We start from the raw sequence: 71,337 nt of genomic DNA, 5'->3' as shown, positions 1-71,337 counted from the left end.
GAGGCACTTGGCACTCTCAAACCAACCGCAGGTGCCTGTGGGGGCACCTTGCATCTGGGCGGCATCCAGATCCGTTCGGAATTTCAGCAGACAGCCGGCCACTCCGGTCCAACTGGTCCAGGATATGAACCATGGCCTTTCCCCAGAGAAACAAAAGTCACCAGGCCAGGTTCCTGATGTCAATTTGCAGGAGGCACTTGGCACTGTCAAACCAGCCACAGTTGCCTGTGGGAGCACCTTGCGTCTGGGAGGTATCCTCAACCGTGAGGAATTTCAGCAGGCAGCCGGCCACTCCGGGCCAGTGGGCCCCGGACAAGAATGATGACCTTTCCCCAGAGAAACAAAACTCACCAGGCCAGGTTCCTGATGTCAGTTTGCAGGAGGCACTTGGCACTGTCAAACCAGCCACAGTTGCCTGCGGTGGTACTTTCGGTCTGGCAGGTATCGTGATCCTTGTGGAATTTCAGCAGGCAGCCAGCCACTCCGGGCCACCGGGCACTGGACATCATCTATGGCCTTTCCCCAGAGAAACAAAAGTCACCAGGCCAGGTTCCTGATGTCAATTTGCAGGAGGCACTTGGCACTGTCAAACAAATCGCAGGTGCCTGTGGGGGCACTTGCATCTGGGATGTATCCTGATCCGTTCAGAATTTCAGCAGGCAGCCGGCCTCTCTGGTCCAACTGGTCCAGGATATGAACCATGGCCTTTCCCCAAAGAAACAAAAGTCACCAGGCCAGGTTCCTGATGTCAGTTTGCAGGAGGCACATGGCACTGTCAAACCAGCCACAGGTGCCTGTGGTGATATTTTCGGCCTGGTAGGTATCCTGATCCGTTCTGAATTCCAGTAGGCAGCCGGCCTCCCCGGTCTAACTGGTCCAGGATATGAACCATGGCCTTTCCCCAGAGAAACAAAAGTCACCAGGCCAGGTTCCTGATGTCAGTTTGGAGGAGGCACTAGGCACTGTCAAACCAGCCACAGGTGCCTGTGGGGGCACTTTTCCAGATGGGAGGTATCCTGATCCATGTGAATTTCAGCAGGCTGCCGGCCACTCCGGGACACCGGGCCCCGGAAAAGTATGATGGCCTTTCCCCAGAGAAACAAAAGTCACCAGGCCACGTTCCTGATGTCAGTTTGCAGGAGGCACTTGGCACTGTCAAACCAGCCACAGTTGCCTATGGTGGTACTTTCGGTCTGGGAGGTATCCTGACCCATGCGGAATTTCAGCAGGCAGCCGGCCATTGCGGGCCACTAGGCCCTGGACATGAACCATGGCCTTTCCCCAGAGAAACAAAAGTCACCAGGCCAGGTTCCTGATGTCAGTTTGCAGGAGGCACTTGGCACTCTCAAACCAGCCACAGTTGCCTGCGGTGGTACTTTCGGTCTGGGAGGTATCGTGATCCTTGTGGAATTTCTGCAGGCAGCCAGCCACTCCGGTCCACCGGGCACTGGACACCATCTATGGCCTTTCCCCAGAGAAACAAAAGTCACCAGGCCAGGTTCCTGATGTCAGTTTGGAGGAGGCACTAGGCACTGTCAAACCAGCCAAAGTTCCCTTTTGGGGCTCCTTTCATCTGGGAGGTATTCTCCACCGTGAGGAATTTCAGCAGTCAGCCGGCCACTCCGGGCCAGCGGGCCCCGGACAAGAATGATGACCTTTCCCCTGAGAAACAAAAGTCACCAGGCCAGGTTCCTGATGTCAGTTTGCAGGAGGCACTTGGCACTCTCAAACCAGCCACAGTTGCCTATGGTGGTACTTTCGGTCTGGGAGGTATCCTGACCCATGCGGAATTTCAGCAGGCAGCCGGCCATTGCGGGCCACTAGGCCCTGGACATGAACCATGGCCTTTCCCCAGAGAAACAAAAGTCACCAGGCCAGGTTCCTGATGTCAGTTTGGAGGAGGCACTAGGCACTGTCAAACCAGCCACAGGTGCCTGTGGGAGCACCTTGCGTCTGGGAGGTATCCTCAACCGTGAGGAATTTCAGCAGGCAGCCGGCCACTCCGGGCCAGCGGGCCCCAGACAAGAATGATGACCTTTCCCCTGAGAAACAAAAGTCACCAGGCCAGGTTCCTGATGTCAGTTTGCAGGAGGCACTTGGCACTCTCAAACCAGCCACAGTTGCCTATGGTGGTACTTTCGGTCTGGGAGGTATCCTGACCCATGCGGAATTTCAGCAGGCAGCCGGCCATTGCGGGCCACTAGGCCCTGGACATGAACCATGGCCTTTCCCCAGAGAAACAAAAGTCACCAGGCCAGGTTCCTGATGTCAGTTTGCAGGAGGCACTTGGCACTCTCAAACCAGCCACAGTTGCCTGCGGTGGTACTTTCGGTCTGGCAGGTATCGTGATCCTTGTGGAATTTCAGCAGGCACCCAGCCACTCCGGGCCACCGGGCACTGGACACCATCTATGGCCTTTCCCCAGAGAAACAAAAGTCACCAGGCCAGGTTCCTGATGTCAATTTGCAGGAGGCACTTGGCACTGTCAAACAAATCGCAGGTGCCTGTGGGGGCACTTGCATCTGGGATGTGTCCTGATCCGTTCGGAATTTCACCAGGAAGCCAGCACCTCCGGGTCACCGGGCCCCGGACAAGAATGATGGCCTTTCCCCAAAGAAACAAAAGTCACCAGGCCAGGTTCCTGATGTCAGTTTGCAGGAGGCACTTGGCACTGTCAAACCAGCCACAGGTGCCTGTGGTAGTATTTTCGGTCTGGGAGGTATCCTGATCGGTTCGGAATTTCTGCAGACTGCCAGCCACGCCGGGCCAGCGGGCCCCGGACAAGAATGATGGCCTTTCCCCAGAAAAACAGTAGTCACTAGGCAAGGTTCCTGATGTCAGTTTGCAGGAGGCACTTGGCACTGTCAAACTAGCCACAGTTCCCTTTTGGGGCTCCTTTCATCTGGGAGGTATCCTCCACCGTGAGGAATTTCAGCAGTCAGCCGGCCACTCCGGGCCAGCGGGCCCCGGACATGAACCATGTCCTTTCCCCAGAAAAACAAAAGTCACCAGGCCAGGTTCCTGCTGTCAGTTTGCAGGAGGCACTTGGCACTCTCAAACCAGCCACAGTTGCCTAGTGGGGGCACCTTGCATCTGGGAGGTATCCTGATCCGTGCGGAATTTCAGCAGGCAGCCGGCCACTCCGGTCCACTGGGCACTGGACAAGAATGATGGCCCTTTCCCAGAGAAGCAAAAGTCACCAGGACAGGTTCCTGATGTCAGTTTGCAAGAGGCACTTGGCACTGTCAAACCAGCCACAGTTGCCTGTGGTGGTACTTTCGGTATGGGAGGTATCCTGATCCGTGCGGAATTTCAGCAGGCCGCAGGCCACTGCGGGCCACGTGGCGCTGGACATGAACCATGGCCATTCCCCAGAGAAACAAAAGTCACCAGGGCAGGTTCCTCATGTCAGTTTGCAGGAGGCACGTGGCACTGTCAAACCAGCCGCAGTTGCCTGTGGGGGCACCTTGCATATGGGCGGTCCTGATCCGTGTGGAATTTCAGCAGGCAGAAGGCCACTACGGGCTACCCGGCCCTGGATACGAACGATGGGCTTTCCCCAGAGGAACAAAAGTCACCAGGCCAGGTTCCTCATGTCAGTTTGCAGGAGGCACTAGGCACTGTCAAACCAGCCACAGTTGCCTGCGGTGGTACTTTCGGTCTGGGAGGTATCCTGATCCGTGCGGAATTTCAGCATGCAGCCGACCACTCCGGGCCACCGGGCACTGGACACGATCTATGGCCTTTCCCCAGAGAAACAAAAGTCACCAGGCCAGGTTCCTGATATCAGTTTGCCGGAGGCACTAGGCACTGTCAAACCAACCACAGTTGCTTGTGTGGGCACATTGCATCCGGGACGTATTCTGATCGGTTCGGAATTTCAGCAGGCAGCCGGCCACTCCGGGCCACCGGGCACTGGACATCATCTATGGCCTTTCCCCAGAGAAACAAAAGTCAGTAGGCCCGGTTCCTGATGTCAATTTGCAGGAGGCACTTGACACTGTCAAACAAATCGCAGGTGCCTGTGGGGGCACTTTGCATCTGGGAGGTATCCTGATTCGTTCGGAATTTCAGCAGGCAGCCGGCCTCTCTGGTCCAACTGGTCCAGGATAGGAACCATGGCCTTTCCCCAGAGAAACAAAAGTCACCAGGCCAGGTTCCTGATGTCAGTTTGCAGGAGGCACTTGGCACTGTCAAACCAGCCACAATTTCCTGTGGGGGCACCTTGCATCTGGGAGGTATCCTGATCCGTGCGGAATTTCAGCATGCAGCCGGCCACTCCGGGCCACCGGGCACTGGACATCATCTATGGCCTTTCCCCAGAGAAACAAAAGTCACCAGGCCAGGTTCCTGATGTCAGTTTGCAGGAGGCACTTGGCAGTCTGAAACCAACCGCAGGTGCCTGTGGGGGCACCTTGCATCTGGGCGGCATCCCGATCCGTTCGGAATTTCAGCAGACAGCCGGCCACTCCGGTCCAACTGGTCCAGGATATGAACCATGGCCTTTCCCCAGAGAAACAAAAGTCACCAGGCCAGGTTCCTGATGTCAGTTTGCAGGAGGCACTTGGCACTCTCAAACCAGCCACAGTTGCCTGCGGTGGTACTTTCGGTCTGGCAGGTATCGTGATCCTTGTGGAATTTCAGCAGGCACCCAGCCACTCCGGGCCACCGGGCACTGGACACCATCTATGGCCTTTCCCCAGAGAAACAAAAGTCACCAGGCCAGGTTCCTGATGTCAATTTGCAGGAGGCACTTGGCACTGTCAAACAAATCGCAGGTGCCTGTGGGGGCACTTGCATCTGGGATGTGTCCTGATCCGTTCGGAATTTCACCAGGAAGCCAGCACCTCCGGGTCACCGGGCCCCGGACAAGAATGATGGCCTTTCCCCAAAGAAACAAAAGTCACCAGGCCAGGTTCCTGATGTCAGTTTGCAGGAGGCACTTGGCACTGTCAAACCAGCCACAGGTGCCTGTGGTAGTATTTTCGGTCTGGGAGGTATCCTGATCGGTTCGGAATTTCTGCAGACTGCCAGCCACGCCGGGCCAGCGGGCCCCGGACAAGAATGATGGCCTTTCCCCAGAAAAACAGTAGTCACTAGGCAAGGTTCCTGATGTCAGTTTGCAGGAGGCACTTGGCACTGTCAAACTAGCCACAGTTCCCTTTTGGGGCTCCTTTCATCTGGGAGGTATCCTCCACCGTGAGGAATTTCAGCAGTCAGCCGGCCACTCCGGGCCAGCGGGCCCCGGACATGAACCATGTCCTTTCCCCAGAAAAACAAAAGTCACCAGGCCAGGTTCCTGCTGTCAGTTTGCAGGAGGCACTTGGCACTCTCAAACCAGCCACAGTTGCCTAGTGGGGGCACCTTGCATCTGGGAGGTATCCTGATCCGTGCGGAATTTCAGCAGGCAGCCGGCCACTCCGGTCCACTGGGCACTGGACAAGAATGATGGCCCTTTCCCAGAGAAGCAAAAGTCACCAGGACAGGTTCCTGATGTCAGTTTGCAAGAGGCACTTGGCACTGTCAAACCAGCCACAGTTGCCTGTGGTGGTACTTTCGGTATGGGAGGTATCCTGATCCGTGCGGAATTTCAGCAGGCCGCAGGCCACTGCGGGCCACGTGGCGCTGGACATGAACCATGGCCATTCCCCAGAGAAACAAAAGTCACCAGGGCAGGTTCCTCATGTCAGTTTGCAGGAGGCACGTGGCACTGTCAAACCAGCCGCAGTTGCCTGTGGGGGCACCTTGCATATGGGCGGTCCTGATCCGTGTGGAATTTCAGCAGGCAGAAGGCCACTACGGGCTACCCGGCCCTGGATACGAACGATGGGCTTTCCCCAGAGGAACAAAAGTCACCAGGCCAGGTTCCTCATGTCAGTTTGCAGGAGGCACTAGGCACTGTCAAACCAGCCACAGTTGCCTGCGGTGGTACTTTCGGTCTGGGAGGTATCCTGATCCGTGCGGAATTTCAGCATGCAGCCGACCACTCCGGGCCACCGGGCACTGGACACGATCTATGGCCTTTCCCCAGAGAAACAAAAGTCACCAGGCCAGGTTCCTGATATCAGTTTGCCGGAGGCACTAGGCACTGTCAAACCAACCACAGTTGCTTGTGTGGGCACATTGCATCCGGGACGTATTCTGATCGGTTCGGAATTTCAGCATGCAGCCGGCCACTCCGGGCCACCGGGCACTGGACATCATCTATGGCCTTTCCCCAGAGAAACAAAAGTCAGTAGGCCCGGTTCCTGATGTCAATTTGCAGGAGGCACTTGACACTGTCAAACAAATCGCAGGTGCCTGTGGGGGCACTTTGCATCTGGGAGGTATCCTGATTCGTTCGGAATTTCAGCAGGCAGCCGGCCTCTCTGGTCCAACTGGTCCAGGATAGGAACCATGGCCTTTCCCCAGAGAAACAAAAGTCACCAGGCCAGGTTCCTGATGTCAGTTTGCAGGAGGCACTTGGCACTGTCAAACCAGCCACAATTTCCTGTGGGGGCACCTTGCATCTGGGAGGTATCCTGATCCGTGCGGAATTTCAGCATGCAGCCGGCCACTCCGGGCCACCGGGCACTGGACATCATCTATGGCCTTTCCCCAGAGAAACAAAAGTCACCAGGCCAGGTTCCTGATGTCAGTTTGCAGGAGGCACTTGGCAGTCTGAAACCAACCGCAGGTGCCTGTGGGGGCACCTTGCATCTGGGCGGCATCCCGATCCGTTCGGAATTTCAGCAGACAGCCGGCCACTCCGGTCCAACTGGTCCAGGATATGAACCATGGCCTTTCCCCAGAGAAACAAAAGTCACCAGGCCAGGTTCCTGATGTCAATTTGCAGGAGGCACTTGGCACTGTCAAACCAGCCACAATTCCCTGTGGGGGCACCTTGCATCTGGGAGGTATCCTGATCCGTGCGGAATTTCAGCACGCAGCCGGCCACTCCGGGCCACCGGGCAGTGGACATCATCTATGGCCTTTCCCCAGAGAAACAAAAGTCACCAGGCCAGGTTCCTGATGTCAGTTTGCAGGAGGCACTTGGCACTCTCAAACCAACCGCAGGTGCCTGTGGGGGCACCTTGCATCTGGGCGGCATCCCGATCCGTTCGGAATTTCAGCAGACAGCCGGCCACTCCGGTCCAACTGGTCCAGGATATGAACCATGGCCTTTCCCCAGAGAAACAAAAGTCACCAGGCCAGGTTCCTGATGTCAATTTGCAGGAGGCACTTGGCACTGTCAAACCAGCCACAGTTGCCTGTGGGAGCACCTTGCGTCTGGGAGGTATCCTCAACCGTGAGGAATTTCAGCAGGCAGCCGGCCACTCCGGGCCAGTGGGCCCCGGACAAGAATGATGACCTTTCCCCAGAGAAACAAAAGTCACCAGGCCAGGTTCCTGATGTCAGTTTGCAGGAGGCACTTGGCACTGTCAAACCAGCCACAGTTGCCTGCGGTGGTACTTTCGGTCTGGCAGGTATCGTGATCCTTGCGGAATTTCAGCAGGCAGCCAGCCACTCCGGGCCACCGGGCACTGGACACCATCTATGGCCTTTCCCCAGAGAAACAAAAGTCACCAGGCCAGGTTCCTGATGTCAATTTGCAGGAGGCACTTGGCACTGTCAAACAAATCGCAGGTGCCTGTGGGGGCACTTGCATCTGGGATGTATCCTGATCCGTTCAGAATTTCAGCAGGCAGCCGGCCTCTCTGGTCCAACTGGTCCAGGATATGAACCATGGCCTTTCCCCAAAGAAACAAAAGTCACCAGGCCAGGTTCCTGATGTCAGTTTGCAGGAGGCACATGGCACTGTCAAACCAGCCACAGGTGCCTGTGGTGATATTTTCGGCCTGGTAGGTATCCTGATCCGTTCTGAATTCCAGTAGGCAGCCGGCCTCCCCGGTCTAACTGGTCCAGGATATGAACCATGGCCTTTCCCCAGAGAAACAAAAGTCACCAGGCCAGGTTCCTGATGTCAGTTTGGAGGAGGCACTAGGCACTGTCAAACAAATCGCAGGTGCCTGTGGGGGCACTTTTCCAGATGGGAGGTATCCTGATCCATGTGAATTTCAGCAGGCTGCCGGCCACTCCGGGACACCGGGCCCCGGAAAAGTATGATGGCCTTTCCCCAGAGAAACAAAAGTCACCAGGCCACGTTCCTGATGTCAGTTTGCAGGAGGCACTTGGCACTGTCAAACCAGCCACAGTTGCCTATGGTGGTACTTTCGGTCTGGGAGGTATCCTGACCCATGCGGAATTTCAGCAGGCAGCCGGCCATTGCGGGCCACTAGGCCCTGGACATGAACCATGGCCTTTCCCCAGAGAAACAAAAGTCACCAGGCCAGGTTCCTGATGTCAGTTTGCAGGAGGCACTTGGCACTCTCAAACCAGCCACAGTTGCCTGCGGTGGTACTTTCGGTCTGGGAGGTATCGTGATCCTTGTGGAATTTCTGCAGGCAGCCAGCCACTCCGGGACACCGGGCACTGGACACCATCTATGGCCTTTCCCCAGAGAAACAAAAGTCACCAGGCCAGGTTCCTGATGTCAGTTTGGAGGAGGCACTAGGCACTGTCAAACCAGCCAAAGTTCCCTTTTGGGGCTCCTTTCATCTGGGAGGTATCCTCCACCGTGAGGAATTTCAGCAGTCGGCCGGCCACTCCGGGCCAGCGGGCCCCGGACAAGAATGATGACCTTTCCCCTGAGAAACAAAAGTCACCAGGCCAGGTTCCTGATGTCAGTTTGCAGGAAGCACTTGGCACTCTCAAACCAGCCACAGTTGCCTATGGTGGTACTTTCGGTCTGGGAGGTATCCTGACCCATGCGGAATTTCAGCAGGCAGCCGGCCATTGCGGGCCACTAGGCCCTGGACATGAACCATGGCCTTTCCCCAGAGAAACAAAAGTCACCAGGCCAGGTTCCTGATGTCAGTTTGCAGGAGGCACTTGGCACTCTCAAACCAGCCACAGTTGCCTGCGGTGGTACTTTCGGTCTGGCAGGTATCGTGATCCTTGTGGAATTTCAGCAGGCAGCCAGCCACTCCGGGCCACCGGGCACTGGACACCATCTATGGCCTTTCCCCAGAGAAACAAAAGTCACCAGGCCAGGTTCCTGATGTCAATTTGCAGGAGGCACTTGGCACTGTCAAACAAATCGCAGGTGCCTGTGGGGGCACTTGCATCTGGGATGTATCCTGATCCGTTCGGAATTTCACCAGGAAGCCAGCACCTCCGGGTCACCGGGCCCCGGACAAGAATGATGGCCTTTCCCCAAAGAAACAAAAGTCACCAGGCCAGGTTCCTGATGTCAGTTTGCAGGAGGCACTTGGCACTGTCAAACCAGCCACAGGTGCCTGTGGTAGTATTTTCGGTCTGGGAGGTATCCTGATCGGTTCGGAATTTCTGCAGACTGCCGGCCACGCCGGGCCACCGGGCCCCGGACAAGAATGATGGCCTTTCCCCAGAAAAACAGTAGTCACTAGGCAAGGTTCCTGATGTCAGTTTGCAGGAGGCACTTGGCACTGTCAAACTAGCCACAGTTCCCTTTTGGGGCTCCTTTCATCTGGGAGGTATCCTCCACCGTGAGGAATTTCAGCAGTCAGCCGGCCACTCCGGGCCAGCGTGCCCCGGACATGAACCATGTCCTTTCCCCAGAAAAACAAAAGTCACCAGGCCAGGTTCCTGATGTCAGTTTGCAGGAGGCACTTGGCACTGTCAAACCAGCCACAGTTGCCTAGTGGGGGCACCTTGCATCTGGGAGGTATCCTGATCCGTGCGGAATTTCAGCAGGCAGCCGGCCACTCCGGTCCACTGGGCACTGGACAAGAATGATGGCCCTTTCCCAGAGAAGCAAAAGTCACCAGGCCAGGTTCCTGATGTCAGTTTGCAAGAGGCACTTGGCACTGTCAAACCAGCCACAGTTGCCTGTGGTGGTACTTTCGGTATGGGAGGTATCCTGATCCGTGCGGAATTTCAGCAGGCCGCAGGCCACTGCGGGCCACGTGGCGCTGGACATGAACCATGGCCATTCCCCAGAGAAACAAAAGTCACCAGGGCAGGTTCCTCATGTCAGTTTGCAGGAGGCACGTGGCACTGTCAAACCAGCCGCAGTTGCCTGTGGGGGCACCTTGCATATGGGCGGTCCTGATCCGTGTGGAATTTCAGCAGGCAGAAGGCCACTACGGGCTACCCGGCCCTGGATACGAACGATGGGCTTTCCCCAGAGAAACAAAAGTCACCAGGCCAGGTTCCTCATGTCAGTTTGCAGGAGGCACTAGGCACTGTCAAACCAGCCACAGTTGCTTGTGGTGGTACTTTCGGTCTGGGAGGTATCCTGATCCGTGCGGAATTTCCGCAGGCAGCCGACCACTCCGGGCCACTGGGCACTGGACACGATCTATGGCCTTTCCCCAGAGAAACAAAAGTCACCAGGCCAGGTTCCTGATATCAGTTTGCAGGAGGCACTAGGCACTGTCAAACCAACCACAGTTGCTTGTGTGGGCACATTGCATCCGGGACGTATTCTGATCGGTTCGGAATTTCAGCAGGCAGCCGGCCACTCCGGGCCACCGGGCACTGGACATCATCTATGGCCTTTCCCCAGAGAAACAAAAGTCACTTGGCCCGGTTCCTGATGTCAATTTGCAGGAGGCACTTGACACTGTCAAACAAATCGCAGGTGCCTGTGGGGGCACTTTGCATCTGGGAGGTATCCTGATTCGTTCGGAATTTCAGCAGGCAGCCGGCCTCTCTGGTCCAACTGGTCCAGGATAGGAACCATGGCCTTTCCCCAGAGAAACAAAAGTCACCAGGCCAGGTTCCTGATGTCAGTTTGCAGGAGGCACTTGGCACTGTCAAACCAGCCACAATTTCCTGTGGGGGCACCTTGCATCTGGGAGGTATCCTGATCCGTGCGGAATTTCAGCATGCAGCCGGCCACTCCGGGCCACCGGGCACTGGACATCATCTATGGCCTTTCCCCAGAGAAACAAAAGTCACCAGGCCAGGTTCCTGATGTCAGTTTGCAGGAGGCACTTGGCACTCTCAAACCAACCGCAGGTGCCTTTGGGGGCACCTTGCATCTGGGCGGCATCCCGATCCGTTCGGAATTTCAGCAGACAGCCGGCCACTCCGGTCCAGCTGGTCCAGGATATGAACCATGGCCTTTCCCCAGAGAAACAAAAGTCACCAGGCCAGGTTCCTGATGTCAATTCGCAGGAGGCACTTGGCACTGTCAAACCAGCCACAATTCCCTGTGGGGGCACCTTGCATCTGGGAGGTATCCTGATCCGTGCGGAATTTCAGCATGCAGCCGGCCACTCCGGGCCACCGGGCACTGGACATCATCTATGGCCTTTCCCCAGAGAAACAAAAGTCACCAGGCCAGGTTCCTGATGTCAGTTTGCAGGAGGCACTTGGCACTGTCAAACCAGCCACAGTTGCCTGCGGTGGTACTTTCGGTCTGGCAGGTATCGTGATCCTTGTGGAATTTCAGCAGGCAGCCAGCCACTCCGGGCCACCGGGCACTGGACACCATCTATGGCCTTTCCCCAGAGAAACAAAAGTCACCAGGCCAGGTTCCTGATGTCAATTTGCAGGAGGCACTTGGCACTGTCAAACAAATCGCAGGTGCCTGTGGGGGCACTTGCATCTGGGATGTATCCTGATCCGTTCAGAATTTCAGCAGGCAGCCGGCCTTTCTGGTCCAACTGGTCCAGGATATGAACCATGGCCTTTCCCCAAAGAAACAAAAGTCACCAGGCCAGGTTCCTGATGTCAGTTTGCAGGAGGCACATGGCACTGTCAAACCAGCCACAGTTGCCTATGGTGGTACTTTCGGTCTGGGAGGTATCCTGACCCATGCGGAATTTCAGCAGGCAGCCGGCCATTGCGGGCCACTAGGCCCTGGACATGAACCATGGCCTTTCCCCAGAGAAACAAAAGTCACCAGGCCAGGTTCCTGATGTCAGTTTGCAGGAGGCACTTGGCACTCTCAAACCAGCCACAGTTGCCTGCGGTGGTACTTTCGGTCTGGGAGGTATCGTGATCCTTGTGGAATTTCTGCAGGCAGCCAGCCACTCCGGTCCACCGGGCACTGGACACCATCTATGGCCTTTCCCCAGAGAAACAAAAGTCACCAGGCCAGGTTCCTGATGTCAGTTTGGAGGAGGCACTAGGCACTGTCAAACCAGCCAAAGTTCCCTTTTGGGGCTCCTTTCATCTGGGAGGTATTCTCCACCGTGAGGAATTTCAGCAGTCAGCCGGCCACTCCGGGCCAGCGGGCCCCGGACAAGAATGATGACCTTTCCCCTGAGAAACAAAAGTCACCAGGCCAGGTTCCTGATGTCAGTTTGCAGGAGGCACTTGGCACTCTCAAACCAGCCACAGTTGCCTATGGTGGTACTTTCGGTCTGGGAGGTATCCTGACCCATGCGGAATTTCAGCAGGCAGCCGGCCATTGCGGGCCACTAGGCCCTGGACATGAACCATGGCCTTTCCCCAGAGAAACAAAAGTCACCAGGCCAGGTTCCTGATGTCAGTTTGGAGGAGGCACTAGGCACTGTCAAACCAGCCACAGGTGCCTGTGGGAGCACCTTGCGTCTGGGAGGTATCCTCAACCGTGAGGAATTTCAGCAGGCAGCCGGCCACTCCGGGCCAGCGGGCCCCAGACAAGAATGATGACCTTTCCCCTGAGAAACAAAAGTCACCAGGCCAGGTTCCTGATGTCAGTTTGCAGGAGGCACTTGGCACTCTCAAACCAGCCACAGTTGCCTATGGTGGTACTTTCGGTCTGGGAGGTATCCTGACCCATGCGGAATTTCAGCAGGCAGCCGGCCATTGCGGGCCACTAGGCCCTGGACATGAACCATGGCCTTTCCCCAGAGAAACAAAAGTCACCAGGCCAGGTTCCTGATGTCAGTTTGCAGGAGGCACTTGGCACTCTCAAACCAGCCACAGTTGCCTGCGGTGGTACTTTCGGTCTGGCAGGTATCGTGATCCTTGTGGAATTTCAGCAGGCACCCAGCCACTCCGGGCCACCGGGCACTGGACACCATCTATGGCCTTTCCCCAGAGAAACAAAAGTCACCAGGCCAGGTTCCTGATGTCAATTTGCAGGAGGCACTTGGCACTGTCAAACAAATCGCAGGTGCCTGTGGGGGCACTTGCATCTGGGATGTATCCTGATCCGTTCGGAATTTCACCAGGAAGCCAGCACCTCCGGGTCACCGGGCCCCGGACAAGAATGATGGCCTTTCCCCAAAGAAACAAAAGTCACCAGGCCAGGTTCCTGATGTCAGTTTGCAGGAGGCACTTGGCACTGTCAAACCAGCCACAGGTGCCTGTGGTAGTATTTTCGGTCTGGGAGGTATCCTGATCGGTTCGGAATTTCTGCAGACTGCCAGCCACGCCGGGCCAGCGGGCCCCGGACAAGAATGATGGCCTTTCCCCAGAAAAACTGTAGTCACTAGGCAAGGCTCCTGATGTCAGTTTGCAGGAGGCACTTGGCACTGTCAAACTAGCCACAGTTCCCTTTTGGGGCTCCTTTCATCTGGGAGGTATCCTCCACCGTGAGGAATTTCAGCAGTCAGCCGGCCACTCCGGGCCAGCGGGCCCCGGACATGAACCATGTCCTTTCCCCAGAAAAACAAAAGTCACCAGGCCAGGTTCCTGATGTCAGTTTGCAGGAGGCACTTGGCACTCTCAAACCAGCCACAGTTGCCTAGTGGGGGCACCTTGCATCTGGGAGGTATCCTGATCCGTGCGGAATTTCAGCAGGCAGCCGGCCACTCCGGTCCACTGGGCACTGGACAAGAATGATGGCCCTTTCCCAGAGAAGCAAAAGTCACCAGGACAGGTTCCTGATGTCAGTTTGCAAGAGGCACTTGGCACTGTCAAACCAGCCACAGTTGCCTGTGGTGGTACTTTCGGTATGGGAGGTATCCTGATCCGTGCGGAATTTCAGCAGGCCGCAGGCCACTGCGGGCCACGTGGCGCTGGACATGAACCATGGCCATTCCCCAGAGAAACAAAAGTCACCAGGGCAGGTTCCTCATGTCAGTTTGCAGGAGGCACGTGGCACTGTCAAACCAGCCGCAGTTGCCTGTGGGGGCACCTTGCATATGGGCGGTCCTGATCCGTGTGGAATTTCAGCAGGCAGAAGGCCACTACGGGCTACCCGGCCCTGGATACGAACGATGGGCTTTCCCCAGAGGAACAAAAGTCACCAGGCCAGGTTCCTGATGTCAGTTTGCAGGAGGCACTTGGCACTGTCAAACCAGCCACAATTTCCTGTGGGGGCACCTTGCATCTGGGAGGTATCCTGATCCGTGCGGAATTTCAGCATGCAGCCGGCCACTCCGGGCCACCGGGCACTGGACATCATCTATGGCCTTTCCCCAGAGAAACAAAAGTCACCAGGCCAGGTTCCTGATGTCAGTTTGCAGGAGGCACTTGGCACTCTGAAACCAACCGCAGGTGCCTGTGGGGGCACCTTGCATCTGGGCGGCATCCCGATCCGTTCGGAATTTCAGCAGACAGCCGGCCACTCCGGTCCAACTGGTCCAGGATATGAACCATGGCCTTTCCCCAGAGAAACAAAAGTCACCAGGCCAGGTTCCTGATGTCAATTTGCAGGAGGCACTTGGCACTGTCAAACCAGCCACAATTCCCTGTGGGGGCACCTTGCATCTGGGAGGTATCCTGATCCGTGCGGAATTTCAGCACGCAGCCGGCCACTCCGGGCCACCGGGCAGTGGACATCATCTATGGCCTTTCCCCAGAGAAACAAAAGTCACCAGGCCAGGTTCCTGATGTCAGTTTGCAGGAGGCACTTGGCACTCTCAAACCAACCGCAGGTGCCTGTGGGGGCACCTTGCATCTGGGCGGCATCCCGATCCGTTCGGAATTTCAGCAGACAGCCGGCCACTCCGGTCCAACTGGTCCAGGATATGAACCATGGCCTTTCCCCAGAGAAACAAAAGTCACCAGGCCAGGTTCCTGATGTCAATTTGCAGGAGGCACTTGGCACTGTCAAACCAGCCACAGTTGCCTGTGGGAGCACCTTGCGTCTGGGAGGTATCCTCAACCGTGAGGAATTTCAGCAGGCAGCCGGCCACTCCGGGCCAGTGGGCACTGGACACCATCTATGGCCTTTCCCCAGAGAAACAAAAGTCACCAGGCCAGGTTCCTGATGTCAGTTTGCAGGAGGCACTTGGCACTCTCAAACCAGCCACAGTTGCCTGCGGTGGTACTTTCGGTCTGGCAGGTATCGTGATCCTTGCGGAATTTCAGCAGGCAGCCAGCCACTCCGGGCCACCGGGCACTGGACACCATCTATGGCCTTTCCCCAGAGAAACAAAAGTCACCAGGCCAGGTTCCTGATGTCAATTTGCAGGAGGCACTTGGCACTGTCAAACAAATCGCAGGTGCCTGTGGGGGCACTTGCATCTGGGATGTATCCTGATCCGTTCAGAATTTCAGCAGGCAGCCGGCCTCTCTGGTCCAAGTGGTCCAGGATATGAACCATGGCCTTTCCCCAAAGAAACAAAAGTCACCAGGCCAGGTTCCTGATGTCAGTTTGCAGGAGGCACATGGCACTGTCAAACCAGCCACAGGTGCCTGTGGTGATATTTTCGGCCTGGTAGGTATCCTGATCCGTTCTGAATTCCAGTAGGCAGCCGGCCTCCCCGGTCTAACTGGTCCAGGATATGAACCATGGCCTTTCCCCAGAGAAACAAAAGTCACCAGGCCAGGTTCCTGATGTCAGTTTGGAGGAGGCACTAGGCACTGTCAAACCAGCCACAGGTGCCTGTGGGGGCACTTTTCCAGATGGGAGGTATCCTGATCCATGTGAATTTCAGCAGGCTGCCGGCCACTCCGGGACACCGGGCCCCGGAAAAGTATGATGGCCTTTCCCCAGAGAAACAAAAGTCACCAGGCCACGTTCCTGATGTCAGTTTGCAGGAGGCACTTGGCACTGTCAAACCAGCCACAGTTGCCTATGGTGGTACTTTCGGTCTGGGAGGTATCCTGACCCATGCGGAATTTCAGCAGGCAGCCGGCCATTGCGGGCCACTAGGCCCTGGACATGAACCATGGCCTTTCCCCAGAGAAACAAAAGTCACCAGGCCAGGTTCCTGATGTCAGTTTGCAGGAGGCACTTGGCACTCTCAAACCAGCCACAGTTGCCTGCGGTGGTACTTTCGGTCTGGGAGGTATCGTGATCCTTGTGGAATTTCTGCAGGCAGCCAGCCACTCCGGGACACCGGGCAATGGACACCATCTATGGCCTTTCCCCAGAGAAACAAAAGTCACCAGGCCAGGTTCCTGATGTCAGTTTGGAGGAGGCACTAGGCACTGTCAAACCAGCCAAAGTTCCCTTTTGGGGCTCCTTTCATCTGGGAGGTATCCTCCACCGTGAGGAATTTCAGCAGTTGGCCGGCCACTCCGGGCCAGCGGGCCCCGGACAAGAATGATGACCTTTCCCCTGAGAAACAAAAGTCACCAGGCCAGGTTCCTGATGTCAGTTTGCAGGAAGCACTTGGCACTCTCAAACCAGCCACAGTTGCCTATGGTGGTACTTTCGGTCTGGGAGGTATCCTGACCCATGCGGAATTTCAGCAGGCAGCCGGCCATTGCGGGCCACTAGGCCCTGGACATGAACCATGGCCTTTCCCCAGAGAAACAAAAGTCACCAGGCCAGGTTCCTGATGTCAGTTTGCAGGAGGCACTTGGCACTCTCAAACCAGCCACAGTTGCCTGCGGTGGTACTTTCGGTCTGGCAGGTATCGTGATCCTTGTGGAATTTCAGCAGGCAGCCAGCCACTCCGGGCCACCGGGCACTGGACACCATCTATGGCCTTTCCCCAGAGAAACAAAAGTCACCAGGCCAGGTTCCTGATGTCAATTTGCAGGAGGCACTTGGCACTGTCAAACAAATCGCAGGTGCCTGTGGGGGCACTTGCATCTGGGATGTATCCTGATCCGTTCGGAATTTCACCAGGAAGCCAGCACCTCCGGGTCACCGGGCCCCGGACAAGAATGATGGCCTTTCCCCAAAGAAACAAAAGTCACCAGGCCAGGTTCCTGATGTCAGTTTGCAGGAGGCACTTGGCACTGTCAAACCAGCCACAGGTGCCTGTGGTAGTATTTTCGGTCTGGGAGGTATCCTGATCGGTTCGGAATTTCTGCAGACTGCCGGCCACGCCGGGCCACCGGGCCCCGGACAAGAATGATGGCCTTTCCCCAGAAAAACAGTAGTCACTAGGCAAGGTTCCTGATGTCAGTTTGCAGGAGGCACTTGGCACTGTCAAACTAGCCACAGTTCCCTTTTGGGGCTCCTTTCATCTGGGAGGTATCCTCCACCGTGAGGAATTTCAGCAGTCAGCCGGCCACTCCGGGCCAGCGTGCCCCGGACATGAACCATGTCCTTTCCCCAGAAAAACAAAAGTCACCAGGCCAGGTTCCTGATGTCAGTTTGCAGGAGGCACTTGGCACTGTCAAACCAGCCACAGTTGCCTAGTGGGGGCACCTTGCATCTGGGAGGTATCCTGATCCGTGCGGAATTTCAGCAGGCAGCCGGCCACTCCGGTCCACTGGGCACTGGACAAGAATGATGGCCCTTTCCCAGAGAAGCAAAAGTCACCAGGCCAGGTTCCTGATGTCAGTTTGCAAGAGGCACTTGGCACTGTCAAACCAGCCACAGTTGCCTGTGGTGGTACTTTCGGTATGGGAGGTATCCTGATCCGTGCGGAATTTCAGCAGGCCGCAGGCCACTGCGGGCCACGTGGCGCTGGACATGAACCATGGCCATTCCCCAGAGAAACAAAAGTCACCAGGGCAGGTTCCTCATGTCAGTTTGCAGGAGGCACGTGGCACTGTCAAACCAGCCGCAGTTGCCTGTGGGGGCACCTTGCATATGGGCGGTCCTGATCCGTGTGGAATTTCAGCAGGCAGAAGGCCACTACGGGCTACCCGGCCCTGGATACGAACGATGGGCTTTCCCCAGAGAAACAAAAGTCACCAGGCCAGGTTCCTCATGTCAGTTTGCAGGAGGCACTAGGCACTGTCAAACCAGCCACAGTTGCTTGTGGTGGTACTTTCGGTCTGGGAGGTATCCTGATCCGTGCGGAATTTCCGCAGGCAGCCGACCACTCCGGGCCACTGGGCACTGGACACGATCTATGGCCTTTCCCCAGAGAAACAAAAGTCACCAGGCCAGGTTCCTGATATCAGTTTGCAGGAGGCACTAGGCACTGTCAAACCAACCACAGTTGCTTGTGTGGGCACATTGCATCCGGGACGTATTCTGATCGGTTCGGAATTTCAGCAGGCAGCCGGCCACTCCGGGCCACCGGGCACTGGACATCATCTATGGCCTTTCCCCAGAGAAACAAAAGTCACTTGGCCCGGTTCCTGATGTCAATTTGCAGGAGGCACTTGACACTGTCAAACAAATCGCAGGTGCCTGTGGGGGCACTTTGCATCTGGGAGGTATCCTGATTCGTTCGGAATTTCAGCAGGCAGCCGGCCTCTCTGGTCCAACTGGTCCAGGATAGGAACCATGGCCTTTCCCCAGAGAAACAAAAGTCACCAGGCCAGGTTCCTGATGTCAGTTTGCAGGAGGCACTTGGCACTGTCAAACCAGCCACAATTTCCTGTGGGGGCACCTTGCATCTGGGAGGTATCCTGATCCGTGCGGAATTTCAGCATGCAGCCGGCCACTCCGGGCCACCGGGCACTGGACATCATCTATGGCCTTTCCCCAGAGAAACAAAAGTCACCAGGCCAGGTTCCTGATGTCAGTTTGCAGGAGGCACTTGGCACTCTCAAACCAACCGCAGGTGCCTTTGGGGGCACCTTGCATCTGGGCGGCATCCCGATCCGTTCGGAATTTCAGCAGACAGCCGGCCACTCCGGTCCAACTGGTCCAGGATATGAACCATGGCCTTTCCCCAGAGAAACAAAAGTCACCAGGCCAGGTTCCTGATGTCAATTCGCAGGAGGCACTTGGCACTGTCAAACCAGCCACAATTCCCTGTGGGGGCACCTTGCATCTGGGAGGTATCCTGATCCGTGCGGAATTTCAGCATGCAGCCGGCCACTCCGGGCCACCGGGCACTGGACATCATCTATGGCCTTTCCCCAGAGAAACAAAAGTCACCAGGCCAGGTTCCTGATGTCAGTTTGCAGGAGGCACTTGGCACTCTCAAACCAACCGCAGGTGCCTGTGGGGGCACCTTGCATCTGGGCGGCATCCAGATCCGTTCGGAATTTCAGCAGACAGCCGGCCACTCCGGTCCAACTGGTCCAGGATATGAACCATGGCCTTTCCCCAGAGAAACAAAAGTCACCAGGCCAGGTTCCTGATGTCAATTTGCAGGAGGCACTTGGCACTGTCAAACCAGCCACAGTTGCCTGTGGGAGCACCTTGCGTCTGGGAGGTATCCTCAACCGTGAGGAATTTCAGCAGGCAGCCGGCCACTCCGGGCCAGTGGGCCCCGGACAAGAATGATGACCTTTCCCCAGAGAAACAAAAGTCACCAGGCCAGGTTCCTGATGTCAGTTTGCAGGAGGCACTTGGCACTGTCAAACCAGCCACAGTTGCCTGCGGTGGTACTTTCGGTCTGGCAGGTATCGTGATCCTTGTGGAATTTCAGCAGGCAGCCAGCCACTCCGGGCCACCGGGCACTGGACACCATCTATGGCCTTTCCCCAGAGAAACAAAAGTCACCAGGCCAGGTTCCTGATGTCAATTTGCAGGAGGCACTTGGCACTGTCAAACAAATCGCAGGTGCCTGTGGGGGCACTTGCATCTGGGATGTATCCTGATCCGTTCAGAATTTCAGCAGGCAGCCGGCCTCTCTGGTCCAACTGGTCCAGGATATGAACCATGGCCTTTCCCCAAAGAAACAAAAGTCACCAGGCCAGGTTCCTGATGTCAGTTTGCAGGAGGCACATGGCACTGTCAAACCAGCCACAGGTGCCTGTGGTGATATTTTCGGCCTGGTAGGTATCCTGATCCGTTCTGAATTCCAGTAGGCAGCCGGCCTCCCCGGTCTAACTGGTCCAGGATATGAACCATGGCCTTTCCCCAGAGAAACAAAAGTCACCAGGCCAGGTTCCTGATGTCAGTTTGGAGGAGGCACTAGGCACTGTCAAACCAGCCACAGGTGCCTGTGGGGGCACATTTCCAGATGGGAGGTATCCTGATCCATGTGAATTTCAGCAGGCTGCCGGCCACTCCGGGACACCGGGCCCCGGAAAAGTATGATGGCCTTTCCCCAGAGAAACAAAAGTCACCAGGCCACGTTCCTGATGTCAGTTTGCAGGAGGCACTTGGCACTGTCAAACCAGCCACAGTTGCCTATGGTGGTACTTTCGGTCTGGGAGGTATCCTGACCCATGCGGAATTTCAGCAGGCAGCCGGCCATTGCGGGCCACTAGGCCCTGGACATGATCTATGGCCTTTCCCCAGAGAAACAAAAGTCACCAGGCCAGGTTCCTGATGTCAGTTTGCAGGAGGCACTTGGCACTCTCAAACCAGCCACAGTTGCCTGCGGTGGTACTTTCGGTCTGGGAGGTATCGTGATCCTTGTGGAATTTCTGCAGGCAGCCAGCCACTCCGGCCCACCGGGCACTGGACACCATCTATGGCCTTTCCCCAGAGAAACAAAAGTCACCAGGCCAGGTTCCTGATGTCAGTTTGGAGGAGGCACTAGGCACTGTCAAACCAGCCAAAGTTCCCTTTTGGGGCTCCTTTCATCTGGGAGGTATCCTCCACCGTGAGGAATTTCAGCAGTCAGCCGGCCACTCCGGGCCAGCGGGCCCCGGACAAGAATGATGACCTTTCCCCTGAGAAACAAAAGTCACCAGGCCAGGTTCCTGATGTCAGTTTGCAGGAGGCACTTGGCACTGTCAAACCAGCCACAGTTGCCTATGGTGGTACTTTCGGTCTGGGAGGTATCCTGACCCATGCGGAATTTCAGCAGGCAGCCGGCCATTGCGGGCCACTAGGCCCTGGACATGAACCATGGCCTTTCCCCAGAGAAACAAAAGTCACCAGGCCAGGTTCCTGATGTCAGTTTGCAGGAGGCACTTGGCACTCTCAAACCAGCCACAGTTGCCTGCGGTGGTACTTTCGGTCTGGGAGGTATCGTGATCCTTGTGGAATTTCAGCAGGCAGCCAGCCACTCCGGGCCACCGGGCACTGGACACCATCTATGGCCTTTCCCCAGAGAAAAAAAAGTCACCAGGCCAGGTTCCTGATGTCAATTTGCAGGAGGCACTTGGCACTGTCAAACAAATCGCAGGTGCCTGTGGGGGCACTTGCATCTGGGATGTATCCTGATCCGTTCGGAATTTCACCAGGAAGCCAGCACCTCCGGGTCACCGGGCCCCGGACAAGAATGATGGCCTTTCCCCAAAGAAACAAAAGTCACCAGGCCAGGTTCCTGATGTCAGTTTGCAGGAGGCACTTGGCACTGTCAAACCAGCCACAGGTGCCTGTGGTAGTATTTTCGGTCTGGGAGGTATCCTGATCGGTTCGGAATTTCTGCAGACTGCCGGCCACGCCGGGCCACCGGGCCCCGGACAAGAATGATGGCCTTTCCCCAGAAAAACAGTAGTCACTAGGCAAGGTTCCTGATGTCAGTTTGCAGGAGGCACTTGGCACTGTCAAACTAGCCACAGTTCCCTTTTGGGGCTCCTTTCATCTGGGAGGTATCCTCCACCGTGAGGAATTTCAGCAGTCAGCCGGCCACTCCGGGCCAGCGTGCCCCGGACATGAACCATGTCCTTTCCCCTGAAAAACAAAAGTCACCAGGCCAGGTTCCTGATGTCAGTTTGCAGGAGGCACTTGGCACTCTCAAACCAGCCACAGTTGCCTAGTGGGGCCACCTTGCATCTGGGAGGTATCCTGATCCGTGCGGAATTTCAGCAGGCAGCCGGCCACTCCGGTCCACTGGGCACTGGACAAGAATGATGGCCCTTTCCCAGAGAAGCAAAAGTCACCAGGACAGGTTCCTGATGTCAGTTTGCAAGAGGCACTTGGCACTGTCAAACCAGCCACAGTTGCCTGTGGTGGTACTTTCGGTATGGGAGGTATCCTGATCCGTGCGGAATTTCAGCAGGCCGCAGGCCACTGCGGGCCACGTGGCGCTGGACATGAACCATGGCCATTCCCCAGAGAAACAAAAGTCACCAGGGCAGGTTCCTCATGTCAGTTTGCAGGAGGCACGTGGCACTGTCAAACCAGCCGCAGTTGCCTGTGGGGGCACCTTGCATATGGGCGGTCCTGATCCGTGTGGAATTTCAGCAGGCAGAAGGCCACTACGGGCTACCCGGCCCTGGATACGAATGATGGGCTTTCCCCAGAGAAACAAAAGTCACCAGGCCAGGTTCCTCATGTCAGTTTGCAGGAGGCACTAGGCACTGTCAAACCAGCCACAGTTGCTTGTGGTGGTACTTTCGGTCTGGGAGGTATCCTGATCCGTGCGGAATTTCCGCAGGCAGCCGACCACTCCGGGCCACCGGGCACTGGACACGATCTATGGCCTTTCCCCAGAGAAACAAAAGTCACCAGGCCAGGTTCCTGATATCAGTTTGCAGGAGGCACTAGGCACTGTCAAACCAACCACAGTTGCTTGTGTGGGCACATTGCATCCGGGACGTATTCTGATCGGTTCGGAATTTCAGCAGGCAGCCGGCCACTCCGGGCCACCGGGCACTGGACATCATCTATGGCCTTTCCCCAGAGAAACAAAAGTCACTTGGCCCGGTTCCTGATGTCAATTTGCAGGAGGCACTTGACACTGTCAAACAAATCGCAGGTGCCTGTGGGGGCACTTTGCATCTGGGAGGTATCCTGATTCGTTCGGAATTTCAGCAGGCAGCCGGCCTCTCTGGTCCAACTGGTCCAGGATAGGAACCATGGCCTTTCCCCAGAGAAACAAAAGTCACCAGGCCAGGTTCCTGATGTCAGTTTGCAGGAGGCACTTGGCACTGTCAAACCAGCCACAATTTCCTGTGGGGGCACCTTGCATCTGGGAGGTATCCTGATCCGTGCGGAATTTCAGCATGCAGCCAGCCACTCCGGGCCACCGGGCACTGGACATCATCTATGGCCTTTCCCCAGAGAAACAAAAGTCACCAGGCCAGGTTCCTGATGTCAGTTTGCAGGAGGCACTTGGCACTCTCAAACCAACCGCAGGTGCCTTTGGGGGCACCTTGCATCTGGGCGGCATCCCGATCCGTTCGGAATTTCAGCAGACAGCCGGCCACTCCGGTCCAACTGGTCCAGGATATGAACCATGGCCTTTCCCCAGAGAAACAAAAGTCACCAGGCCAGGTTCCTGATGTCAATTCGCAGGAGGCACTTGGCACTGTCAAACCAGCCACAATTCCCTGTGGGGGCACCTTGCATCTGGGAGGTATCCTGATCCGTGCGGAATTTCAGCATGCAGCCGGCCACTCCGGGCCACCGGGCACTGGACATCATCTATGGCCTTTCCCCAGAGAAACAAAAGTCACCAGGCCAGGTTCCTGATGTCAGTTTGCAGGAGGCACTTGGCACTCTCAAACCAACCGCAGGTGCCTGTGGGGGCACCTTGCATCTGGGCGGCATCCAGATCCGTTCGGAATTTCAGCAGACAGCCGGCCACTCCGGTCCAACTGGTCCAGGATATGAACCATGGCCTTTCCCCAGAGAAACAAAAGTCACCAGGCCAGGTTCCTGATGTCAATTTGCAGGAGGCACTTGGCACTGTCAAACCAGCCACAGTTGCCTGTGGGAGCACCTTGCGTCTGGGAGGTATCCTCAACCGTGAGGAATTTCAGCAGGCAGCCGGCCACTCCGGGCCAGTGGGCCCCGGACAAGAATGATGACCTTTCCCCAGAGAAACAAAACTCACCAGGCCAGGTTCCTGATGTCAGTTTGCAGGAGGCACTTGGCACTCTCAAACCAGCCACAGTTGCCTGCGGTGGTACTTTCGGTCTGGCAGGTATCGTGATCCTTGTGGAATTTCAGCAGGCAGCCAGCCACTCCGGGCCACCGGGCACTGGACACCATCTATGGCCTTTCCCCAGAGAAACAAAAGTCACCAGGCCAGGTTCCTGATGTCAATTTGCAGGAGGCACTTGGCACTGTCACACAAATCGCAGGTGCCTGTGGGGGCACTTGCATCTGGGATGTATCCTGATCCGTTCAGAATTTCAGCAGGCAGCCGGCCTCTCTGGTCCAACTGGTCCAGGATATGAACCATGGCCTTTCCCCAAAGAAACAAAAGTCACCAGGCCAGGTTCCTCATGTCAGTTTGCAGGAGGCACATGGCACTGTCAAACCAGCCACAGGTGCCTGTGGTGATATTTTCGGCCTGGTAGGTATCCTGATCCGTTCTGAATTCCAGTAGGCAGCCGGCCTCCCCGGTCTAACTGGTCCAGGATATGAACCATGGCCTTTCCCCTGAGAAACAAAAGTCACCAGGCCAGGTTCCTGATGTCAGTTTGGAGGAGGCACTAGGCACTGTCAAACCAGCCACAGGTGCCTGTGGGGGCACTTTTCCAGATGGGAGGTATCCTGATCCATGTGAATTTCAGCAGGCTGCCGGCCACTCCGGGACACCGGGCCCCGGAAAAGTATGATGGCCTTTCCCCAGAGAAACAAAAGTCACCAGGCCACGTTCCTGATGTCAGTTTGCAGGAGGCACTTGGCACTGTCAAACCAGCCACAGTTGCCTATGGTGGTACTTTCGGTCTGGGAGGTATCCTGACCCATGCGGAATTTCAGCAGGCAGCCGGCCATTGCTGGCCACTAGGTCCTGGACATGAACCATGGCCTTTCCCCAGAGAAACAAAAGTCACCAGGCCAGGTTCCTGATGTCAGTTTGGAGGAGGCACTAGGCACTGTCAAACCAGCCAAAGTTCCCTTTTGGGGCTCCTTTCATCTGGGAGGTATCCTCCACCGTGAGGAATTTCAGCAGGCAGCCGGCCACTCCGGGCCAGCGGGCCCCGGACAAGAATGATGACCTTTCCCCTGAGAAACAAAAGTCACCAGGCCAGGTTCCTGATGTCAGTTTGCAGGAGGCACTTGGCACTCTCAAACCAGCCACAGTTGCCTAGTGGGGGCACCTTGCATCTGGGAGGTATCCTGATCCGTGCGGAATTTCAGCAGGCAGCCGGCCACTCCGGTCCACTGGGCACTGGACAAGAATGATGGCCCTTTCTCAGAGAAGCAAAAGTCACCAGGCCAGGTTCCTGATGTCAGTTTGCAAGAGGCACTTGGCACTGTCAAACCAGCCACAGTTGCCTGTGGTGGTACTTTCGGTATGGGAGGTATCGTGATCCTTGCGGAATTTAAGCAGGCCGCAGGCCACTGCGGGCCACGTGGCGCTGGACATGAACCATGGCCATTCCCCAGAGAAACAAAAGTCTCCAGGGCAGGTTCCTCATGTCAGTTTGCAGGAGGCACGTGGCACTGTCAAACCAGCCGCAGTTGCCTGTGGGGGCACCTTGCATATGGGCGGTCCTGATCCGTGTGGAATTTCAGCAGGCAGAAGGCCACTACGGGCTACCCGGCCCTGGATACGAACGATGGGCTTTCCCCAGAGAAACAAAAGTCACCAGGCCAGGTTCCTCATGTCAGTTTGCAGGAGGCACTAGGCACTGTCAAACCAGCCACAGTTGCTTGTGGTGGTACTTTCGGTCTGGGAGGTATCCTGATCCGTGCGGAATTTCCGCAGGCAGCCGACCACTCCGGGCCACCGGGCACTGGACACGATCTATGGCCTATCCCCAGAGAAACAAAAGTCACCAGGCCAGGTTCCTGATATCAGTTTGCCGGAGGCACTAGGCACTGTCAAACCAACCACAGTTGCTTGTGTGGGCACATTGCATCCGGGACGTATTCTGATCGGTTCGGAATTTCAGCAGGCAGCCGGCCACTCCGGGCCAGCGGGCACTGGACACCATCTATGGCCTTTCCCCAGAGAAACAAAAGTCACTAGGCCCGGTTCCTGATGTCAATTTGCAGGAGGCACTTGACACTGTCAAACAAATCGCAGGTGCCTGTGGGGGCACTTTGCATCTGGGAGGTATCCTGATTCGTTTGGAATTTCAGCAGGCAGCCGGCCTCTCTGGTCCAACTGGTCCAGGATAGGAACCATGGCCTTTCCCCAGAGAAACAAAAGTCACCAGGCCAGGTTCCTGATGTCAGTTTGCAGGAGGCACTTGGCACTGTCAAACCAGCCACAATTCACTGTGGGGGCACCTTGCATCTGGGAGGTATCCTGATCCGTGCGGAATTTCAGCATGCAGCCGGCCACTCCGGGCCAGTGGGCCCCGGACAAGAATGATGGCCTTTCCCCAGAGATACAAAAGTCACCAGGCCAGGTTCCTGATGTCAGTTTGCAGGAGGCACTTGGCACTCTCAAACCAGCCACTGTTGCCTGCGGTGGTACTTTCGGTCTGGCAGGTATCGTGATCATTGTGGAATTTCAGCAGGCAGCCAGCCACTCCGGGCCACCGGGCACTGGACACCATCTATGGCCTTTCCCCAGAGAAACAAAAGTCACCAGGCCAGGTTCCTGATGTCAATTTGCAGGAGGCACTTGGCACTGTCAAACAAATCGCAGGTGCCTGTGGGGGCACTTGCATCTGGGATGTATCCTGATCCGTTCAGAATTTCAGCAGGCAGCCGGCCCCTCTGGTCCAACTGGTCCAGGATATGAACCATGGCCTTTCCCCAAAGAAACAAAAGTCACCAGGCCAGGTTCCTGATGTCAGTTTGCAGGAGGCACATGGCACTGTCAAACCAGCCACAGGTGCCTGTGGTGATATTTTCGGCCTGGTAGGTATCCTGATCCGTTCTGAATTCCAGTAGGCAGCCGGCCTCCCCGGTCTAACTGGTCCAGGATATGAACCATGGCCTTTCCCCAGAGAAACAAAAGTCACCAGGCCAGGTTCCTGATGTCAGTTTGCAGGAGGCACTTGGCACTGTCAAACCAACCCCAGGTGCCTGTGGGGGCACCTTGCATCTGGGAGGTATCCACAACTGTGAGGAATTTCAGAAGGCAGCCAGCCACTCCGGGCCACCGGGCCCCGGACATGAACCATGTCCTTTCCACAGAAAAACAAAAGTCACCAGGCCAGGTTCCTGATGTCAGTTTGCAGGAGGCACTAGGCACTGTCAAACAAGCCAAAGTTCCCTTTTGGGGCTCCTTTCATCTGGGAGGTATCCTCAACCGTTCGGAATTTCAGCAGGCAGCCAGCCACTCCGGGACACCGGGCCCCGGAAAAGTATGATGGCCATTCCCCAGAGAAACAAAAGTCACCAGGCCAGGTTCCTGATGTCAGCTTGCAGGAGGCACTTGGCACTGTCAAACCAGCCACAGTTGACTAGTGGGGGCACCTTGCATATGGGCGGTCCTGATCCGTGCGGAATTTCAGCAGGCAGAAGGCCACTACGGGCTACCGGGTCCTGGACACGAACGATGGGCTTTCCCCAGAGAAACAAAAGTCACTAGGCCAGGTTCCTCATGTCAGTTTGCAGGAGGCACTAGGCACTGTCAAACCAGCCACAGTTGCTTGTGGTGGTACTTTCGGTCTGGGAGGTATCCTGATCCGTGCGGAATTTCAGCAGGCAGCCGGCCACTCCGGGCCACCGGGCACTGTACAAGATCTATGGCCTTTCCCCAGAGAAACAAAAGACACCAGGCCAGGTTCCCAATGTCAGTTTGCCGGAGGCACTTGGCACTGTCAAACCAGCCACAGTTGCCTGTGTGGGCACATTGCATCCGGGACCTATCCCGATCGGTTCTGCATTTCAGCATGCAGCCGGCCACTCCGGGCCACCGGGCACTGGACATCATCTATGGCCTTACCCCAGAGAAACAAAAGTCACTAGGCCCGGTTCCTGATGTCAATTTGCAGGAGGCACTTGGCACTGTCAAACAAATCGCAGGTGCCTGTGGCGGCATTTGCATCTGGGAGGTATCCTGATTCGTTCGGAATTTCAGCAGGCAGCCGGCCTCTCTGGTCCAGCTGGTCCAGGTTATGAATCATGGCCTTACCCCTGAGAAACAAAAGTCACCAGGCCAGGTTCCTGATGTCAGTTTGCAGGAGGCACTAGGCACTGTCAAACCAGCCACAATTTCCTGTGGGGGCACCTTGCATATGGGCGGTCCTGATCTGTGCGGAATTTCAGCATGCAGCCGGCCACTCCGGGCCACCGGGCACTGGACATCATCTATGGCCTTTCCCCAGAGAAACAAAAGTCACTAGGCCCGGTTCCTGATGTCAATTTGCAGGAGGGACTTGGCACTGTCAAACCAGCCACAGGTGCCTGTGGGGGCACTTGCATCTGGGAGGTATCCTGATTCGTTCGGAATTTCAGCAGGCAGCCGGCCTCTCTGGTCCAACTGGTCCAGGATATGAACCATGGCCTTTCCCCTGAGAAACAAAAGTCACCAGGCCAGGTTCCTGATGTCAGTTTGCAGGAGGCACTTGGCACTCTCAAACCAGCCACAGTTGCCTAGTGGGGGCACCTTGCATCTGGGAGGTATCCTCATCCGTGCGGAATTTCAGCAGGCAGCCGGCCACTCCGGTCCACTGGGCACTGGACGAGAATGATGGCCCTTTCCCAGAGAAGCAAAAGTCACCAGGCCAGGTTCCTGATGTCAGTTTGCAGGAGGCACTTGACACTGTCAAACAAATCGCAGGTGCCTGTGGGGGCACTTTGCATCTGGGAGGTATCCTGATTGGTTCGGAATTTCAGCAGGCAGCCGGCCACTCCGGTCCACCGGGCACTGGACAAGAATGATGGCCCTTTCCCAGAGAAACAAAAGTCACCAGGCCAGGTTCCAGATGTCAGTTTGCAGGAGGCACTAGGCACTGTCGAACCAGCCACAGTTGCTTGTGGTGGTACTTTCGGTCTGGGAGGTATCCTGATTCGTTCGGAATTTCAGCAGGCAGCCGGCCATTGCGGGCCACCAGGCCCTGGACATGAACCATGGCCTTTCCCCAGAGAAACAAAAGTCACCAGGCCAGGTTCCTGATGTCAGTTTGCAGGAGGCACTTGGCACTGTCAAACCAGCCGCAGTTGCCTGTGGGGGCACCTTGCATATGGGCGGTCCTGATCCGTGCGGAATTTCAGCAGGCAGCCGGCCACTCCGGGCCACCGGGCACTGGACATCATCTATGGCCTTTCCCCAGAGAAACAAAAGTCACTAGGCCCGGTTCCTGATGTCAATTTGCCGGAGGCACTTGGCACTGTCAAACAAATCGCAGGTGCCTGTGGGGGCACTTGCATTTGGGAGGTATCCTGATTTGTTTGGAATTTCAGCAGGCAGCCGGCCTCTCTGGTCCAACTGGTCCAGGATATGAACCATGGCCTTTCCCCTGAGAAACAAAAGTCACCAGGCCAGGTTCCTCATGTCAGTTTGCAGGAGGCACTAGGCACTGTCAAACCAGCCACAATTTCCTGTGGGGGCACCTTGCATCTGGGATGTATCCTCATACGTGCGGAATTTCAGCAGGCAGCCGGCCAGGGCGGGCCATCTGGCGCTGGACATGAACCCTGGCCTTTCCCCAGACAAACAAAAGTCACCAGGCCAGGTTTCTGATGTCAGTTTGCAGGAGGCACTAGGCACTGTCAAACCTGCCACAGTTCCCTTTTGGGGCTCTTTTCATCTTGGAGATATCCTCAACCGTGAGGAATTTCAGCAGGAAGCAGCCGCCAACTGCGTGCCAAAGGGCACTGGGCACGAACGATGGCCTTTCCCCAGAGAAACAAAAGTCACCAGGCCAGGTTCCTGATGTCAGTTTGCAGGAGGCACTTGGCACTGTCAAACCAGCCACTGTTGCCTGTGGTGGTACTTTCGGTCTGGGAGGTATCCTGATCCGTTCAGAATTTCTGCAGGCAGGCGGCCACTCCGGGCCACCTGGCGCTGGACATGAACCATGGCCTTTCCCCAGAGAAACAAAAATCACCAGGCCAGGTTCCTGATGTCATTTTGCAGGAGACACTTGGCACTGTCAAACCAGCCACAGTTGCCTGTGGGGGCCCCTTGCATCTGGGCGGTCCTGATCCGTGCGAAATTTCAGCAGGCAGCCGGCCACTCTGGGCCACCGAGTCCTGGAGAGGAACGATTGCCTTTCTCCAGGGAAACAAAAGTCACTAGGCTCGGTTCCTGATGTCAATTTGCAGGAGGCACTGGGCACTGTCAAAGCAATTGCAGGGGATTCTGGGGGAACCTTGCATTTGGGCGGCATCCTGATCCGTGCGGAATTTCAGCAGGTAGCCGGCCACTCCGGTCGAACTGGTCCAGGATATGAACCATGGCCTTTCCCCAGAGAAACAAAAGTCACCAGGCCAGGTTCCTGATGTCACTTTGAGGGAGGCACTTGGCACTCTCAAACCAGCCAGAGTTTCCTCTGGGGGCACCTTGCGTCTGGGAGATATCCTGATCCGTGCGGAATTTCAGCAGGCAGCCGGCCATTGCGGGCCACCCGGCCCAGGACATGAACCATGGCCTTTCCCCAGAGAAACAATAGTCACCAGGCCAGGTTCCTGATGTCAGTTTGCAGGAGGCACTTGGCACTCTCAAACCAGCCACAGTTTCCTCTGGGGGCGCCTTGCGTCTGGGAGGTATCCTCAACTGTGAGGAATTTCAGAAGGCAGCCAGCCACTCCGGGCCACCGGGTACTAGACAAGAATGATGGCCTTTCCCCAGAGAAACAAAAGTCACCAGGCCAGGTTCCTGATGTCAGTTTGCAGGAGGCACTTGGCACTCTCAAACCAGCCACAGTTGCCTGTGGTGGTGTTTTCGGTCTGGGAGGCATCCTGATCCATGCGGAATTTCAGCAGGCAGCCGGCCACTCCGGGCCACCTGTCGCTGGACATGGGCCATGGCCTTTCCCCAGAGAAACAAAAGTCACCAGGCCAGGTTCCTGATGTCAGTTTGCAGGAGGCACTTGGCACTGTGAAACCAACCGCAGGTGCCTGCTGGGCACTTTGCATTTGGGCGGCATCCTGATTCGTTCGGAATTTCAGCAGACAGCCGGCCACTCCGGTCCAACTGGTCCAGGATATGAACCATGGCCTTTCCCCAGAGAAACAAAAGTAACCAGGCCAGGTTCCTGATGTCAGTTTGCAGGAGGCACTTGGCACTGTCAAACCAGCCACAGTTGCCTTTGGTGGTATTTTCGGTCAGGAAGGTATCCTCATCCATTCAGAATTTCTGCAGGCTGCCGGCCACGACGGACCACCGGGCCCTGGACAAGAATGATGGCCCTTTCCCAGAGAAACAAAAGTCTCCAGGCCAGGTTCGTGAAGTCAGTTTGCAGGAGGCACTAGGCACTGTCAAACCAGCCAAAGTTGCATGTGGTGGTATTTTCGGTCTGGGAGGTATCCTCATCCATTCAGAATTTCTGCAGGCTGCCGGCCACGACGGACCACCGGGCCCTGGACAAGAATGATGGCACTTTCCCAGAGAAACAAAAGTCTCCAGGCCAGGTTCCTGATGTCAGTTTGCAGGAGGCACTAGGCACTCTCAAACCAGCCACAGTTGCATGTGGTGGTACTTTCGGTATGGGAGGTATCCTGATCCATGCGGAATTTCAGCAGGCAGCCGGCCATTGCGGGCCACTAGGCCCTGGACATGAACCATGGCCTTTCCCCAGAGAAACAAAAGTCACCAGGCCAGGTTCCTGATGTCAGTTTGCAGGAGGCACTTGGCACTGTCAAACCAGCCACAGTTGCCTAGTGGGGGCACCTTGCATCTGGGAGGTATCCTGATCCATGCGGAATTTCAGCAGGCAGCCGGCCACGCCGGTCCACTGGGCACTGGACAAGAATGATGGCCCTTTCCCAGAGAAACAAAAGTCACCAGGCCAGGTTCCTGATGTCAGTTTTCAAGAGGCACTTGGCACTGTCAAACCAGCCACAGTTGCCTGTGGTGGTACTTTCGGTATGGGAGGTATCCTGATCCATGCGGAATTTCAGCAGGCAGCCTGCCACTGCAGGCCACCTGGCGCTGGACATGAACCATGGCCATTCCCCAGAGAAACAAAAGTCACCAGGCCAGGTTCCTGATGTCAGTTTGCAGGAGGCACTTGGCACTGTCAAACCAGCCACAGTTGCCTGTGGTGGTACTTTCGGTCTGGGAGGTATCCTGATCCGTGTGGAATTTCAGCAGGCAGCCGGCCACTCCGGGCCACCGGGTACTGTACATGATCTATGGCCTTTCCCCAGAGAAACAAAAGTCACCAGGCCAGGTTCCTGATGTCAGTTTGCCGGAGGCACTTGGCACTGTCAAACCAGCCACAGTTGCCTGTGTGGGCACATTGCATCCGGGACGTATCCTGATCGGTTCGGAATTTCAGCATGCAGCCGGCCACTCCGGGCCACCGGGCACTGGACATCATCTATGGCCTTTCCCCAGAGAAACAAAAGTCACTAGGCCCGGTTCCTGATGTCAATTTGCAGGAGGCACTTGGCACTGTCAAACAAATCGCAGGTCCCTCTGAGGGCACTTGCATCTGGGAGGTATTCTGATTCGGTTGGAATTTCAGCAGGCAGCCGGCCTCTCTGGTCCAACTGGTCCAGGATATGAACCATGGCCTTTCCCCTGAGAAACAAAAGTCACCAGGCCAGGTTCCAGATGTCAGTTTGCAGGAGGCACTAGGCACTGTCAAACCAGCCAGAGTTTCCTCTGGGGGCACCTTGCATCAGGGATGTATCCTCATACGTGCGGAATTTCAGCAGGCAGCCGGCCACTTCGGGCCACCTGGCGCTGGACATGAACCATGGCCTTTCCCCAGAGAAACAAAAGTCACCAGGCCAGGTTCCTGATGTCAGTTTGCAGGAGGCACTTGGCACTGTCAAACCAACCGCAGGTGCCTGTGGGAGCACCTTACATCTGGGAGGTATCCTGATCCGTGTGGAATTTCAGCAGGCAGCCGGCCACTCCTGCCCACCTGGCCCTGGACATGAACCATGGCCTTTCCCCAGAGAAACAAAAATCACCAGGCCAGGTTCCTGATGTCATTTTGCAGGAGGCACTTGGCACTGTCAAACCAGCCACAGTTGCCTGTGGTGGTACTTTCGGTATGGGAGGTATCCTGATCCATGCGGAATTTCAGCAGGCAGCCGGCCACTGCAGGCCACCTGGCGCTGGACATGAACCATGGCCATTCCCCAGAGAAACAAAAGTCACCAGGCCAGGTTCCTGATGTCAGTTTGCAGGAGGCACTTGGCACTGTCAAACCAGCCGCAGTTGCCTGTGGGGGCACCTTGCATATGGGCGGTCCTGATCCGTGCGGAATTTCAGCAGGCAGAAGGCCACTACGGGCTACCGGGCCCTGGACACGAACGATGGGCTTTCCCCAGAGAAACAAAAGTCACCAGGCCAGGTTCCTCATGTCAGTTTGCAGGAGGCACTAGGCACTGTCAAACCAGCCACAGTTGCTTTGGTGGTACTTTCGGTCTGGGAGGTATCCTGATCCGTGCGGAATTTCAGCAGGCAGCCGGCCACTCCGGGCCACCGGGCACTGTACATGATCTAAGGCCTTTCCCCAGAGAAACAAAAGTCACCAGGCCAGGTTCCTGATGTCAGTTTGCCGGAGGCACTTGGCACTGTCAAACCAGCCACAGTTGCCTGTGTGGGCACATTGCATCCGGGACGTATCCTGATCGGTTCAGAATTTCTGCAGGCTGCCGGCGACTCCGGGCCACCGGGCACTGGACATCATCTATGGCCTTTCCCCAGAGAAACAAAAGTCACTAGGCCCGGTTCCTGATGTCAATTTGCAGGAGGCACTTGGCACTGTCAAACAAATCGCAGGTCCCTCTGGGGGCACTTGCATCAGGGATGTATCCTCATACGTGCGGAATTTCAGCTGGCAGCCGGCCACTTCGGGCCACCTGGGGCTGGACATGAACCATGGCCTTTCCCCAGAGAAACAAAAGTCACCAGGCCAGGTTCCTGATGTCAGTTTGCAGGAGGCACTTGGCACTGTCAAACCAACCGCAGGTGCCTGTGGGGGCACCTTACATCTAGGCGGCATCCTGATCCGTGTGGAATTTCAGCAGGCAGCTGGCCATTGCGGGCCACCAGGCCCTGGACATGAACCATGGCCTTTCCCCAGAGAAACAAAAATCACCAGGCCAGGTTCCTGATGTCATTTTGCAGGAGGCACTTGGCACTGTCAAACCAGCCACAGTTGCCTGTGGGGGCCCCTTGCATCTGGGCGGTCCTGATCCGTGCGAAATTTCAGCAGGCAGCCGGCCACTCTGGGCCACCGAGTCCTGGAGAGGAACGATTGCCTTTCTCCAGAGAAACAAAAGTCACTAGGCTCGGTTCCTGATGTCAGTTTGCAGGCGGCACTGGGCACTGTCAAACCAATCGCAGGGGCCTGTGGGGGCACCTTGCATTTGGGCGGCATCCTGATCCGTGCGGAATTTCAGCAGGCAGCCGGCCACTCCGGGCCTCCAGGTCCTGGACATGAATCATGGTCTTTCCCCAGAGAAACAAAAGTCACCAGGCCAGGTTCCTGATGTCAGTTTGCAGGAGGCACTTGGCACTCTCAAACCAGCCACAGTTTCCTCTGGGGGCACCTTGCGTCTGGGAGGTATCCTGATCCGTGCGGAATTTCAGCAGGCAGCCGGCCACTCCGGTCCACTGGGCACTGGACAAGAATGATGGCCTTTCCCCAGAGAAACAAAAGTCACCAGGCCAGGTTCCTGATGTCAGTTTGCAGGAGGCACTTGGCACTGTCAAACCAGCCACAGTTGCCTGTGGTGGTGTTTTCGGTCTGGGAGGCATCCTGATCCATGCGGAATTTCAGCAGGCAGCCGGCCACTCCGGGCCACCTGTCGCTGGACATGGGCCATGGCCTTTCCCCAGAGAAACAAAAGTCACCAGGCCAGGTTCCTGATGTCAGTTTGCAGGAGGCACTTGGCACTGTCAAACCAACCGCAGGTGCCTGCTGGGCACTTTGCATCTGGGCGGCATCCTGATCCGTTCGGAATTTCAGCAGACAGCCGGCCACTCCGGTCCAACTGGTCCAGGATATGAACCATGGCCTTTCCCCAGAGAAACAAAAGTCACCAGGCCAGGTTCCTGATGTCAGTTTGCAGGAGGCACTTGGCACTCTCAAACCAGCCACAGTTGCCTGCGGTGGTATTTTCGGTCTGGGAGGTATCCTGATCCGTTCAGAATTTCTGCAGGCTGCCGGCCACACCGGGCCACCGGGCCCTGGACAAGAATGATGGCCCTTTCCCAGAGAAACAAAACTCACCAGGCCAGGTTCCTGATGTCAGTTTGCAGGAGGCACTAGGCACTGTCAAACCAGCCACAGTTGCCTGTCGTGGTACTTTCGGTCTGGGAGGTATCCTGATCCGTTCAGAATTTCAGCAGGCAGCCGGCCATTGCGGGCCACTAGGCCCTGGACAAGAATGATGGCCTTTCCCCAGAGAAACAAAAGTCACCAGGCCAGGTTCCTGATGTCAGTTTGCAGGAGGCACTGGGCACTGTCATACCAGCCACAGGTGCCTGTTGGAGCACCTTGCATTTGGGCGGCATCCTGATCCGTTCGGAATTTCAGCAGACAGCCGGCCACTCCGGTCCAACTGGTCCAGGATATGAACCATGGCCTTTCCCCAGAGAAACAAAAGTCACCAGGCCAGGTTCCTGATGTCAGTTTGCAGGAGGCACTTGGCACTCTCAAACCAGCCACAGTTTCCTCTGGGGGCGCCTTGCGTCTGGGAGGTATCCTCAACTGTGAGGAATTTCAGAAGGCAGCCAGCCACTCCGGGCCACCGGGTACTGGACAAGAATGATGGCCTTTCCCCAGAGAAACAAAAGTCACCAGGCCAGGTTCCTGATGTCAGTTTGCAGGAGGCACTTCGCACTCTCAAACCAGCCACAGTTGCCTGTGGTGGTGTTTTCGGTCTGGGAGGCATCCTGATCCATGCGGAATTTCAGCAGGCAGCCGGCCACTCCGGGCCACCGAGTCCTGGAGAGGAACGATTGCCTTTCTCCAGAGAAACAAAAGTCACTAGGCTCGGTTCCTGATGTCAGTTTGCAGGCGGCACTGGGCACTGTCAAACCAATCGCAGGTGCCTGTGGGGGCACCTTGCATTTGGGCGGCATCCTCATCCGTGCGGAATTTCAGCAGGCAGCTGGCCACTCCGGGCCTCCAGGTCCTGGACATGAATCATGGTCTTTCCCCAGAGAAACAAAAGTCACCAGGCCAGGTTCCTGATGTCAGTTTGCAGGAGGCACTTGGCACTCTCAAACCAGCCAGAGTTTCCTCTGGGGGCACCTTGCGTCTGGGAGGTATCCTGATCCGTGCGGAATTTCAGCAGGCAGCCGGCCACTCCGGTCCACTGGGCACTGGACAAGAATTATGGCCTTTCCCCAGAGAAACAAAAGTCACCAGGCCACGTTCCTGATGTCAGTTTGCAGGAGGCACTTGGCACTGTCAAACCAGCCACAGTTGCCTGTGGTGGTGTTTTCGGTCTGGGAGGCATCCTGATCCATGCGGAATTTCAGCAGGCAGCCGGCCACTCCGGGCCACCTGTCGCTGGACATGGGCCATGGCCTTTCCCCAGAGAAACAAAAGTCACCAGGCCAGGTTCCTGATGTCAGTTTGCAGGAGGCACTTGGCACTCTCAAACCAACCGCAGGTGCCTTCTGGGCACTTTGCATCTGGGCGGCATCCTGATCCGTTCGGAATTTCAGCAGACAGCCGGCCACTCCGGTCCAACAGGTCCAGGATATGAACCATGGCCTTTCCCCAGAGAAACAAAAGTCACCAGGCCAGGTTCCTGATGTCAGTTTGCAGGAGGCACTTGGCACTGTCAAACCAGCCACAGTTGCCTGTGGTGGTATTTTCGGTCTGGGAGGTATCCTCATCCATTCAGAATTTCTGCAAGCTGCCGGCCACGACGGACCACCGGGCCCTGGACAAGAATGATGGCACTTTCCCAGAGAAACAAAAGTCTCCAGGCCAGGTTCCTGATGTCAATTTGGAGGAGGCACTTGGCACTCTCAAACCAGCCACAGTTGCATGTGGTGGTACTTTCGGTATGGGAGGTATCCTGATCCATGCGGAATTTCAGCAGGCAGCCGGCCATTGCGGGCCACTAGGCCCTGGACATGAACCATGGCCTTTCCCCAGAGAAACAAAAGTCACCAGGCCAGGTTCCTGATGTCAGTTTGCAGGAGGCACTTGGCACTCTCAAACCAGCCACAGTTGCCGAGTGGGGGCACCTTGCATCTGGGAGGTATCCTGATCCATGCGGAATTTCAGCAGGCAGCCGGCCATTGCGGGCCACCAGGCCCTGGACATGAACCATGGCCTTTCCCCAGAGAAACAAAAGTCACCAGGCCAGGTTCCTGATGTCAGTTTGCAGGAGGCACTTGGCACTGTCAAACCAGCCGCAGTTGCCTGTGGGGGCACCTTGCATATGGGCGGTCCTGATCCGTGCGGAATTTCAGCAGGCAGAAGGCCACTACGGGCTACTGGGCCCTGGACACGAACGATGGGCTTTCCCCAGAGAAACAAAAGTCACCAGGCCAGGTTCCTCATGTCAGTTTGCAGGAGGCACTAGGCACTGTCAAACCAGCCACAGTTGCTTGTGGTGGTACTTTCGGTCTGGGAGGTATCCTGATCCGTGTGGAATTTCAGCAGGCAGCCGGCCACTCCGGGCCACCGGGCACTGTACATGATCTAAGGCCTTTCCCCTGAGAAACAAAAGTCACCAGGCCAGGTTCCTGATGTCAGTTTGCCGGAGGCACTTGGCACTGTCAAACCAGCCACAGTTGCCTGTGGGGGCACATTACATCCGGGACGTATCCTGATCGGTTCAGAATTTCAGCATGCAGCCGGCGACTCCGGGCCACCGGGCACTGGACATCATCTATGGCCTTTCCCCAGAGAAACAAAAGTCACTAGGCCCGGTTCCTGATGTCAATTTGCAGGAGGCACTTGGCACTGTCAAACAAATCGCAGGTCCCTCTGGGGGCACTTGCATCAGGGATGTATCCTCATACGTGCGGAATTTCAGCTGGCAGCCGGCCACTTCGGGCCACCTGGGGCTGGACATGAACCATGGCCTTTCCCCAGAGAAACAAAAGTCACCAGGCCACGTTCCTGATGTCAGTTTGCAGGAGGCACTTGGCACTGTCAAACCAACCGCAGGTGCCTGTGGGGGCACCTTACATCTGGGCGGCATCCTGATCCGTGTGGAATTTCAGCAGGCAGCCGGCCACTCCTGGCCACCTGGCCCTGGACATGAACCATGGCCTTTCCCCAGAGAAACAAAAATCACCAGGCCAGGTTCCTGATGTCATTTTGCAGGAGGCACTTGGCACTGTCAAACCAGCCACAGTTGCCTGTGGGGGCCCCTTGCATCTGGGCGGTCCTGATCCGTGCGATATTTCAGCAGGCAGCCGGCCACTCTGGGCCACCGAGTCCTGGAGAGGAACGATTGCCTTTCTCCAGAGAAACAAAAGTCACTAGGCTCGGTTCCTGATGTCAGTTTGCAGGCGGCACTGGGCACTGTCAAACCAATCGCAGGGGCCTGTGGGGGCACCTTGCATTTGGGCGGCATCCTGATCCGTGCGGAATTTCAGCAGGCAGCCGGCCACTCCGGGCCTCCAGGTCCTGGACATGAATCATGGTCTTTCCCCAGAGAAACAAAAGTCACCAGGCCAGGTTCCTGATGTCAGTTTGCAGGAGGCACTTGGCACTCTCAAACCAGCCAGAGTTTCCTCTGGGGGCACCTTGCGTCTGGGAGGTATCCTGATCCGTGCGGAATTTCAGCAGGCAGCCGGCCACTCCGGTCCACTGGGCACTGGACAAGAATGATGGCCTTTCCCCAGAGAAACAAAAGTCACCAGGCCACGTTCCTGATGTCAGTTTGCAGGAGGCACTTGGCACTGTCAAACCAGCCACAGTTGCCTGTGGTGGTGTTTTCGGTCTGGGAGGCATCCTGATCCATGCGGAATTTCAGCAGGCAGCCGGCCACTCCGGGCCACCTGTCGCTGGACATGGGCCATGGCCTTTCCCCAGAGAAACAAAAGTCACCAGGCCAGGTTCCTGATGTCAGTTTGCAGGAGGCACTTGGCACTGTCAAACCAACCGCAGGTGCCTGCTGGGCACTTTGCATCTGGGCGGCATCCTGATCCGTTCGGAATTTCAGCAGACAGCCGGCCACTCCGGTCCAACTGGTCCAGGATATGAACCATGGCCTTTCCCCAGAGAAACAAAAGTCACCAGGCCAGGTTCCTGATGTCAGTTTGCAGGAGGCACTTGGCACTCTCAAACCAGCCACAGTTGCCTGCGGTGGTATTTTCGGTCTGGGAGGTATCCTGATCCGTTCAGAATTTCTGCAGGCTGGCGGCCACACCGGGCCACCGGGCCCTGGACCAGAATGATGGCCCTTTCCCAGAGAAACAAAACTCACCAGGCCAGGTTCCTGATGTCAGTTTGCAGGAGGCACTAGGCACTGTCAAACCAGCCACAGTTGCCTGTCGTGGTACTTTCGGTCTGGGAGGTATCCTGATCCGTTCAGAATTTCTGCAGGGTGCCGGCCACGCCGGGCCACCGGGCCCTGGACAAGAATGATGGCCTTTCCCCAGAGAAACAAAAGTCACCAGGCCAGGTTCCTGATGTCAGTTTGCAGGAGGCACTTGGCACTGTCAAACCAGCCGCAGTTGCCTGTGGGGGCACCTTGCATTTGGGCGGCATCCTGATCCGTTCGGAATTTCAGCAGACAGCCGGCCACTCCGGTCCAACTGGTCCAGGATATGAACCATGGCCTTTCCCCAGAGAAACAAAAGTCACCAGGCCAGGTTCCTGATGTCAGTTTGCAGGAGGCACTTGGCACTCTCAAACCAGCCACAGTTTCCTCTGGGGGCGCCTTGCGTCTGGGAGGTATCCTCAACTGTGAGGAATTTCAGAAGGCAGCCAGCCACTCCGGGCCACCGGGTACTGGACAAGAATGATGGCCTTTCCCCAGAGAAACAAAAGTCACCAGGCCAGGTTCCTGATGTCAGTTTGCAGGAGGCACTTGGCACTCTCAAACCAGCCACAGTTGCCTGTGGTGGTGTTTTCGGTCTGGGAGGCATCCTGATCCATGCGGAATTTCAGCAGGCAGCCGGCCACTCCGGGCCACCTGTCGCTGGACATGGGCCATGGCCTTTCCCCAGAGAAACAAAAGTCACCAGGCCAGGTTCCTGATGTCAGTTTGCAGGAGGCACTTGGCACTGTCAAACCAACCGCAGGTGCCTGCTGGGCACTTTGCATCTGGGCGGCATCCTGATTCGTTCGGAATTTCAGCAGACAGCCGGCCACTCCGGTCCAACAGGTCCAGGATATGAACCATGGCCTTTCCCCAGAGAAACAAAAGTAACCAGGCCAGGTTCCTGATGTCAGTTTGCAGGAGGCACTTGGCACTGTCAAACCAGCCACAGTTGCCTGTGGTGGTATTTTCGGTCTGGGAGGTATCCTCATCCATTCAGAATTTCTGCAGGCTGCCGGCCACGACGGACCACCGGGCCCTGGACAAGAATGATGGCACTTTCCCAGAGAAACAAAAGTCTCCAGGCCAGGTTCCTGATGTCAATTTGGAGGAGGCACTTGGCACTCTCAAACCAGCCACAGTTGCATGTGGTGGTACTTTCGGTATGGGAGGTATCCTGATCCCTTCGGAATTTCAGCAGGCAGCCGGCCATTGCGGGCCACTAGGCCCTGGACATGAACCATGGCCTTTCCCCAGAGAAACAAAAGTCACCAGGCCAGGTTCCTGATGTCAGTTTGCAGGAGGCACTTGGCACTGTCAAACCAGCCGCAGTTGCCTGTGGGGGCACCTTGCATATGGGCGGTCCTGATCCGTGCGGAATTTCAGCAGGCAGAAGGCCACTACGGGCTACCGGGCCCTGGACACGAACGATCGGCTTTCCCCAGAGAAACAAAAGTCACCAGGCCAGGTTCCTCATGTCAGTTTGCAGGAGGCACTAGGCACTGTCAAACCAGCCACAGTTGCTTGTGGTGGTACTTTGCATCTGGGAGGTATCCTGATCCGTGCGGAATTTCAGCAGGCAGCCGGCCACTCCGGGCCACCGGGCACTGTACATGATCTATGGCCTTTCCCCAGAGAAACAAAAGTCACCAGGCCAGGTTCCTGATGTCAGTTTGCCGGAGGCACTTGGCACTGTCAAACCAGCCACAGTTGCCTGTGTGGGCACATTGCATCCGGGACGTATCCTGATCGGTTCAGAATTTCAGCATGCAGCCGGCGACTCCGGGCCACCGGGCACTGGACATCATCTATGGCCTTTCCCCAGAGAAACAAAAGTCACTAGGCCCGGTTCCTGATGTCAATTTGCAGGAGGCACTTGGCACTGTCAAACAAATCGCAGGTCCCTCTGGGGGCACTTGCATCAGGGATGTATCCTCATACGTGCGGAATTTCAGCTGGCAGCCGGCCACTTCGGGCCACCTGGGGCTGGACATGAACCATGGCCTTTCCCCAGAGAAACAAAAGTCACCAGGCCAGGTTCCTGATGTCAGTTTGCAGGAGGCACTTGGCACTGTCAAACCAACCGCAGGTGCCTGTGGGGGCACCTTACATCTGGGCGGCATCCTGATCCGTGTGGAATTTCAGCAGGCAGCCGGCCACTCCTGGCCACCTGGCCCTGGACATGAACCATGGCCTTTCCCCAGAGAAACAAAAATCACCAGGCCAGGTTCCTGATGTCATTTTGCAGGAGGCACTTGGCACTGTCAAACCAGCCACAGTTGCCTGTGGGGGCCCCTTGCATCTGGGCGGTCCTGATCCGTGCGATATTTCAGCAGGCAGCCGGCCACTCTGGGCCACCGAGTCCTGGAGAGGAACGATTGCCTTTCTCCAGAGAAACAAAAGTCACTAGGCTCGGTTCCTGATGTCAGTTTGCAGGCGGCACTGGGCACTGTCAAACCAATCGCAGGGGCCTGTGGGGGCACCTTGCATTTGGGCGGCATCCTGATCCGTGCGGAATTTCAGCAGGCAGCCGGCCACTCCGGGCCTCCAGGTCCTGGACATGAATCATGGTCTTTCCCCAGAGAAACAAAAGTCACCAGGCCAGGTTCCTGATGTCAGTTTGCAGGAGGCACTTGGCACTCTCAAACCAGCCAGAGTTTCCTCTGGGGGCACCTTGCGTCTGGGAGGTATCCTGATCCGTGCGGAATTTCAGCAGGCAGCCGGCCACTCCGGTCCACTGGGCACTGGACAAGAATGATGGCCTTTCCCCAGAGAAACAAAAGTCACCAGGCCACGTTCCTGATGTCAGTTTGCAGGAGGCACTTGGCACTGTCAAACCAGCCAGAGTTGCCTGCGGTGGTATTTTCGGTCTGGGAGGTATCCTGATCCGTTCAGAATTTCTGCAGGCTGCCGGCCACACCAGGCCACCGGGCCCTGGACAAGAATTATGACCCTTTCCCAGAGAAACAAAACTCACCAGGCCAGGTTCCTGATGTCAGTTTGCAGGAGGCACTAGGCACTGTCAAACCAGCCACAGTTGCCTGTCGTGGTACTTTCGGTCTGGGAGGTATCCTGATCCGTTCAGAATTTCTGCAGGCTGCCGGCCACGCCGGGCCACCGGGCCCTGGACAAGAATGATGGCCTTTCCCCAGAGAAACAAAAGTCACCAGGCCAGGTTCCTGATGTCAGTTTGCAGGAGGCACTTGGCACTCTCAAACCAGCCACAGTTTCCTCTGGGGGCGCCTTGCGTCTGGGAGGTATCCTCAACTGTGAGGAATTTCAGAAGGCAGCCAGCCACTCCGGGCCACCGGGTACATGACAAGAATGATGGCCTTTCCCCAGAGAAACAAAAGTCACCAGGCCAGGTTCCTGATGTCAGTTTGCAGGAGGCACTTGGCACTGTCAAACCAGCCACAGTTGCCTGTGGTGGTGTTTTCGGTCTGGGAGGCATCCTGATCCATGCGGAATTTCAGCAGGCAGCCGGCCACTCCGGGCCACCTGTCGCTGGACATGGGCCATGGCCTTTCCCCAGAGAAACAAAAGTCACCAGGCCAGGTTCCTGATGTCAGTTTGCAGGAGGCACTTGGCACTGTCAAACCAACCGCAGGTGCCTGCTGGGCACTTTGCATCTGGGCGGCATCCTGATTCGTTCGGAATTTCAGCAGACAGCCGGCCACTCCGGTCCAAAAGGTCCAGGATATGAACCATGGCCTTTCCCCAGAGAAACAAAAGTAACCAGGCCAGGTTCCTGATGTCAGTTTGCAGGAGGCACTTGGCACTGTCAAACCAGCCACAGTTGCCTGTGGTGGTATTTTCGGTCTGGGAGGTATCCTCATCCATTCAGAATTTCTGCAGGCTGCCGGCCACGACGGACCACCGGGCCCTGGACAAGAATGATGGCACTTTCCCAGAGAAACAAAAGTCTCCAGGCCAGGTTCCTGATGTCAATTTGGAGGAGGCACTTGGCACTCTCAAACCAGCCACAGTTGCATGTGGTGGTACTTTCGGTATGGGAGGTATCCTGATCCATGCGGAATTTCAGCAGGCAGCCGGCCATTGCGGGCCACTAGGCCCTGGACATGAACCATGGCCTTTCCCCAGAGAAACAAAAGTCACCAGGCCAGGTTCCTGATGTCAGTTTGCAGGAGGCACTTGGCACTCTCAAACCAGCCACAGTTGCCTAGTGGGGGCACCTTGCATCTGGGAGGTATCCTGATCCATGCGGAATTTCAGCAGGCAGCCGGCCACGCCGGTCCACTGGGCACTGGACAAGAATGATGGCCCTTTCCCAGAGAAACAAAAGTCACCAGGCCAGGTTCCTGATGTCAGTTTTCAAGAGGCACTTGGCACTGTCAAACCAGCCACAGTTGCCTGTGGTGGTACTTTCGGTATGGGAGGTTTCCTGATCCATGCGGAATTTCAGCAGGCAGCCTGCCACTGCAGGCCACCTGGCGCTGGACATGAACCATGGCCATTCCCCAGAGAAACAAAAGTCACCAGGCCAGGTTCCTGATGTCAGTTTGCAGGAGGCACTTGGCACTGTCAAACCAGCCACAGTTGCCTGTGGGGGCACCTTGCATATGGGCGGTCCTGATCCGTGCGGAATTTCAGCAGGCAGCCGGCCACTCCGGGCCACGGGGCACTGGACAATAATGATGGCCTTTCCCCAGAGAAACAAAAGTCACCAGGCCAGGTTCCTGATGTCAGTTTGCAGGAGGCACTTGGCACTGTCAAACCAGCCACAGTTGCCTGTGGTGGTATTTTCGGTCTGGGAGGTATCCTGATCCGTTCAGAATTTCTGCAGGCTGCCGGCCACGCCGGGCCACCCTGCCCTGGACAAGAATGATGGCCCTTTCACCAGAGAAACAAAACTCACCAGGCCAGGTTCCTGATGTCAGTTTGCAGGAGGCACTAGGCACTGTCATACCAGCCACAGTTGCCTGTGGTGATGTTTTCGGTCTGGGAGGCATCCTGATCCATGCGGAATTTCAGCAGGCAGCCGGCCACTCCGGGCCACCTGTCGCTGGACATGGGCCATGGCCTTTCCCCAGAGAAACAAAAGTCACCAGGCCAGGTTCCTGATGTCAGTTTGCAGGAGGCACTTGGCACTCTCAAACCAACCGCAGGTGCCTGCTGGGCACTTTGCATCTGGGCGGCATCCTGATCCGTTCGGAATTTCAGCAGACAGCCGGCCACTCCGGTCCAACTGGTCCAGGATATGAACCATGGCCTTTCCCCAGAGAAACAAAAGTCACCAGGCCAGGTTCCTGATGTCAGTTTGCAGGAGGCACTAGGCACTGTCAAACCAGCCACAGTTGCCTGTCGTGGTACTTTCGGTCTGGGAGGTATCCTGATCCGTTCAGAATTTCTGCAGGCTGCCGGCCACGCCGGGCCACCGGGCCCTGGACAAGAATGATGGCCTTTCCCCAGAGAAACAAAAGTCACCAGGCCAGGTTCCTGATGTCAGTTTGCAGGAGGCACTGGGCACTGTCATACCAGCCACAGGTGCCTGTTGGAGCACCTTGCATTTGGGCGGCATCCTGATCCCTTCGGAATTTCAGCAGACAGCCGGCCACTCCGGTCCAACTGGTCCAGGATATGAACCATGGCCTTTCCCCAGAGAAACAAAAGTCACCAGGCCAGGTTCCTGATGTCAGTTTGCAGGAGGCACTTGGCACTCTCAAACCAGCCACAGTTTCCTCTGGGGGCGCCTTGCGTCTGGGAGGTATCCTCAACTGTGAGGAATTTCAGAAGGCAGCCAGCCACTTCTTGCCACCGGGTACTGGACAAGAATGATGGCCTTTCCCCAGAGAAACAAAAGTCACCAGGCCAGGTTCCTGATGTCAGTTTGCAGGAGGCACTTCGCACTCTCAAACCAGCCACAGTTGCCTGTGGTGGTGTCTTCGGTCTGGGAGGCATCCTGATCCATGCGGAATTTCAGCAGGCAGCCGGCCACTCCGGGCCACCTGTCGCTGGACATGGGCCATGGCCTTTCCCCAGAGAAACAAAAGTCACCAGGCCAGGTTCCTGATGTCAGTTTGCAGGAGGCACTTGGCACTGTCAAACCAACCGCAGGTGCCTCCTGGGCACTCTGCATCTGGGCGGCATCCTGATCCGTTCGGAATTTCAGCAGACAGCCGGCCACTCCGGTCCAACTGGTCCAGGATATGAACCATGGCCTTTCCCCAGAGAAACAAAAGTAACCAGGCCAGGTTCCTGATGTCAGTTTGCAGGAGGCACGTGTCACTGTCAAACCAGCCACAGTTGCCTGTGGTGGTATTTTCGGTCTGGGAGGTATCCTCATCCATTCAGAATTTCTGCAGGCTGCCGGCCACGACAGACCACCGGGCCCTGGAGAAGAATGATGGCACTTTCCCAGAGAAACAAAAGTCTCCAGGCCAGGTTCCTGATGTCAGTTTGCAGGAGGCACTAGGCACTGTGAAAGCAGCCACAGTTGCATGTGGTGGTACTTTCGGTCTGGGAGGTATCCTGATCCATGCGGAATTTCAGCAGGCAGCCGGCCATTGCGGGCCACTAGGCCCTGGACATGATCTATGGCCTTTCCCCAGAGAAACAAAAGTCACCAGGCCAGGTTCCTGATGTCAGTTTGCAGGAGGCACTTGGCACTCTCAAACCAGCCACAGTTGCCTAGTGGGGGCACCTTGCATCTGGGAGGTATCCTCAACCGTGCGGAATTTCAGCAGGCAGCCGGCCACACCGTTCCACTGGGCACTGGACAAGAATGATGGCCCTTTCCCAGAGAAACAAAAGTCACCAGGCCAGGTTCCTGATGTCAGTTTTCAAGAGGCACTTGGCACTGTCAAACCAGCCACAGTTGCCTGTGGTGGTACTTTCGGTATGGGAGGTATCCTGATCCATGCGGAATTTCAGCAGGCAGCCGGCCACTGCAGGCCACCTGGCGCTGGACATGAACCATGGCCATTCCCCAGAGAAACAAAAGTCACCAGGCCAGGTTCCTGATGTCAGTTTGCCGGAGGCACTTGGCACTGTCAAACCAGCCACAGTTGCCTGTGTGGGCACATTGCATCCGGGACGTATCCTGATCGGTTCGGAATTTCAGCATGCAGCCGGCAACTCCGGGCCACCGGGCACTGGACATCATCTATGGCCTTTCCCCAGAGAAACAAAAGTCACTAGGCCCGGTTCCTGATGTCAATTTGCAGGAGGCACTTGGCACTGTCAAACAAATCGCAGGTCCCTCTGGGGGCACTTGCATCTGGGAGGTATTTTGATTCGTTTGGAATTTCAGCAGGCAGCCGGCCTCTCTGGTCCAACTGGTCCAGGATATGAACCATGGCCTTTCCCCTGAGAAACAAAAGTCACCAGGCCAGGTTCCTGATGTCAGTTTGCAGGAGGCACTAGGCACTGTCAAACCAGCCACAATTTCCTGTGGGGGCACCTTGCATCAGGGATGTATCCTCATACGTGCGGAATTTCAGCTGGCAGCCGGCCACTTCGGGCCACCTGGCGCTGGACATGAACCATGGCCTTTCCCCAGAGAAACAAAAGTCACCAGGCCAGGTTCCTGATGTCAGTTTGCAGGAGGCACTTGGCGCTGTCAAACCAACCGCAGGTGCCTGTGGGGGCACCTTACATCTGGGAGGTATCCTGATCCGTGTGGAATTTCAGCAGGCAGCTGGCCATTGCGGGCCACCAGGCCCTGGACATGAACCATGGCCTTTCCCCAGAGAAACAAAAGTCACCAGGCCACGTTCCTGATGTCAGTTTGCAGGAGGCACTTGGCACTCTCAAACCAGCCACAGTTTCCTCTGGGGGCACCTTGCGTCTGGGAGGTATCCTGATCCGTGCGGAATTTCAGCAGGCAGCCGGCCACTCCGGTCCACTGGGCACTGGACAAGAATGATGGCCTTTCCCCAGAGAAACAAAAGTCACCAGGCCACGTTCCTGATGTCAGTTTGCAGGAGGCACTAGGCACTGTCATACCAGCCACAGTTGCCTGTGGTGGTGTTTTCGGTCTGGGAGGCATCCTGATCCATGCGGAATTTCAGCAGGCAGCAGGCCACTCCGGGCCACCTGTCGCTGGACATGGGCCATGGCCTTTCCCCAGGGAAACAAAAGTCACCAGGCCAGGTTCCTGATGTCAGTTTGCAGGAGGCACTTGGCACTGTCAAACCAACCGCAGGTGCCTGCTGGGCACTTTGCATCTGGGCGGCATCCTGATTCGTTCCCAATTTCAGCAGATAGCCGGCCACTCCGGTCCAACTGGTCCAGGATATGAACCATGGCCTTTCCCCAGAGAAACAAAAGTCACCAGGCCAGGTTCCTGATGTCAGTTTGCAGGAGGCACTTGGCACTGTCAAACCAGCCACAGTTGCCTGTGGTGGTATTTTCGGTCTGGGAGGTATCCTGATCCGTTCAGAATTTCTGCAGGCTGCCGGCCACACCGGGCCACCGGGCCCTGGAGAAGAATGATGGCCCTTTCCCAGAGAAACAAAACTCACCAGGCCAGGTTCCTGATGTCAGTTTGCAGGAGGCACTAGGCACTGTCAAACCAGCCACAGTTGCCTGTGGTGGTGCTTTCGGTCTGGGAGGTATCCTGATCCGTTCAGAATTTCTGCAGGCTGCCGGCCACGCCGGGCCACCGGGCCCTGGACAAGAATGATGGCCTTTCCCCAGAGAAACAAAAGTCACCAGGCCAGGTTCCTGATGTCAGTTTGCAGGAGGCACTGGGCACTGTCATACCAGCCACAGGTGCCTGTTGGAGCACCTTGCATTTGGGCGGCATCCTGATCCCTTCGGAATTTCAGCAGACAGCCGGCCACTCCGGTCCAACTGGTCCAGGATATGAACCATGGCCTTTCCCCAGAGAAACAAAAGTCACCAGGCCAGGTTCCTGATGTCAGTTTGCAGGAGGCACTTGGCACTCTCAAACCAGCCACAGTTTCCTCTGGGGGCGCCTTGCGTCTGGGAGGTATCCTCAACCGTGAGGAATTTCAGAAGGCAGCCAGCCACTCCGGACCACCGGGCCCTGGACAAGAATGATGGCACTTTCCCAGAGAAACAAAAGTCACCAGGCCAGGTTCCGGATGTCAGTTTGCAGGAGGCACTTGGCACTCTCAAACCAGCCACAGTTGCATGTGGTGGTACTTTCGGTATGGGAGGTATCCTGATCCATGCGGAATTTCAGCAGGCAGCCGGCCATTGCGGGCCACTAGGCCCTGGACATGAACCATGGCCTTTCCCCAGAGAAACAAAAGTCACCAGGCCAGGTTCCTGATGTCAGTTTGCAGGAGGCACTTGGCACTCTCAAACCAGCCACAGTTGCCTAGTGGGGGCACCTTGCATCTGGGAGGTATCCTCAACCGTGCGGAATTTCAGCAGGCAGCCGGCCACGCCGGTCCACTGGGCACTGGACAAGAATGATGGCCCTTTCCCAGAGAAACACAAGTCACCAGGCCAGGTTCCTGATGTCAGTTTTCAAGAGGCACTTGGCACTGTCAAACCAGCCACAGTTGCCTGTGGTGGTACTTTCGGTATGGGAGGTATCCTGATCCATGCGGAATTTCAGCAGGCAGCCTGCCACTGCAGGCCACCTGGCGCTGGACATGAACCATGGCCATTCCCCAGAGAAACAAAAGTGACCAGGCCAGGTTCCTGATGTCAGTTTGCAGGAGGCACTAGGCACTGTCAAACCAGCCGCAGTTGCCTGTGGGGGCACCTTGCATATGGGCGGTCCTGATCCGTGCGGAATTTCAGCAGGCAGAAGGCCACTACGGGCTACCGGGCCCTGGACACGAACGATGGGCTTTCCCCAGAGAAACAAAAGTCACCAGGCCAGGTTCCTCATGTCAGTTTGCAGGAGGCACTAGGCACTGTCAAACCAGCCACAGTTGCTTTGGTGGTACTTTCGGTCTGGGAGGTATCCTGAACCGTGCGGAATTTTAGCAGGCAGCCGGCCACTCCAGGCCACCGGGCACTGTACATGATCTATGGCTTTTCCCCAGAGAAACAAAAGTCACCAGGCCAGGTTCCTGATGTCAGTTTGCCGGAGGCACTTGGCACTGTCAAACCAGCCACAGTTGCCTAGTGGGGGCACCTTGCATCTGGGAGGTATCCTGATGCGTGCGGATTTCAGCAGGCAACCGGCAACTCCGGTCCACTGGGCACTGGACAAGAATGATGGCCCTTTCCCAGAGAAACAAAACTCACCAGGCCAGGTTCCTTATGTCAGTTTGCAGGAGGCACTGGGCACTGTCAAACCAGCCACAGTTGCCTGAGGTGGTACTTTCGGTCTGGGAGATATCCTGATCCATGCGGAATTTCAGCAGGCAGCTGGCCATTGCGGGCCACCAGGCCCTGGACATGAACCATGGCCTTTCCCCAGAGAAACAAAAGTCACCAGGCCAGGTTCCTGATGTCAGTTTGCAGGAGGCACTTGGCACTGTCAAACCAGCCACAGTTGCCTGTGTGGGCACATTGCATCCGGGACGTATCCTGATCGGTTCGGAATTTCAGCATGCAGCCGGCCACTCCGGGCCACCGGGCACTGGACATCATCTATGGCCTTTCCCCAGAGAAACAAAAGTCACCAGGCCAGGTGTCAGTTTGCAGGAGGCACTTGGCACTGTCAAACAAATCGCAGGTCCCTCTGGGGGCATTTGCATCTGGGAGGTATTATGATTCGTTCAGAATTTCAGCAGGCAGCCGGCCTCTCGGGTCCAACTGGTCCAGGATATGAACCATGGCCTTTCCCCTGAGAAACAAAAGTCACCAGGCCAGGTTCCTGATGTCAGTTTGCAGGAGGCACTAAGCACTGTCAAACCAGCCACAATTGCCTGTCGGGGCACCTTGCATCAGGGATGTATCCTCATACGTACGGAATTTCTGCTGGCAGCCGGCCACTTTGGGCCACCTGGCGCTGGACATGAACCATGGCCTTTCCACAGAGAAACAAAAGTCACCAGGCCAGGTTCCTGATGTCAGTTTGCAGGAGGCACTTGGCACTGTCAAACCAACCGCAGGTGCCTGTGGGGGCACCTAACATCTGGGAGGTATCCTGATCCGTGTGGAATTTCAGCAGGCAGCCGGCCACTCCTGGCCACCTGGCCCTGGACATGAACCATGGCCTTTCCCCAGAGAAACAAAAATCACCAGGCCAGGTTCCTGATGTCAGTTTGCAGGAGGCACTTGGCACTCTCAAACCAGCCAGAGTTTCCTGTTGGGGCACCTTGCGTCTGGGAGGTATCCTGATCCGTGCGGAATTTCAGCAGGCAGCCGGCCACTCCGGTCCACTGGGCACTGGACAAGAATGATGGCCTTTCCCCAGAGAAACAAAAGTCACCAGGCCACGTTCCTGATGTCAGTTTGCAGGAGGCACTTGGCACTCTCAAACCAGCCACAGTTGCCTGTGGTGGTATTTTCGGTCTGGGAGGTATCCTGATCGGTTCAGTATTTCTGCAGGCTGCCGGCCACGCCGGGCCACCCGGCCCTGGACAAGAATGATGGCCCTTTCCCAGAGAAACAAAAGTCACCAGGCCAGGTTCCTGATGTCAGTTTGCAGGAGGCACTAGGCACTGTCATACCAGCCACATTTGCCTGTGGTGGTGTTTTCGGTCTGGGAGGCATCCTGATCCATGCGGAATTTCAGCAGGCAGCCGGCCACTCCGGGCCACCTGTCGCTGGACATGGGCCATGGCCTTTCCCCAGAGAAACAAAAGTCACCAGGCCAGGTTCCTGATGTCAGTTTGCAGGAGGCACTTGGCACTGTCAAACCAACCGCAGGTGCCTGCTGGGCACTTTGCATCTGGGCGGCATCCCGATCCGTTCGGAATTTCAGCAGACAGCCGGCCACTCCGGTCCAACTGGTCCAGGATATGAACCATGGCCTTTCCCCAGAGAAACAAAAGTCACCAGGCCAGGTTCCTGATGTCAGTTTGTAGGAGGCACTTGGCACTCTCAAACCAGCCACAGTTTCCTCTGGGGGCGCCTTGCGTCTGGGAGGTATCCTCAACTGTGAGGAATTTCAGAAGGCAGCCAGCCACTCCTGGCCCCCGGGTACTGGACAAGAATGATGGCCTTTACCCAGAGAAACAAAAATCACCAGGCCAGGTTCCTGATGTCAGTTTGCAGGAGGCACTTGGCACTGTCAAACCAGCCACAGTTCCTGTGGTGATATTTTCGGTCTGGGAGGTATCCTGATCCGTTCAGAATTTCAGCAGGCGGCCGGACACTAGGGGCCACCCGGCCCTGGAAACGTACAATGGCCTTTCCCCAGAGAAACAAAAGTCACCAGGCCAGGTTCCTGATGTCAGTTTGCAGGAGGCACTTGGCACTCTCAAATCAGCCACAGTTGCCTGCAGTGGGACTTTCGGTTTGGGAGGTATCGTGATCCTTGTGGAATTTCAGCAGGCAGCCGGCCACTCCAGGCCACCGGGCACTGTACACGATCTATGGCCTTTCCACAGAGAAACAAAAGCACCAGGCCAGGTTCCTGATGTCTGTTTGCAGGAGGCACTTGGCACTGTCAAACCAGCCACAGTTGCCTAGTGGGGGCACCTTGCATCTGGGAGGTATCCTGATCCGTGCGGAATTTTAGCAGGCAGCCGGCCACTCAGGTCCACTGGGCACTGGATAAGAATGATGGCCCTTTCCCAGAGAAACAAAAGTCACCAGGCCAGGTTCCAGATGTCAGTTTGCAGGAGGCACTAGGCACTGTCAAACCAGCCACAGCTGCAAGTGGTGGTACTTTCGGTCTGGGAGGTATCCTGATCCATGCGGAATTTCAGCAGGCAGCCGGCCATTGCGGGCCACCAGGCCCTGGACATGAACCATGGCCTTTCCCCAGAGAAACAAAAGTCACCAGGCCAGGTTCCTGATGTCAGTTTGCAGGAGGCACTAGGCACTCTCAAACCAGCCACAGTTCCCTTTTGGGTCTCCTTTCATCTTGGAGGTATCCTCAACCGTGAGGAATTTCAGCAAGCAGCCGCCAACTGCGTGCCAAAGGGCAGTGGGCACGAACGATAGCCTTTCCCAGGAGAAAAAAAACTCACCAGGCCAGGTTCCTGATGTCAGTTTGCAGGAGGCACTTGGCACTGTCAAACCAACCGCAGGTGCCTGTGGGGGCACCTTGCATCTGGGCGGCATCCTGATCCGTTCGGAATTTCAGCAGGCAGCCGGCCACTCCGGTCCAACTGGTCCAGGATATGAACCATGGCCTTTCCCCAGAGAAACAAAAGTCACCAGGCCAGGTTCCTGATGTCAGTTTGCAGGAGGCACTTGGCACTGTCAAACCAGCCACAGTTGCCTGTGGGAGCACCCTGCATTTGGGAGGTATCCTCAACCGTGAGGAATTTCTGCAGGCAGCCGGCCACTCCGGGCCAGCGGGCCCCGGACAAGAATGATGGCCCTTTCCCAGAGAAACAAAAGTCACCAGGCCAGGTTCCTGATGTCAGTTTGCAGGAGGCACTTGGCACTCTCAAACCAGCCACAGTTGCCTGCGGTGGTACTTTCGGTCTGGGAGGTATCGTGATCCGTGTGGAATTTCAGCAGGCAGGCGGCCACTCCTGGCCACCGGGCACTGTACACGATCTATGGCCTTTCCCCAGAGAAACAAAAGTCACCAGGCCAGGTTCCTGATGTCAGTTTGCAGGAGGCACTTGGCACTGTCAAACCAGCCACAGTTGCCTAGTGGGGGCACCTTGCGTCTGGGAGGTATCGTGATCCGTGTGGAATTTCAGCAGGCAGCCGGCCACTCCGGTCCACTGGGCACTGGACAAGAATGATGGCTCTTTCCCCAGAGAAACAAAAGTCACCAGGCCAGGTTCCTGATGTCAGTTTGCAGGAGGCACTTGGCACTCTCAAACAAGCCACAGTTTCCTGTGGGTGCACCTTGCGTCTGGGAGGTATCCTCTACCGTGAGGAATTTCAGAAGGCAGCCAGCCACTCCGGGCCACCGGGCACTGGACAAGAATGATGGCCTATCCCCAGAGAAACAAAACTCACCAGGCCAGGTTCCTGATGTCAGTTTGCAGGAGGCACTTGGCACGGTCAAACCAGCCACAATTCCTGTGGTGGTACTTTCGGTCTGGGAGGTATCCGGATCCGTTCAGAATTTCAGCAGGCGGCCGGCCACTAGGGGCCACCCGGTCCTGGAAACGTACAATGGCCTTTCCCCAGAGAAACAAAAGTCACCAGGCCAGGTTCCTCATGTCAGTTTGCAGGAGGCACTTGGCACTGTCAAACCAGCCACAGTTGCCTGCGGTGGTATTTTCGGTCTCGGAGGTATCCTGATCCGTTCAGAATTTCTGCAGGCTGCCGGCCACTCCGGGCCACCGGGCCCTGCACAAGAATGATGGCCCATTCCCAGAGAAACAAAAGTCACCAGGCCAGGTTCCTGATGTCAGTTTGCAGGAGGCACTAGGCACTGTCAAACCAGCCACAGTTGCCTGTGGTGGTACTTTCGGTCTGGGAGGTATCCTGATCCGTTCAGAATTTCTGCAGGCTGCCGGCCACGCCGGACCACCGGGCCCTGGACAAGAATGATGGCCTTTCCCTATAGAAACAAAAGTCACCAGGCCAGGTTCCTGATGTCAGTTTGCAGGAGGCACTGGGCACTGTCATACCAGCCACAGGTGCCTGTTGGAGCACCTTGCATTTGGGCGGCATCCTGATCCGTTCGGAATTTCAGCAGACAGCCGGCCACTCCGGTCCAACTGGTCCAGGATATGAACCATGGCCTTTCCCCAGAGAAACAAAAGTCACCAGGCCAGGTTCCTGATGTCAGTTTGCAGGAGGCACTTGGCACTCTCAAACCAGCCACAGTTTCCTCTGGTGGCGCCTTGCGTCTGGGAGGTATCCTCAACTGTGAGGAATTTCAGAAGGCAGCCAGCCACTCCTGGCCACCGGGTACTGGACAAGAATGATGGCCTTTCCCCAGAGAAACAAAAGTCACCAGGCCAGGTTCCTGATGTCAGTTTGCAGGAGGCACTTGGCACTGTCAAACCAGCCACAGTTCCTGTGGTGATATTTTCGGTCTGGGAGGTATCCTGATCCGTTCAGAATTTCAGCAGGCGGCCGGACACTAGGGGCCACCCGGCCCTGGAAACGTACAATGGCCTTTCCCCAGAGAAACAAAAGTCACCAGGCCAGGTTCCTCATGTCAGTTTGCAGGAGGCACTTGGCACTCTCAAATCAGCCACAGTTGCCTGCGGTGGTACTTTCGGTTTGGGAGGTATCGTGATCCGTGTGGAATTTCAGCAGGCAGCCGGCCACTTCGGGCCACCTGGCGCTGGACATGAACCATGGCCTTTCCACAGAGAAACAAAAGTCACCAGGCCAGGTTCCAGATGTCAGTTTGCAGGAGGCACTAGGCACTGTCAAACCAGCCACAGTTGCCTGTGGTGGTACTTTCGGTCTGGGAGGTGTCGTGATCCGTGTGGAATTTCAGCAGGCAGCCGGCCATTGCGGGCCACCAGGCCCTGGACATGAACCATGGCCTTTCCCCAGAGAAACAAAAGTCACCAGGCCAGGTTCCTGATGTCAGTTTGCAGGAGGCACTAGGCACTCTCAAACCAGCCACAGTTCCCTTTTGGGTCTCCTTTCATCTTGGAGGTATCCTCAACCGTGAGGAATTTCAGCAAGCAGCCGCCAACTGCGTGCCAAAGGGCAGTGGGCAGGAACGATGGCCTTTCCCAGGAGAAAAAAAACTCACCAGGCCAGCTTCCTGATGTCAGTTTGCAGGAGGCACTTGGCACTGTCAAACCAACCGCAGGTGCCTGTGGGGGCACCTTGCATCTGGGCGGCATCCTGATCCGTTCGGAATTTCAGCAGGCAGCCGGCCACTCCGGTCCAACTGGTCCAGGATATGAACCATGGCCTTTCCCCAGAGAAACAAAAGTCACCAGGCCAGGTTCCTGATGTCAGTTTGCAGGAGGCACTTGGCACTGTCAAACCAGCCACAGTTGCCTGTGGGAGCACCCTGCATTTGGGAGGTATCCTCAACCGTGAGGAATTTCTGCAGGCAGCCGGCCACTCCGGGCCAGCGGGCCCCGGACAAGAATGATGGCCCTTTCCCAGAGAAACAAAAGTCACCAGGCCAGGTTCCTGATGTCAGTTTGCAGGAGGCACTTGGCACTCTCAAACCAGCCACAGTTGCCTGCGGTGGTACTTTCGGTCTGGGAGGTATCGTGATCCGTGTGGAATTTCAGCAGGCAGGCGGCCACTCCTGGCCACCGGGCACTGTACACGATCTATGGCCTTTCCCCAGAGAAACAAAAGTCACCAGGCCAGGTTCCTGATGTCAGTTTGCAGGAGGCACTTGGCACTGTCAAACCAGCCACAGTTGCCTAGTGGGGGCACCTTGCGTGTGGGAGGTATCGTGATCCGTGTGGAATTTCAGCAGGCAGCCGGCCACTCCGGTCCACTGGGCACTGGACAAGAATGATGGCTCTTTCCTAAGAGAAACAAAAGTCACCAGGCCAGGTTCCTGATGTCAGTTTGCAGGAGGCACTTGGCACTCTCAAACAAGCCACAGTTTCCTGTGGGTGCACCTTGCGTCTGGGAGGTATCCTCTACCGTGAGGAATTTCAGAAGGCAGCCAGCCACTCCGGGCCATCGGGCACTGGACAAGAATGATGGCCTATCCCCAGAGAAACAAAACTCACCAGGCCAGGTTCCTGATGTCAGTTTGCAGGAGGCACTTGGCACGGTCAAACCAGCCACAGTTCCTCTGGTGGTACTTGCGGTCTGGGAGGTATCCGGATCCGTTCAGAATTTCAGCAGGCGGCCGGCCACTAGGGGCCACCCGGTCCTGGAAACGTACAATGGCCTTTCCCCAGAGAAACAAAAGCACCAGGCCAGGTTCCTGATGTCTGTTTGCAGGAGGCACTTGGCACTGTCCAACCAGCCACAGTTTCCACTGGGGGCACCTTGCGTCTGGGAGGTATCCTCAACCGTGAGGAATTTCAGAAGGCTGCCGGCCTCTCCGGTCCACCGGGCACAGGACAAGAATGATGGCCTTTCCCCAGAGAAACAAAACTCACCAGGCCAGGTTCCTGATGTCAGTTTGCAGGAGGCACTTGGCACTGTCAAACCAGCCACAGTTGCCTGTGGGAGCACCCTGCATTTGGGAGGTATCCTCAACCGTGAGGAATTTCTGCAGGCAGCCGGCCACTCCGGGCCAGCGGGCCCCGGACAAGAATGATGGCCCTTTCCCAGAGAAACAAAAGTCACCAGGCCAGGTTCCTGATGTCAGTTTGCAGGAGGCACTTGGCACTCTTAAACCAGCCACAGTTTCCACTGGGGGCACCTTGCGTCTGGGAGGTATCCTCAACCGTGAGGAATTTCAGAAGGCAGCCAGCCACTCCGGGCCACCGGGCACTGGACAAGAATTATGGCCTATCCCCAGAGAAACAAAAGTCACCAGGCCAGGTTCCTGATGTCAGTTTGCAGGAGGCACTTGGCACTGTCAAACCAGCCACAGTTGCCTGCGGTGGTATTTTCGATCTCGGAGGTATCCTGATCCGTTCAGAATTTCTGCAGGCTGCCGGCCACGCCGGGCCACCGGGCCCTGCACAAGAATGATGGCCCTTTCCCAGAGAAACAAAACTCACCAGGCCAGGTTCCTGATGTCAGTTTGCAGGAGGCACTAGGCACTGTCAAACCAGCCACAGTTGCCTGTGGTGGTACTTTCGGTCTGGGAGGTATCCTGATCCGTTCAGAATTTCTGCAGGCTGCCGGCCACGCCGGGCCACCGGGCCCTGGACAAGAATGATGGCCTTTCCCTAGAGAAACAAAAGTCACCAGGCCAGGTTCCTGATGTCAGTTTGCAGGAGGCACTGGGCACTGTCATACCAGCCACAGGTGCCTGTTGGAGCACCTTGCATTTGGGCGGCATCCTGATCCGTTCGGAATTTCAGCAGACAGCCGGCCACTCCGGTCCAACTGGTCCAGAATATGAACCATGGCCTTTCCCCAGAGAAACAAAAGTCACCAGGCCAGGTTCCTGATGTCAGTTTGCAGGAGGCACCTGGCACTGTCAAACCAGCCACAGTTTCCTCTGGGGGCGCCTTGCGTCTGGGAGGTATCCTCAACTGTGAGGAATTTCAGAAGGCAGCCAGCCACTCCTGGCCACCGGGTACTGGACAAGAATGATGGCCTTTCCCCAGAGAAACAAAAGTCACCAGGCCAGGTTCCTGATGTCAGTTTGCAGGAGGCACTTGGCACTGTCAAACCAGCCACAGTTCCTGTGGTGATATTTTCGGTCTGGGAGGTATCCTGATCCGTTCAGAATTTCAGCAGGCGGCCGGACACTAGGGGCCACCCGGCCCTGGAAACGTACAATGGCCTTTCCCCAGAGAAACAAAAGTCACCAGGCCAGGTTCCTCATGTCAGTTTGCAGGAGGCACTTGGCACTCTCAAATCAGCCACAGTTGCCTGCGGTGGTACTTTCGGTTTGGGAGGTATCGTGATCCGTGTGGAATTTCAGCAGGCAGCCGGCCACTCCGGGCCACCGGGCACTGTACACGATCTATGGCCTTTCCACAGAGAAACAAAAGCACCAGGCCAGGTTCCTGATGTCTGTTTGCAGGAGGCACTTGGCACTGTCAAACCAGCCACAGTTGCCTAGTGGGGGCACCTTGCATCTGGGAGGTATCCTGATCCGTGCGGAATTTTAGCAGGCAGCCGGCCACTCCGGTCCACTGGGCACTGGATAAGGATGATGGCCCTTTCCCAGAGAAACAAAAGTCACCAGGCCAGGTTCCAGATGTCAGTTTGCAGGAGGCACTAGGCACTCTCAAACCAGCCACAGTTGCCTGTGGTGGTACTTTCGGTCTGGGAGGTATCGTGATCCGTGTGGAATTTCAGCAGGCAGCCGGCCATTGCGGGCCACCAGGCCCTGGACATGAACCATGGCCTTTCCCCAGAGAAACAAAAGTCACCAGGCCAGGTTCCTGATGTCAGTTTGCAGGAGGCACTAGGCACTCTCAAACCAGCCACAGTTCCCTTTTGGGTCTCCTTTCATCTTGGAGGTATCCTCAACCGTGAGGAATTTCAGCAAGCAGCCGCCAACTGCGTGCCAAAGGGCAGTGGGCAGGAACGATGGCCTTTCCCAGGAGAAAAAAAACTCACCAGGCCAGCTTCCTGATGTCAGTTTGCAGGAGGCACTTGGCACTGTCAAACCAACCGCAGGTGCCTGTGGGGGCACCTTGCATCTGGGCGGCATCCTGATCCGTTCGGAATTTCAGCAGGCAGCCGGCCACTCCGGTCCAACTGGTCCAGGATATGAACCATGGCCTTTCCCCAGAGAAACAAAAGTCACCAGGCCAGGTTCCTGATGTCAGTTTGCAGGAGGCACTTGGCACTGTCAAACCAGCCACAGTTGCCTGTGGGAGCACCCTGCATTTGAGAGGTATCCTCAACCGTGAGGAATTTCTGCAGGCAGCCGGCCACTCCGGGCCAGCGGGCCCCGGACAAGAATGATGGCCCTTTCCCAGAGAAACAAAAGTCACCAGGCCAGGTTCCTGATGTCAGTTTGCAGGAGGCACTTGGCACTCTCAAACCAGCCACAGTTGCCTGCGGTGGTACTTTCGGTCTGGGAGGTATCGTGATCCGTGTGGAATTTCAGCAGGCAGGCGGCCACTCCTGGCCACCGGGCACTGTACACGATCTATGGCCTTTCCCCAGAGAAACAAAAGTCACCAGGCCAGGTTCCTGATGTCAGTTTGCAGGAGGCACTTGGCACTGTCAAACCAGCCACAGTTGCCTAGTGGGGGCACCTTGCGTCTGGGAGGTATCGTGATCCGTGTGGAATTTCAGCAGGCAGCCGGCCACTCCGGTCCACTGGGCACTGGACAAGAATGATGGCTCTTTCCCCAGAGAAACAAAAGTCACCAGGCCAGGTTCCTGATGTCAGTTTGCAGGAGGCACTTGGCACTCTCAAACAAGCCACAGTTTCCTGTGGGTGCACCTTGCGTCTGGGAGGTATCCTCTACCGTGAGGAATTTCAGAAGGCAGCCAGCCACTCCGGGCCACCGGGCACTGGACAAGAATGATGGCCTATCCCCAGAGAAACAAAACTCACCAGGCCAGGTTCCTGATGTCAGTTTGCAGGAGGCACTTGGCACGGTCAAACCAGCCACAATTCCTGTGGTGGTACTTTCGGTCTGGGAGGTATCCGGATCCGTTCAGAATTTCAGCAGGCGGCCGGCCACTAGGGGCCACCCGGTCCTGGAAACGTACAATGGCCTTTCCCCAGAGAAACAAAAGTCACCAGGCCAGGTTCCTCATGTCAGTTTGCAGGAGGCACTTGGCACTGTCAAACCAGCCACAGTTGCCTGCGGTGGTATTTTCGGTCTCGGAGGTATCCTGATCCGTTCAGAATTTCTGCAGGCTGCCGGCCACTCCGGGCCACCGGGCCCTGCACAAGAATGATGGCCCATTCCCAGAGAAACAAAAGTCACCAGGCCAGGTTCCTGATGTCAGTTTGCAGGAGGCACTAGGCACTGTCAAACCAGCCACAGTTGCCTGTGGTGGTACTTTCGGTCTGGGAGGTATCCTGATCCGTTCAGAATTTCTGCAGGCTGCCGGCCACGCCGGACCACCGGGCCCTGGACAAGAATGATGGCCTTTCCCTATAGAAACAAAAGTCACCAGGCCAGGTTCCTGATGTCAGTTTGCAGGAGGCACTGGGCACTGTCATACCAGCCACAGGTGCCTGTTGGAGCACCTTGCATTTGGGCGGCATCCTGATCCGTTCGGAATTTCAGCAGACAGCCGGCCACTCCGGTCCAACTGGTCCAGGATATGAACCATGGCCTTTCCCCAGAGAAACAAAAGTCACCAGGCCAGGTTCCTGATGTCAGTTTGCAGGAGGCACTTGGCACTCTCAAACCAGCCACAGTTTCCTCTGGTGGCGCCTTGCGTCTGGGAGGTATCCTCAACTGTGAGGAATTTCAGAAGGCAGCCAGCCACTCCTGGCCACCGGGTACTGGACAAGAATGATGGCCTTTCCCCAGAGAAACAAAAGTCACCAGGCCAGGTTCCTGATGTCAGTTTGCAGGAGGCACTTGGCACTGTCAAACCAGCCACAGTTCCTGTGGTGATATTTTCGGTCTGGGAGGTATCCTGATCCGTTCAGAATTTCAGCAGGCGGCCGGACACTAGGGGCCACCCGGCCCTGGAAACGTACAATGGCCTTTCCCCAGAGAAACAAAAGTCACCAGGCCAGGTTCCTCATGTCAGTTTGCAGGAGGCACTTGGCACTCTCAAATCAGCCACAGTTGCCTGCGGTGGTACTTTCGGTTTGGGAGGTATCGTGATCCGTGTGGAATTTCAGCAGGCAGCCGGCCACTTCGGGCCACCTGGCGCTGGACATGAACCATGGCCTTTCCACAGAGAAACAAAAGTCACCAGGCCAGGTTCCAGATGTCAGTTTGCAGGAGGCACTAGGCACTGTCAAACCAGCCACAGTTGCCTGTGGTGGTACTTTCGGTCTGGGAGGTATCGTGATCCGTGTGGAATTTCAGCAGGCAGCCGGCCATTGCGGGCCACCAGGCCCTGGACATGAACCATGGCCTTTCCCCAGAGAAACAAAAGTCACCAGGCCAGGTTCCTGATGTCAGTTTGCAGGAGGCACTAGGCACTCTCAAACCAGCCACAGTTCCCTTTTGGGTCTCCTTTCATCTTGGAGGTATCCTCAACCGTGAGGAATTTCAGCAAGCAGCCGCCAACTGCGTGCCAAAGGGCAGTGGGCAGGAACGATGGCCTTTCCCAGGAGAAAAAAAACTCACCAGGCCAGCTTCCTGATGTCAGTTTGCAGGAGGCACTTGGCACTGTCAAACCAACCGCAGGTGCCTGTGGGGGCACCTTGCATCTGGGCGGCATCCTGATCCGTTCGGAATTTCAGCAGGCAGCCGGCCACTCCGGTCCAACTGGTCCAGGATATGAACCATGGCCTTTCCCCAGAGAAACAAAAGTCACCAGGCCAGGTTCCTGATGTCAGTTTGCAGGAGGCACTTGGCACTGTCAAACCAGCCACAGTTGCCTGTGGGAGCACCCTGCATTTGGGAGGTATCCTCAACCGTGAGGAATTTCTGCAGGCAGCCGGCCACTCCGGGCCAGCGGGCCCCGGACAAGAATGATGGCCCTTTCCCAGAGAAACAAAAGTCACCAGGCCAGGTTCCTGATGTCAGTTTGCAGGAGGCACTTGGCACTCTCAAACCAGCCACAGTTGCCTGCGGTGGTACTTTCGGTCTGGGAGGTATCGTGATCCGTGTGGAATTTCAGCAGGCAGGCGGCCACTCCTGGCCACCGGGCACTGTACACGATCTATGGCCTTTCCCCAGAGAAACAAAAGTCACCAGGCCAGGTTCCTGATGTCAGTTTGCAGGAGGCACTTGGCACTGTCAAACCAGCCACAGTTGCCTAGTGGGGGCACCTTGCGTCTGGGAGGTATCGTGATCCGTGTGGAATTTCAGCAGGCAGCCGGCCACTCCGGTCCACTGGGCACTGGACAAGAATGATGGCTCTTTCCTAAGAGAAACAAAAGTCACCAGGCCAGGTTCCTGATGTCAGTTTGCAGGAGGCACTTGGCACTCTCAAACAAGCCACAGTTTCCTGTGGGTGCACCTTGCGTCTGGGAGGTATCCTCTACCGTGAGGAATTTCAGAAGGCAGCCAGCCACTCCGGGCCACCGGGCACTGGACAAGAATGATGGCCTATCCCCAGAGAAACAAAACTCACCAGGCCAGGTTCCTGATGTCAGTTTGCAGGAGGCACTTGGCACGGTCAAACCAGCCACAGTTCCTCTGGTGGTACTTGCGGTCTGGGAGGTATCCGGATCCGTTCAGAATTTCAGCAGGCGGCCGGCCACTAGGGGCCACCCGGTCCTGGAAACGTACAATGGCCTTTCCCCAGAGAAACAAAAGCACCAGGCCAGGTTCCTGATGTCTGTTTGCAGGAGGCACTTGGCACTGTCCAACCAGCCACAGTTTCCACTGGGGGCACCTTGCGTCTGGGAGGTATCCTCAACCGTGAGGAATTTCAGAAGGCTGCCGGCCTCTCCGGTCCACCGGGCACAGGACAAGAATGATGGCCTATCCCTAGAGAAACAAAACTCACCAGGCCAGGTTCCTGATGTCAGTTTGCAGGAGGCACTTGGCACTGTCAAACCAGCCACAGTTGCCTGTGGTGGTATTTTCGGTCTGGGAGGTATCCTGATCCGTTCAGAATTTCTGCAGGATGCCGGCCACACCGGGCCACCGGGCCCTGGACAAGAATGATGGCCCTTTCCCAGAGAAACAAAACTCACCAGGCCAGGTTCCTGATGTCAGTTTGCAGGAGGCAATAGGCACTGTCAAACCAGCCACAGTTGCCTGTGGTGGTACTTTCGGTCTGGGAGGTATCCTGATCCGTTCAGAATTTCTGCAGGCTGCCGGCCACGCCGGGCCACCGGGCCCTGGACAGGAATGATGGCCTTTCCCCAGAGAAACAAAAGTGACCAGGCCAGGTTCCTGATGTCAGTTTGCAGGAGGCACTTGGCACTGTCAAACCAGCACAGTTTCCTAGTGGGGGCACCTTGCATCTGGGAGGTATCCTGATCCGTGCGGAATTTCAGCAGGCAGCCGGCCACTCCTGGCCACCGGGCACTGTACACGATCTATGGCCTTTCCCCAGAGAAACAAAAGTCACCAGGCCAGGTTCCTGATGTCAGTTTGCAGGAGGCACTTGGCACTGTCAAACCAGCCACAGTTGCCTAGTGGGGGCACCTTTCATCTGGGAGGTATCCTGATCCGTGCGGAATTTCTGCAGGCAGCCGGCCACTCCGGTCCACTGGGCACTGGACAAGAATGATGGCTCTTTCCCAGAGAAACAAAAGTCACCAGGCCAGGTTCCTGATGTCAGTTTGCAGGAGGCACTTGGCACTGTCAAACCAGCCACAGTTGCCTGTGGTGGTACTTTCGGTATGGGAGGTATCCTGATCCATGCGGAATTTCAGCAGGCAGCCGGCCACTGCGGGCCACCTGGTGCTGGACATGAACCATGGCCATTCCCCTGAGAAACAAAAGTCACCAGGCCAGTTTCCTGATGTCAGTTTGCAGGAGGACCTAGGCACTGTCAAACCAGCCACAATTTTCTGTGGGGGCACCTTGCATCTGGGATATATCCTCATACGTGCGGAATTTCAGCAGGCAGCCGGCCACTGCGGGCCACCTGGCGCTGGACATGAACCATGGCCTTTCCCCAGAGAAACAAAAGTCACCAGGCCAGGTTCCTGATGTCAGTTTGCAGGACGCACTAGGCATTGTCAAACCAGCCACAGTTCCCTTTTGGGGCTCCTTTCATCTAGGAGGTATCCTCAACCGTGAGGAATTTCAGCAGGAAGCAGCCGCCAACTGCGTGCCAAAGGGCACTGGGCACGAAAGATGGCCTTTCCCCAGAGAAACAAAAATCACCAGGCCAGGTTCCTGATGTCAGTTTGCAGGAGGCACTTGGCACTGTCAAACCAGCCACAGTTCCTGTGGTGATATTTTCGGTCTGGGATGTATCCTGATCCGTTCAGAATTTCAGCAGGCGGCCGGACACTAGGGGCCACCCGGCCCTGGAAACGTACAATGGCCTTTCCCCAGAGAAACAAAAGTCACCAGGCCAGGTTCCTGATGTCAGTTTGCAGGAGGCACTTGGCACTCTCAAATCAGCCACAGTTGCCTGCAGTGGGACTTTCCGTTTGGATGGTATCGTGATCCGTGTGGAATTTCAGCAGGCAGCCGGCCACTCAGGTCCAACTGGTCCAGGATATGAACCATGGACTTTTCCCAGAAAAACACAAGTCAGCAGGCCAGGTTCCTGATGTCAGTTTTCAGGAGGCACTTGGCACTGTCAAACCAGCCACTGTTCACTGTAGTGGAATTTCGGTCTGGGCGGTATCCTGATCCGTGCGGAATTTCAGGAGGCTGCCGGCCACGCCGGGCCACCGGACCCCGGATAAGAATGATGGCCTTTCCCCAGAGAAACAAAAGTCACCAGGCCAGGTTCCTGATGTCAGTTTGCAGGAGGCACTTGGCACTGTCAAACCAGCCACTGTTCACTGTAGTGGAATTTCGGTCTGGGCGGTATCCTGATCCGTGCGGAATTTCAGGAGGCTGCCGGCCACGCCGGGCCACCGGACCCCGGATAAGAATGATGGCCTTTCCCCAGAGAAACAAAAGTCACCAGGCCAGGTTCCTGATGTCAGTTTGCAGGAGGCACTTGGCACTGTCAAACCAACCGCAGTTGCCTGTGGGGGCACCTTGCATTTGGGCGGCATCCTGATCCGTTCGGAATTTCAGCAGGCAGCCGGCCTCTCAGGTCCAACTGGTCCAGGATATGAACCATGGACTTTTCCCAGAAAAACACAAGTCACCAGGCCAGGTTCCTGATGTCAGTTTGCAGGAGGCACTTGGCACTCTCAAACCAGCCACAGTTTCCTGTGGGGGCACCTTGCTTCTGGGAGGTATCCTGAACCGTGAAGAATTTCAGGAGGCAGCCAGCCACTCCGGGCCACCGGGCACTGGACAAGAATGATGGCCTATTCCCAGAGAAACAAAAATCACCCGGCCAGGTTTCTGATGTCTGTTTGCAGGATGCACTTGGCACTGTCAAACCAGCCACTGTTCACTGTAGTGGAATTTCGGTCTGGGCGGTATCCTGATACGTGCGGAATTTCAGGAGGCTGCCGGCCACGCCGGGCCACCGGACCCCGGATAAGAATGATGGCCTTTCCCCAGAGAAACAAAAGTCACCAGGCCAGGTTCCTGATGTCAGTTTGCAGGAGGCACTTGGCACTCTCAAACCAGCCACAGGTGCCTGTGGTGATATTTTCGGTCTGGTAGGTATCCTGATCCGTGCGGAATTTCAGCAGGCGGCCGGCCACTAGGGGCCACCCGGCCCTGGAAACGTACAATGGCCTTTCCCCAGAGAAACAAAAGTCACCAGGCCAGGTTCCTGATGTCTGTTTGCAGGAGGCACTTGGCACTGTCAAACCAGCCACAGTTGCCTGTAGTAGTATTTTCGGTCTGGGAGGTATCCTCATCCGTTCAGAATTTCTGCAGGCTGCCGGCCACGCCGGGCCACCGGGCATTGGACACGATCTATGGCCTTTCCCCAGAGAAACAAAACTCACCAGGCCAGGTTCCTGATGTCAGTTTGCAGGAGGCACTAGGCACTGTCAAACCAGCAACAGGGGCCTGTGGTGGTACTTTTGGTCTGGGAGGTATCCTGATCCATTCGGAATTTCAGCAGGCAGCCGGCCACTACGGGCCACCTGGTCCTGGATATGAACCATGGCCTTTCCCCAGAGAAACAAAAGTCACCAGGCCAGGTTCCTGATGTCAGTTTGCAGGAGGCACTTGGCACTGTCAAACCAACCGCAGTTGCCTGTGGGGGCACCTTGCATCTGGGTAGCATCCTGATCCGTTCGGAATTTCAGCAGGCAGCCGGCCAGTCCGGGCACACCAGGTCCAGGATATGAACCATGGCCTTTCCCCAGAGAAAGAAAAGTCACCAGGCCAGGTTCCTGATGTCTGTTTGCAGGAGGCACTTGGAACTGTCAAACCAGCCACAGTTCCCTTTTGGGGCTCCTTTCATCTGGGAGGTATCCTCAACCTTGAGGAATTTCAGCAGGCAGCCGCCAACTGCGTGCCAAAGGGCACTGGGCACGAACGATGGCCTTTCCCCAGAGAAAAAAACTCATCAGGCCAGGTTCCTGATGTCAGTTTGCAGGAGGCACTTGGCACTCTCAAACCAGCCACAGTTTCCTCTGGGGGCGCCTTGCGTCTGGGAGGTATCCTCAACCGTGAGGAATTTCAGCAGGCAGCCAGCCACTCCGGGCCTCCGGGCACTGAACAAGAATGATGGCCTTTCCCCAGAGAAACAAAAGTCACCCGGCCAGGTTCCTGATGTCAGTTTGCAGGAGGCACTTGGCACTGTCAAACCAGCCACAGTTGCCTGTGGTGGTATTTTCGGTCTGGGAGGTATCCTGATCCGTTCAGAATTTCAACAGGCGGCCGAGCACTCCGGGCCACCAGGCCCTGGAAACGTACAATGGCCTTTACCCAGAGAAACAAAAGTCACCAGGCCAGGTTGCTGATTTCAATTTGCAGGAGGCACTTGGCACGGTCAAACCAGCCACAGGTACCTGTGCGGGCACCTTGCATCTGGGCGGCATCCTGATCCGTTCGGAATTTCAGCAGGCAGCCGGCCACTCCTGTCCAACTGGTCCAGGATATGAACCATGGCCATTCCCCAGAGAAACAAAAGTCACCAGGCCAGGTTCCTGATGTCAGTTTGCAGGAGGCACTTGGCACTGTCAAACCAGCCACAGTTTCCTGTGGGGGCACCTTTCGGTCTGGGAGGTATCCTCAACCGTGAGGAATTTCAGAAGGCAGCCAGCCACTCCGGGTTACCGGGCCCCGGACATGAACCATGGCCTTTCCCCAGAGAAGCAAAAGTCACCAGGCCAGGTTCCTGATGTCAGTTTGCAGGAGGCACTTGGCACTGTCAAACCAGCCACAGGTGCCTGTGGGGGCACCTTGCATCTGGGCGGCATCCTGATCCGTTCGGAATTTCAGCAGGCAGACTGTGGTGGTATTTTCGGTCTGGGAGGTATCCTAATCCGTTCAGAATTTCTGCAGGCTGCCGGCCACCCAAGGCAGCCTGGCCCTGGACAAGAATGATGGCCTTTCCCCAGAGAAACAAAACTCACCAGGCCAGGTTCCTGATGTCAGTTTGCAGGAGGCACTTGGCACTCTCAAACCAGCCACAGTTTCCTCTGGGGGCGCCTTGCGTCTGGGAGGTATCCTCAACCGTGAGGAATTTCAGAAGGCAGCCAGCCACTCCGGGCCACCGGGCACTGGACAAGAATGATGGCCTATCCCCAGAGAAACAAAAGTCACCAGGCCAGGTTCCTGATGTCAGTTTGCAGGAGGCACTTGGCACTGTCAAACCAGCCACAGTTCCTGTGGTGATATTTCGGTCTGGGAGGTCTCCTCATCCGTTCAGAATTTCTGCAGGCTGCCGGCCACGCAAGGCCACCGGGCCCTGGACAAGAATGATGGCCCTTTCCCAGAGAAACAAAAGTCACCAAGCCAGGTTCCTGATGTCAGTTTGCAGGAGGCACTAGGCACTGCCAAATCAGCCATAGTTGCCTGAGGTGGTACTTTCGGTCTGGGAGGCATCCTGATCCATGCGGAATTTCATCAGGCAGCCGGCCACTCCGGGCCTACGGGTCCAGGATATGAACCATGGCCTTTCCCCAGAGAAACAAAAGTCACCAGGCCAGGTTCCTGATGTCAGTTTGCAGGAGGCACTAGGCACTGTCAAACCAGCCACAGTTGCCTGTGGTGGTACTTTCCGTCTGGGAGGTATCCTGACCCACGCGGAATTTCAGCAGGCAGCCGGCCACTCCGGGACACTGGGCATTGGACGCGATCTATGGCCTTTCCCCTGAGAAACAAAAGTCACCAGGCCAGGTTCCTGATGTCAGTTTGCAGGAGGCACTTGGCACTGTCAAACCAACCGCAGGTGCCTGTGGGGGCACCTTGCATTTGGGCGGCATCCTGATCCGTTCGGAATTTCAGCAGGCAGCCGGCCTCTCCGGTCCAACTGGTCCAGGATATGAACCATGGACTTTTCCCAGAAAAACACAAGTCACCAGGCCAGGTTCCTGATGTCAGTTTGCAGGAGGCACTTGGCACTCTCAAACCAGCCACAGTTTCCTGTGGGGGCACCTTGCCTCTGGGAGGTATCCTGAACCGTGAAGAATTTCAGGAGGCAGCCAGCCACTCCGGGCCACCGGGCACGGGACAAGAATGATGGCCCTTTCCCAGAGAAACAAAAGTCACCAGGCCAGGTTCCTGATGTCAGTTTGCAGGAGGCACTAGGCACTGCCAAACCAGACACAGTTTCTGTGGTGGTACTTTCGGTCTGGGAGGTATCCGGATCCGTTCAAAATTTCAGGAGGCGGGCGGACACTAGGGGCCACCCAGTCCTGGAAACGTACAATGGCCTTTCCCCAGAGAAACAAAAGTCACCAGGCCAGGTTCCTGATGTCAGTTTGCAGGAGGCACTTGGCACTCTCTAACCAGCCGCAGGTGCCTGTGGTGATATTTTCGGTCTGGTAGGTATCCTGATCCGTGCGGAATTTCAGCAGGCAGCCGGCCACTCCGGGCCTACGGGTCCAGGATATGAACCATGGCCTTTCCCCAGAGAAACAAAAGTCACCAGGCCAGGTTCCTGATGTCAGTTTGCAGGAGGCACTAGGCACTGTCAAACCAGCCTCAGTTGCCTGTGGTGGTACTTTCCGTCTGGGAGGTATCCTGACCCATGCGGAATTTCAGCAGGCAGCCGGCCACTCCGGGCCACCGGGCATTGGACACGATCTATGGCCTTTCCCCAGAGAAACAAAAGTCACCAGGCCAGGTTCCTGATGTCAGTTTGCAGGAGGCACTTGGCACTGTCAAACCAACCCCAGGTGCCTGTGGGGGCACCTTGCATTTGGGCGGCATCCTGATCCGTTCGGAATTTCAGCAGGCAGCCGGCCTCTCAGGTCCAACTGGTCCAGGATATGAACCATGGACTTTTCCCAGAAAAACACAAGTCACCAGGCCAGGTTCCTGATGTCAGTTTGCAGGAGGCACTTGGCACTCTCAAACCAGCCACAGTTTCCTCTGGGGGCACCTTGCGTCTGGGAGGTATCCTGAACCGTGAAGAATTTCAGGAGGCAGCCAGCCACTCCGGGCCACCGGGCACGGGACAAGAATGATGGCCCTTTCCCAGAGAAACAAAAGTCACCAGGCCAGGTTCCTGATGTCAGTTTGCAGGAGGCACTAGGCACTGCCAAACCAGACACAGTTTCTGTGGTGGTACTTTCGGTCTGGGAGGTATCCGGATCCGTTCAAAATTTCAGGAGGCGGGCGGACACTAGGGGCCACCCAGTCCTGGAAACGTACAATGGCCTTTCCCCAGAGAAACAAAAGTCACCAGGCCAGGTTCCTGATGTCAGTTTGCAGGAGGCACTTGGCACTCTCTAACCAGCCGCAGGTGCCTGTGGTGATATTTTCGGTCTGGTAGGTATCCTGATCCGTGCGGAATTTCAGCAGGCAGCCGGCCACTCCGGGCCTACGGGTCCAGGATATGAACCATGGCCTTTCCCCAGAGAAACAAAAGTCACCAGGCCAGGTTCCTGATGTCAGTTTGCAGGAGGCACTAGGCACTGTCAAACCAGCCTCAGTTGCCTGTGGTGGTACTTTCCGTCTGGGAGGTATCCTGACCCACGCGGAATTTCAGCAGGCAGCCGGCCACTCCGGGCCACCGGGCATTGGACACGATCTATGGCCTTTCCCCAGAGAAACAAAAGTCACCAGGCCAGGTTCCTGATGTCAGTTTGCAGGAGGCACTTGGCACTGTCAAACCAACCGCAGGTGCCTGTGGGGGCACCTTGCATTTGGGCGGCATCCTGATCCGTTCGGAATTTCAGCAGGCAGCCGGCCTCTCCGGTCCAACTGGTCCAGGATATGAACCATGGACTTTTCCCAGAAAAACACAAGTCACCAGGCCAGGTTCCTGATGTCAGTTTGCAGGAGGCACTTGGCACTGTCAAACCAGCCACTGTTCACTGTAGTGGAATTTCAGTCTGGGCGGTATCCTGATACGTGCGGAATTTCAGCAGGCTGCCGGCTACGCCGGGCCACCGGACCCCGGATAAGAATGATGGCCTTTCCCCAGAGAAACAAAAGTCACCAGGCCAGGTTCCTGATGTCAGTTTGCAGGAGGCACTTGGCACTCTCAAACCAGCCACAGGTGCCTGTGGTGATATTTTCGGTCTGGTAGGTATCCTGATCCGTGCGGAATTTCAGCAGGCGGCCGGCCACTAGGGGCCACCCGGCCCTGGAAACGTACAATGGCCTTTCCCCAGAGAAACAAAAGTCACCAGGCCAGGTTCCTGATGTCTGTTTGCAGGAGGCACTTGGCACTGTCAAACCAGCCACAGTTGCCTGTAGTAGTATTTTCGGTCTGGGAGGTATCCTCATCCGTTCAGAATTTCTGCAGGCTGCCGGCCACGCCGGGCCACCGGGCATTGGACACGATCTATGGCCTTTCCCCAGAGAAACAAAACTCACCAGGCCAGGTTCCTGATGTCAGTTTGCAGGAGGCACTAGGCACTGTCAAACCAGCAACAGGGGCCTGTGGTGGTACTTTTGGTCTGGGAGGTATCCTGATCCATTCGGAATTTCAGCAGGCAGCCGGCAACTACGGGCCACCTGGTCCTGGATATGAACCATGGCCTTTCCCCAGAGAAACAAAAGTCACCAGGCCAGGTTCCTGATGTCAGTTTGCAGGAGGCACTTGGCACTGTCAAACCAACCGCAGTTGCCTGTGGGGGCACCTTGCATCTGGGTAGCATCCTGATCCGTTCGGAATTTCAGCAGGCAGCCGGCCAGTCCGGGCACACCAGGTCCAGGATATGAACCATGGCCTTTCGCCAGAGAAAGAAAAGTCACCAGGCCAGGTTCCTGATGTCTGTTTGCAGGAGGCACTTGGAACTGTCAAACCAGCCACAGTTCCCTTTTGGGGCTCCTTTCATCTGGGAGGTATCCTCAACCTTGAGGAATTTCAGCAGGCAGCCGCCAACTGCGTGCCAAAGGGCACTGGGCACGAACGATGGCCTTTCCCCAGAGAAAAAAACTCATCAGGCCAGGTTCCTGATGTCAGTTTGCAGGAGGCACTTGGCACTCTCAAACCAGCCACAGTTTCCTCTGGGGGCGCCTTGCGTCTGGGAGGTATCCTCAACCGTGAGGAATTTCAGCAGGCAG

The sequence above is a fragment of the Passer domesticus genome, chromosome 6 (assembly GCF_036417665.1).
Source record: "Passer domesticus isolate bPasDom1 chromosome 6, bPasDom1.hap1, whole genome shotgun sequence".
Classification (NCBI taxonomy): domain Eukaryota; kingdom Metazoa; phylum Chordata; class Aves; order Passeriformes; family Passeridae; genus Passer; species Passer domesticus.
The sequence above is the reverse complement of the archived record's forward strand: the minus strand, read 5'-3'. Positions refer to the sequence as shown.